This window comes from Ochotona curzoniae, unplaced genomic scaffold (genome assembly GCF_017591425.1).
Source record: "Ochotona curzoniae isolate NIBS_2020 unplaced genomic scaffold, NIBS_Ocur_1.0 contig_520, whole genome shotgun sequence".
Taxonomy (NCBI): Eukaryota; Metazoa; Chordata; class Mammalia; order Lagomorpha; family Ochotonidae; genus Ochotona; species Ochotona curzoniae.
This window is the reverse complement of record NW_024466457.1, coordinates 555,324-616,968: the sequence shown is the minus strand read 5'-3', so window position 1 is coordinate 616,968 and position 61,645 is coordinate 555,324. Positions and strand designations below refer to the sequence as shown.

Below are 61,645 nucleotides of genomic sequence, written 5' to 3'. Positions count from 1 at the left end.
TGGGTGCAGGTGCCCAAGGACTAAGGCCATCCTCCATAAACAGTGAGCTAAATGGGAAGTGGAGCAACCAAGACACTAACCTGCGCCCATATGGGATCCTGGCTCTTACAAAGGCAGGATTAGCCAACTGAGCCATCTCACCACGCCAAGGCTTGAATGGGGTGGGTGTGGGCTCACCGGTGGGTTGTGAGAAGGAGGAAGTAGGGTCGGTGGTTCTGAAGGAGGAGGAGATGCAGCAGGGAGGGGGCACAGGAGCAGGTGGGCGTTGGGGTCAGTTCAGAGGAGCCAAGAAGTCTCTCTATCAGGAGCCCCCTGCAGGACAGGGGATGTTACTACAGCCACAGCAACAGGATCTGGGGGAGGGGCAGAAAGTCCCCCCCAGGTAATGAACTTGGTACCGCGATTGAACATCTGGTGTCTCCTTAAACATTCCACATCGCTGTCTTGTTCACCCAAGTACAGGCTAACACGCAAGAACTCGGCCAGTTAAAAATGACCAAGCGTTTTCAACATAAATCGCCGCTCCTCCGATGAAGACAACCACCTGGGCATACTGTGTCTGCCGGGACTGCCCACGTCCCAGCCTGCAGCTGTGCAGCCTGAGGCTCAGGCTTGGGAGGAATGGAGTCTTGCCTCAGATGGCTTGCCTGGTGGGTGTTGGAGGGAGTTGGGTTCCAAGGCCCTGGAGGCGGCCGCAATTAGACCCTGTAATGAAATTGTGGCGGCACAGCTGGCAACGCACTGGGGGCATTCTGTCGGGAAGCATTATTTCCCGCGATCAGGCAAACGGAGCCCTCCCCTGGGGTAGCTAATTTCCTTTTCAGATTTTGCCTATTTATTTATTTTTTTATTTCAAAGGCAGAGAGAAAGAAAGAGGGAGAGGCAGAGAGAGGAGACACAGAAATCACCCATCCTGATGCCCTGTGCCCTCAATGCCTGCAGCTGGCCAGGCTGGCCCAGGCTCTTTCAACCCTGAGCTCCACATTGGGCAGCAGGGACCCAGAGGCTGAGCCATCACCTCCTGCCTCCCAGGGTATGGTGGGATTGACCCCGGCCCTGTGACAGAGGATGCTCCTGGTCCCTATAGAGCTGTCCGATTTCTGATGACCTCAAGTTTCTTGGGAAACACAGGTCACAGTGGGGACCTAGAAGCCCCCATGGGTGACAGCCATTTTGTCCTAGTCCATTTTTTGTCTTTGTTTCATACTTGGCTGCTGTGCTTGTGTGTGTTTTTTTAAGATTTGTTTTTAAGATTTATTTTATTTTTATCATAAAGGCAGATATACAGAGATGAGGAGAGACAGAGAGGAAGATCTTTTATCCGATGGTTCACTCCCCAAGTGATCGCAACGGCCAGTGCTGTGCTGATCCAAAGCCAGGAGCCAAGAACTTCATCCAGGTCTCCCACGTGGGTGCAGGGTCCCAAGGCTTTGGGCCATCCTTGACTGCTTTTCTAGGTCACAAGCAGGGAACTGGATGGGAAGTGGAGCTGCCAGGATTAGAACCAATGCCCATATGGGATCCTGGTGCATTCAAGGCGAGGACTTTAGCTGCTAGACCCAGATTTATTGATTGATTGATTTTTTTTTAAGATTTATTTATTTATTGGAAAGTCAGATATACAGAGAGGAGGAGAGACAGGGAGGAAGATCTTCCATCCGATGATTCACTGCCCAAGTGACCACAACGGCCGATGCTATGCCAATCTGAAGCCAGGATCCAGGAACTTCTTCCAGGTCTCCCACGTGGGTGCAGGGTCCCAAGGCTTTGGGCCGTCCTTGACTGCTTTCCCAGGCCACAAGCAGGGAGCAGGATGGGAAGTGGAGCTGCTGGGATTAGAACCGGCACCCATATGGGATCCCAGGGCATTCAATGCAAGGACTTTAGCCACTAGGCCACGCCGCCGGGCCCCAGATTTATTTATTTTTAAAAATATTTTAAAGGCAGATTTATGGGGAGGAGAGACAGAAAGATCTTTCATCCACTGGTTCACTCCCCAAGTGGCTGCAACAGCTTCTACTGCCAAAGAGAGAATCCCTGTTCAGCCCTGGTGTTCACTGGGCATAAGGAAAAAGACAGAAGAGAGACAGAGCGAGCTCTTCCACCACTGCTTCACTCCCCAGATGGCCACAAAGGCCAGAGCTGGGCCAGGAGGAAGCCAGGAACCTGAAACTCCATTGGGGTCTCTCACTGAGGGTGGCAGGGACAACAGCACACAGGCCAAACCCCATCATCTTAGAGGGTAGGCTAGAAAGTCCATTTCTCCTGTTTTCAAAAGACAAACTGAAGCACAGACTGGCAACCCCTCCCCCAGACTGACAGCAGCTCCAGTCATTTTTCTTCAAGGCAGGACAGGTTAACGCCACCCCCTCCCAAGGCTCCCAGCTGGCAGCTCTGGGTCCCAAGATAGGGGCCCTGGCTTGTGCAGACACCCCATGGTCCTACTCATTGCACCCCACCCACCCTACCCCACCCAGGCTCCTTCAGCACTGTTGGGTAGGAGCCAGCTGAAATTAACCAGTGCACAGACAGACTGATGCTCTGGGTCCTGATTGGCTGCCCCAAGTTCTGTTTAAAAAGAAACACGAGCTGGCATGAAAAGATGGAGCTGGGGTCTGGTAGGGGTCCTGTCCTCCGCCAGGCTTTTGGAGAGGCCCTGGCTGAGTTTGCTGGGCCACTGTCTCCCAGAAAGAGACCAAGGCCTGCAGGGGACTGAAGTGGTTGTGGCTGCGTAAGGTTCCCAGTCTGCTCAAGTCTGCAAAGGTAGAAAAGCTGGGATCAAGGTTCACTCACCCCCTTCCCATTCTCCTCCACCCCCCAGAGCTGCTTTTTTGTTGCTTTGGAAAAACAGGTTTTTAAAATATTTTATTTTATTTATTTATTTACTTACTTACTTATAGGAAAATCAGATTTACAAATAGGAGGAGAGACAGAGAGGAAGATCTTTTGTCTGTTGGTTCACCCCCAGGTGGTTGCAATGGCTGGAACTGAGCTGATCTGAAGCCAGGAGCCAGGAGCTTCTTCCAGGTCTCCCATGCAGGTGAAGGGTCCCAAGGCTTTGGGCAGTTCTCAACTGCTTTCCCAGGCCAAAAGCAAGAAGTTAAATGGGAAGTGGAGTAGCTGGGATATGAAATGGCACCCATATGAGATCCTGGCACATGCAAGGCAAGGACTTTAGCCACTAGACTACTGCCCCAGATCCAGGAAAGGCAGATTATACAGAGAGAAGGAGAGACAGAGAAAAATTTTCCATCTGCTGGTTCACTCCCCAAAGGGTAACAGCCAGAATCTGAAGCCGGGAGCTTCTTCCAGATCTCCCACATAGGTACAGGAGCTGAAGGCTTTAGGCCATCCTCTACTGCATTCCCAGGCCACAAGCAGAAAGCTGAATGGGAAGTGGAGCAGTCAGGACATTAACCAGTGCCGTTATGGGGATACTGGCACGTGCAGGCAGAAGAATATCATGTTGAGCCACCGTCCCGGCCCCCAGAGCTTTTCTTTCTCAGCCTCCCTTCCTCATGCCCCTCTGCTGAGCTGCGCCTGGCTCACTGTGCTGCCTTGCTCTGCCCAAGCAACCCCTCCTGATGGAGAACTGGATTCTTCGGGGGTCCTCTGGGGACTTCCTCTAGGGTACACAGCTGATGGCAGGCTGAACTTCAGCACCATTAGCTGAGTCCCTGTCCGACCCCCGCGCCCTGTGAACACACACACACACTCACACCCACAGTGGGAACCACACCCACCGGCCTTAGCCCCTGCCATCAGCTGTCAGGCAGAGCTCCAACATCTGGCTCAGCAGATAGGAAGGGCAGCAGGGGTGGTGAGGAGGCAGGGGTGGGGGGAGGTCCCCCCACGGCCCTGGGGAGAGGGACAGGGCAGGTGTGGGCTGCAGGCCCTTCCTGTTGGCCCACGAGGACACACATCCAAGTGGTGCACAAATCTTCACTAGATCATCCCTTCCCCGCCACCATCACCCCCTCCCTGAGCCCTGCAAACAGCCCAGCTCAGGCCTACTCAGGGTGTGAGGGTGGCCTGGCCTCGCACAGTCACAACTACACTGAGCACACTGCTAGTGAAGAGCTCAGCACGGTGGCAGGGCTCTCTTCAATGCCAGGGGTCCCGACACACAGCAGGCGTTGTCCCAGGGACCAGGGTATGCCTATGCCTGTGTAATCCCAGTCCTTCTGGCTCCAGCGCACTGAAGGACGATTCTGCCTAGGGCTCACGCTGCCCCAGCAGAGGAGGGGTCTCCCATTGTTTCAAAGGGGACTGTGAGGAGGAGCCCCAGTCACCCAGCATGAGGCAGCGAGGCCAGCCACCTGGGTAGCCCAGTATCCCCACATATACTAGTTCTGAGCTCCTACCATGTGCACCTCAGGTGGCTGAGTGGCAGGCAAATGGGCCCTCAAGAAGGGAAGAATATGCTTGTGGAACTCCACAGGCTTTAGGGACAGGACGGGGAGCTGGAATCCACTGCATGTCACAGAGGACAGGTGGCTGGGAGGCAGAAGGGACTAGGCTGGAGTTTTGTTTTTTGTTTTTTGTTTTTTTTTTTTTTTTTTTTGAGTGATTTGAAAGACAGGGAGAGCGTTCATCTAACGCTGGGCCAAGCTGAAGCTAGGAGGTTCCCTGGCTCTCCTAGGTGGGTGGCAGGAACCCAAGTCCTTGAGCCATCTCTGTTCTTTCCCAGCAAGCACGTGAGTTGGAAGCTGGAATAGGGATGGGGTTGAGATAGCACTCAAACCCAGGCCCTCCCAAGGGGGATGTGGGCATCCCCAGGGGTATTTTAACTGGTGTGCCAAACACCTGTCCTGAACTCAGTTTTTTGTTTTTTTTTTTTAAAGATTTATTTTTTTATTATTTTTTCATTGGAAAGGCGGATATACAGAGGAGAGACAGAGAGGAAGATCTTCCATCCGATGATTCACTCCCCAAGTGAGCGCAACGGGCCGATACTATGCTGATCCGAAGCCAGGAGCCTCTTCTGGGTCTCCCACGCGGGTGCAGGTTCCCAAAGCTTTGGGCTGTCCTCGACTGCTTTCCCAGGTCACAGGCAGGGAGCTGGAAGGGAAGCAGGGCTGCCGGGATTAGAACCGGCGCCCATATGGGATCCCGGGCGTGCAAGGTGAGGACCTTTAACCACTTGCGCCACCGCGCCGGGCCCCTGAACTCAGTTTTTAAATGAACCAGGTGGGGCCAGTGTTGTGGTATAGCAAGTTATCACCTGAAGCATTGCCATTCCATATGGGCATCAATTCATGTCCCAGCTCCTCCACTTCCCATTTGGCTTCCTGACAATGGACTGGGAAACCAGCAAAGGACAGCACGGCTGCTCGGGCCCCTGTACCTGCATGGGAGATCTGCAAGAATCTTCTGGCTTCCTGCCCAGTCCCGGCCGTCGTGGCCATTGAAGGAGCAAACCAGTGAGTGGACGATTCTTTCTTCTCTCTCTCTCCCAACCCCCTGTGCTGGAGTCCAGCTCCAGCTGAGTTCGGTACTTGAGAAGGGTGCGTGGATGAGGCGTAAAGAGGAAAGAAAGAGACGGACCACTAGGACTTCATGATCATAATGGAGGATGCACAAAAGCTGTCCGCTTTATCTATACAAAATCAGTCAAACTCTGGCTCAGACTTTTTACATCACAGTCAAGTGGGCGTTTCTAAAGATAACTCTGCCATAATCCAATTCTTATCCTACAATTCAATCTTGTATCACAAAGAAAAGGGGAATCTAAAGAATGAGGAAAGAATGAAAGCCTAAATCTAGATCCCTTGATTAGCATAAGCTCAATGGGGACAGTCAAGACAGTAGGAATAATAAAGGGCCCTTTTTGCAAGAAATTGACCTCCAAGCTCAGGCTGAGCAAAAGGTTAACCTCACAGTAGCAAATGCCAGGATGCATTAGAATTCTTCCGCAGGGTGGTCCAGTGTCCATGCAAAAGAAGGTGGAGCTGCATTCAGGTGGTTGTAGAGACATCCGCCGGGCGGGCCTGCCAAACAGCGGGAAATTCCTTGCGGCCCTGCCTGCAATGGAACACTCTTCACCCCCTCCTGTCCCCCACATCTACTGCACGGACCCCAACACCCCTGTGTCTATCAAATATATTTTTAAAAATCATAAAGGACCCAGCACAGTGGCTAAGGTCCTCACCTTGCACGCCCGGGATCCCATATGGCCGCCGGTTCTATCCCGGCTGCCCCACTTCCCATCCAGCTCCCTGCCTGTGGCCCAGGAGAGCAATAGAGGACGACCCGGAAGAGGCTCCTGGCTTCGGATCGGCATAGCACCAGCTGTTGTGCTCACTTGGGGAGTGAATCATCAGACGGAAGATCTTCCTCTCTGTATATCTGCCTTTCCAATAAACAAATAATAAAAATAAATCTTTAAAAAAATCATTAAAAAAATGAACCAGCTGAATGGTGAGCAAAGAGAAGAGGGCTGACAGAGCAGGGACCAAGAGCAAGTTCACCGCCAGGAAGCAGGTACCAACCTGGAATGAGTCTAGCAGCAAGGGACCGCAGGGTGGGTAAGGGACAAGGAAGCTAGCTGTGTGGTACCCCTGTGTGGTCCCCAGGAGCTGCCCTCCCCAAGGTGCCTTCTCCCACACCTGCCTAAGCCCCTAACCCTGGTTCAGGATCCCCTAGTGCCACCTGGCTCCTCAGCCTCTGGGCTTGGCCTCAGCAAATCTGTGCTGGGAGCCAAGAGGCCGTCCCCTTCCTGCCCAGCCAACCTTGTGAGCCAAGGTCAGTGCAGTGGGCTGTGGTTTCCGGGTAGCTGCAGCCCCGCCCGAGCTGGGTGTCTCAGAGTGCCTGACTCCCTTGGATCAGCTTGACCTTGACCTCCGGGGACTGCAGAGAGCAGAGCCATGTCCTGGAGGGTTTGTGCTTGCCGTTCCCACTCCAACTTTGACCTCCTTGCCCCGCCTACGAGTACATCCAGCTTGGCCACCAGTGCTGGAGAGCTGTGTGGCCCCAGGGGAAGTGGCCTTGCCGCTGGTCGTCCACTTTCACATATTGTAAGGATGAATGGAGAACAAGTTTACAAGGGGAGACAAACTATGTTTTTCTTTTTCGATTGATTTACTTATTTGAACGAGTGACAGAGAGATCTTCTATTCTGATTCACTCTCCAGATGATCCCAAGAAGCCAGGAGCCCAAATCGCAGCTGAATCTCCCAGATGGGTGGCCCTGGCCACAGCACTGGCACCATGACCTGCTGCCCCACGGGTGCACATTCACAGGAGTGGAGCCCCAGCCTGGGAGGGGCCAGTTCCCCTCTGTGGGAGCAGGTGGGTATCCCAAACAGTTGGGCTGCCTAAACCAGGACAACTCGTCTTGTGAGATGGGTCTGTTCACCACCCCATGATGAAGCTTTTAGTACAGATGAGGAAACTAAGGCCCCAAGGAGGGCCTTTGGCAAGGAGGGAACTAGGTGTTGGCTCTTGCCCTGGGCAGGGCTGTTTCTAAGAGCTAACTCCCTTCCAACATCCCAGTGTGAGTTCGCAAAGGGAGGGTTATTTCTTTTTTTGTTTTGTTTTTTTGGAAAGTCAGATATACAGAGAGGAGGAGACACAGAAAGATCTTCTGCCCACCGATTCACTCCCTAAGCAGCTGCAATGGCCAGAGCTGAGCCAGGAGCCTCTTTTGGGTCTCATGTGGGTGCAGGATCCCAAGGCTTTGGGCCATCCTTGACTGCTTTCCCAAGCCACAAGCAGGGAGCTGGATGGGAAGCAGGGCTGCCAGGATTAGAACCGGCACCCACATGGGATTCCAGTGTGTGCCAGGCAAGGACTTTAGTCGCTAGGCTACTGCACCAGGCCAAAGGAGGGTTATTTCAATGCACCCTGCACCTAGTGGGGACTGAGCAGCTGAGCACTGGCTAACTGGTCATTTTCTGATCCTTGGGGACTTGGGAGCCATTGTGGACGGGTGCCACTCCCCTGGGTACAGAGATGACCTTGTTGGGTGAGGGGAGGATGAGATGGCACAAAAAGAATGGGGAGAGGAGGCCCAGCTGCAAAGTGGAGGTGTCCTCAGGGCTTGCCACAGGGTTGCCACACAGGTTCTCCACACCACAGTGCCCATCAGCCCTTCCAAGTGCCTCTTCCTAGAGGCCTTCCCTGACCACTTTCCTGGCTTAAATGAGAATTCCTGGGGGAGGAAAAGCTGCCACTCAGCCATGCCTGCTCCTGCAGGAGATGAGGGTGGCCTGTGTGTGCAGCTTTTCAGCATGTTAATCCTCTTGACAGCCCCGGCAGGGCGGCATGCTAGGCTCCCCGCAACTTGGAGGTTGGGGATGTCTGATCATCGACCCTGGCTCAATCCCAGGCACTCTGGTTCCAAATCACACACATTCTCCTGGGTGGCACTGTTTGTAGGTGCTTAATCCAAAGCCAGTGTCCTGGGGCTGGGGCTCTGGGGTAGCCAGGAAGGCTGCTGTGGCCTTACTTCCCCTGCCCCTGAGGAGCTTAAGACTCAGCTTGACATCTTCTCTCATCTCCCAAGTCATTTGTAGCTCAGCATTGCACACGGCCGTGAGGGAGTGCTGCCTGTTCTCTCTGGACATGAACTCTTTGAAGATGGACTCTGTACTGGCCCTAGCCTGAGCTGCCAGGTACGTGGGAGACATCTGTCCCTGCAGCTCCTTCTCACTGTTCACAAGTTGGCCCTATCTACATCCAGGGAAGAGAATGCATCTTGGCTCCTCCTCACTTTGTCTTCTTGTTGGGTCACAACAGCCCAAGGAGGAAAGGGAAGACCGGAGAGAGGATGTGACCAGCTCCAGTTCACACAGCCCCAGCAATCCCACAGGGGCCCAATGTCCCAGCCCTAGGAATGGGCATGACTCCTCCTGGCACTACCCTGACCAGGCCCTACTCTTGTTGATCCTGACTCCACTTTCAATGGGTCCCCCACCCCACTCGTCATAGCTGTCGCTGCAAGCCAGGGCCCGCTGAGCTGGGCTCCCGCCCTCCTGAGGCCATTGCCCTGGCCAGTGAGGCTCCATAAGGGGCCCAAGGATAGCAGCTGAGGACTGCCCAGGGCTGTCCAGGAGCAGGTGTGAGGTCACCAGCTGGATCTGCCCTCAGCAGTCACAGGCCCTTGCGGGCACCTGAGTGTACCAGGCAGCTTGGCTAACCTGCAGTCCATGCCCTCTCCTGCAGAGTCAGCTTCTGACCCACAGGCCATAGTTGCGGGGAACCCTTCCACTACCCGTGCTGAGTTTTGCTCCCACTCCAGGGTTGATGACATTCTGCACACAAGAAGCATGGAAGAATACCATCCCCGTTGCCCTCCTCGCACCTCCCAGGCCACATCATATGGGGGCTCATCCTTGACCTACATCATTGCTACTGACATTATGCCTGGCTCCTGGCCTACTGGATCATAAATGTGGACATGACAGGAGAACCTGGTAGGCTTCACCCCAGTACTATAGGAGGGGTGAGGGGAGGAGGGCAGGAGAGGCACTAAGGGCCAGGTGATGGGTATAGAACAGATGACCCAGAAGGGCCCCCAAATGTTGGGTGTTGGACCTGTCCATCCAGCCTGGGACATGGCTCAAGGGAATCTTAGTGTTGCTTCTCCAGTGCCCAGCCTGTGACAGGCCTGCAGGTGGCCTGAGTCAACTCCAGATGGGAGCAAAATGAGAACCAGGAGCCACCTCTTCCTGTTGGAAAAGCATAAGCCAGATGTGAGTGGGATGGTGGTCAGACAGGGACAGCCATCCCTGATGATATGCAGGGGCACGTGGTGTGAGCACAGAGGACAGCTGCCGAGGACTGCCCACAGCACAGCTAGGCCACTGCCTCACGCTTGGCCAGCTGCCGTGCTTCCTGTCACCCCCCAGCTAGCCCTCAGTGCTTTCTGACTCCCCAACATTGCACTTGACCCCTCTGCCCTGTGGGCTCCTGGGGTAGGCAGAGGGATCTTCCCTTGGCATTCAATGCCTCTGATCACAGGAAGTCACCCAGTGGGTGCCCAGGGCTTGAGACAGGTCCACAGCAGGGAAGATGCACGCCAGTGCAGGAAGAGACATGTCATGGCCTGGTCCCCCTTTGTCCAGGCCTGCCCAACTCCTGGGTGGTGTGAAGGCCTGTGGTGGGAAGCTTCTGGGCACTAGGTTCGCTCACCCACCTCTCTATGTGCAACAGATAGGGGGGCAGTGGTGAACAGGCAGCCTCTGCAGGCTGGGAGAGTGCAGAGGGACCACCTGGGAAGACCAGGGGATGCCATGTGCATAGGTATGGCCCATAGCCCGGGGCCTCAAGGGGAAGCTGCTTCAGCCCTGTCGCTCCCTCCTATAGGCCACACACAGTCAAGGTCTCTGACTTGGGGAACAAGCCACTGCCCTTTCCTCTCTGCCAGGACCCAGCCCAATGCAGGCGGAGAGCAAGCCTTTTGCAGGTGCATGGCCTGGTCAGCCAGACCCACCTTTGTCCTTCCTCAAGTTGCTATTGTTTCAATCAAGGGGATCTTCAGGCTGGTGATCACAAAACCCCACAGTCTCACTTGATAAATGAGCAAATGGAGCCCAGGGAAGAGGAGGGGCAGCTAGTCAGTGCCCCGGCTGGGCTGGGCTGGGCTGGAATCCCTATCCACAGACTCCCACCTCTCTTCAGGGGTTAGTGTTGTGGCATAGCAAGTAAAGCCATACCTGCAACATCAACATTCCATATGAGCACTGGTTCAAATCCCTTCTGCTCCACTTCCCATCCAGCTTCCTGCTAATGTACCTGCAAAAAGCAGTGGTGGACAGATTAAGTGCTTGGGCTCCTGCACTCATATGGGAGCCCCGGAAAAAACTCTTGGCTCCTGGCTTCCTTCTGGCCTAGTCCCTTGGCTGTGGTGGTCATTTGGGGAGTGAACCAGCAGATGGAAGATCTTTCTCTGTCTCTCCTTCTGTCTCTGTAGCCCTGTAAATAAATAAATTAAATAAATGAATAAAATAAATCATTAAGATAAATAAAGTAAATAAAACAAGTCACTAAAATAAGTTAAAAGCAAGCAAGCAGACAAATAAATAAAACTCTTCTTTCTTGCTGAATCGCTTGAACTTGTCTTTCAGCCTTGGTTTCACTAACAGCCCAGGCCCTGGCCACCCCCCAGGAGCAGAGAGATGGGCCATTGGGGGGGCGGGGGGTAAGAGGAGGCTGAGAATGTGGCTGCTCTGGCCCAGGGGCCTGGGGCCAGCTGCCACAGAGGAGCCAGTGTGCCCAGACATTGGGGCTTTGTCAGTTTCCAGCTTGGGCTGTTTTGTTGACCTGACATTGTTTCAAGTTGACTGTCAGCACCTGAGTGCCCAGGGATCCACTCTCAGAGCCAGCCAGGGTCTTGGGGAGAGAGTAGCTAGGGCTCCTTAGCCTGGGCCCTGGGAGCACACTGTGCAGGTTCCAGTGTGAAGGCTGTGGAGGAACAGCAGGTCCTCCAAGCCGCGGGAGCAAAGAAGGCACACCATGGCAGGTGGTAGTCCCACAGAGGATGAATGGAGGCAGGACAGAGTCTGCCCTGGAGAAGCTGGGCAGGAAGATTCGGGAGGTTGTGGGGGCTGGCCAGGCTGGGGTGGGGTGAGTTACAGCTGTCCAGATGTGGGTAAGAGATAGCTCTGTTCATGAGGCACCCAGGCAGGATCGGGGCGGGGGCTTGGAAGGGGCTCCCAGGTCCACGGGGCGGGCAGATTAGGAGGCGGGAGCATGAGTCAGGGGTTTGCAAGTTGCCCCCGGGGCGTGGGAGCCAGGACCTGATGCTGTCAGTGCCCGCGTGAGCTCAGCTGGTCGCAGAGGGCAAGAGCGGCTGCAGGAGCTTGCTGAGAGACCCCAAGGTTGGAAGCAGGTGAGTGGCACAGGGAGGGGCTGGAGGGGTCCTTCAGCACCTGCCCTGAGGGCTTTTGCAGGTGGTCAGACTGAATCTGTGCCAGCATGGGCACAGGCCCCTGAGCTCTCCAGGGATGCAGGTGGGTGGGGTGAGAATGTGACCATGTGAGTGTTGGCTCCAGGCACAGGCCCATGGCATCTACAGCCAGGGGAGTGGGGCAGCAGGTGGCTCAGGTGAGACAGATGTGGGGCTGGCATGTGTGTGTATGGGGGGATACCCCTGAGCCCTTCAGATGTGGGTCTGTATAGGCTCCTACCACCCAGCCCCCTGGCGTACCCAGCTTCAAATCGCTCATCCCCTCCCGCATGGCATTTCTCCCCATGCCATCTCCCACCCAGGAGGCAAAATGGCAGCTGACCCTGCTCCTCATCTGAGACATATCCAGAGGTCTACCTGGGGGGACCTGATGCTGTCCCTGGTCCGGAGGGAAAGGAGGACCCTACCGCCACCACCACCCTAACAAGCTGAAAACACTCAGAGCAGTTACTAAGTACCCTGGGAACTGAAGGCAAATTGGAGGAGGATAGAGATGGAAACGTCTGACCCCAGTGGCGAGGATGAGCAGGGCAAGCATGCACACAGAGCTCTTTTTGTGCCAGGCAGAGTTCTAAGCCTTCCTGTGTCGGCTCTGACTCAGTGCTTACAGCAGGTGCCATGATCCTCAGCCACATCTGACACACGAGAGGTGTGAAGCCTTCATCCTGGGTCACACAGTTAGCAAATGGCAGGGCTGGGATTCCAACCCAGATCATCTAAATGTAGAGTTCATGGTCTATTTTTTTGTCCCCCTAGATCACTCCCCAAATGCCTGCAATGGCTGGGACTGGGCCAGGTTGAATCCAGGAGCCCAGAGCTCCAATTCAAGTCTCCCACGTGGCTGGGAGTCATCCCTTGCCCAAGCCATCACCTGATGTCTCCCAGCATGTGTGTGTGTAGGAAACAGAGTTGGGACTGGAAGGCAGGCACTTGAGCGGGAGACATAAGCCTCCTGCATGGCATTTCTCAGCATCATGGTTGGAGACAGGGCTAGAGGGCGGAGCCTGCCATCCTACCTCTGCCATCTGCCCACAGAACCACACAAGGAGGCTTGCTTCTTCAAACTTCAGTGTTCTTATCCAGGAGACAAGCTGGTGACAGTTCACCTCACCAATGCCCGATGTCATTGGGAGCCTGTCACCCCAGTCCTCTGTCACCCCTGCCTCCTCCCAGCTCTTGTCTGTCTCCTGGGTGCCAGCTGCCCCACCCGCCCTTATCTGGCCTGGCCCTATGCTGGCCGGCCAGCTGTTTGGTGGCTTCTACACGCAGGTGGTGACAGGGGACCTGACTTTATCAGTGCCGTGCAGAGCAAGCTAGGAGCAGCTGGGCCAGGCTGGGCCAGCAATCTGGGTTTGGGCACCCTCTCTGAAGCCTCTCTGCCATCCTCCCCTTTTCTTTCACTGAATTCTCAGTAACCCAGTGTGAAGACTCTCCCCCTGCACAGATGGGGGCACTGAGCCCAGAGGGAGAAGCCTGAGGCCAGACGGAGATGGAGAGGCAGCCTAGAACTCTGGATTCTCTGGCTCTGAGCTTCCCACCCTCTGGATGGGGTACCAAGGTTGCAGCCCTGAGCCCCAGCAAGGTGCACAGGATGGCCCTGAGAAGGAAGAAGGAGAATAAAGATAGCAGAAGCAAGGACAGGTATCTGTCCCATTGGATAAGCCGTGGGTTAGGACGTCCCACTAAGGAGGGCCGGGTCTGAGTCCCGACCCCTGCTCACGAGAGGTGGCAGGTGATGACGCATCAGGCAGTTGGTACTCGGCTTCTGCCCCCTAGTTTCAGCCAAGTTCACTGGGGCTCATTCCTGGCACCTGGGGCATGCAGTGACTAACGTGCACTCTCTGTGTCTTGCTGCCTTTGGAACAAATAAAAAGGAAAAAAAAAAACCTGATGGGAGAAGAGGGAAGGGAGGGAGGGAAGCAGATGTGTGACTGGGGTCCTCGGGGGAGCGGGCTGTGCCATCCTCAGCCTCACCCTTCCCCGGGCTGCCACTGACTCCCTCCACCTCACCAGGCAGGGATCCCTCCTTGTCTAAGTTAGAGGGGAGACTCAAAGTCGGCTCTGTTCCCTCTCTCGAGACATAGGAGCCCCCACTTCTTTTTCTTATCTCTCTCTCTCTTTTTTAAGATTTATTTAGTTTTTATTGGGAAGTCAGGTTTATAGGGAAAAGGAGAGAGAGAGAAAGATCTTCCATTTGCTGGTTCACTCCCTAAGTAACCACTGATCTGATCTGAAGTCAGGAGCCAAAAACTTCTTTCAGGTCTCCCACATGGGTGCAAAGTCCCAAGGCCTTGGGCCTTCCTCAACTGCTTTCCTAGGCCACAAGCAGGGAGCTAGATGGGAAGCGGGGCCGCCAGGATTAGAACAGGTGCCCATATGGGATCCTGGTGCATTCAAGGCAAGGACTTTAGCCGATAGGCTACCATGCTGGGTCCAGGAACTCCCATTTCTTAGAAAGAAAATTCTCATTGCGACTGCTCTGGCTCAGCTTGGCTCTGCCATTCCTACACCTGTGCCCACCGCAACTCTCCCAGTCCCACCTGAGCTGCCAGCCTAGCTTTGGGGGCCCTTGCTCTAGGGTCACCCACCCAGCAGTGCCATCCCCCCCCCCCCATTCTCCAGATTCTGTTCTTCTTCCTCAGAGCCCATTGCTCTGGCCCAGCTCTCTGGGGGGGGATATTGTCTCAGGAACCGCCTAGGCTGCCTGAGTTTCTGTTATCCTGGGCCCTGCAGAGAGAATGGGTGGACTATTGCCTCTCCCAACTCTCAACAGGATGCCAGCACAGCCTCCTATTGCCCCTGTTGGGGAGAAGGGGGAGAGAGTCCCTCCACAAGCACTCTTCCTTGGTCCTGTCCATGTTTTCCCAAGATGGACACACCCTCCTTGCTGTTAGGGATCTGCCCAAGCAAAGGGAGACTCAGGGCTCAGAGGTCTCCAGCCGGGGTCTTGCTCACCTGACACCTCAACTTGCAACAGGGACCCATTGCTACTGTCACTGAAGAAATGCTTGCCCAATACCTACTGCATGGCTGCCACCTTACCAGAGGAGGGTGTTTCCTGGGGATGGAGACACACGGGGTCCTTGTTCCCATGTGGCTTCCCTCCCAGAGGCACTGCCGGACCTTACTCGGATCAATCCAGAAGCTGCAGATGGGGTAACTGTGCATCAGGGCAGTCAGGGAAGGCCTCTGCCCTGAAGGTGTTTGAGCTGACTTGAAACAGGCTGAGGTGCTATGGGCAGGGCTTTGGGGTAGGGACAGCAAGATGTGCAAACGCTCTGGGGCAGGAAAGGGCTTGGTGAGCTCCAGGAACCCCAAGGAGGCTGTAGCTGGGGAGGAGAGAACGAAGGAGGCAAGGTTCAGGATGAGTTGGGGAGAGGAGGGGGTCACATCCTCCTGGGCCTGGGGCCACTCCCGAGGGAGGCCACCATCTCGGAGTGAAGGAGAGTCGTGGGCATCCTTGGGGGAGCTGAAGAGGGGACAGGTCCTGCTCCTGGGATCCCTCCACCAGACACCCTTAAATGGATGCCAGTCAAGCCCCCCCCCTGCACTCCCCTGCACTCCCCTGCACTCCCAGCCCCTGCACCTGAGATTCCCCTGTACCAACTCAACAGCCCCTCTAGGAGAGGCCGGGAGACCCCGGGCTGCCTGCAGCTCCCTCAGTCTTGCTTCTCCTGAGCAGGAGCCCGCGTGGCGGGTAATGCTGGGGGTTCATCCACCGCGGACACCCAGACACTCAGGACAGCGCCATGGGGGACTTGCAGGTGAGTCTCTGCCGGGGTCCCACCTGGGAGCTCCCTAATGAGCTGTATCTAGGCTGCCACCTGCCCTGGGGGCTTTGGGTGCCCCTGGCAGCCCAGCCTGATGGTCCCTTCTTTCAGGAGGACTACGAAGAAGGGCTGGAGGAGATTCTAGAGGAAGGAGAATATGAAGACCCAGGGGTGTCCATGCCCCAGGTGGAGGAGCCGTCCGGTGAGCCCCAATTTCCTCCCCTTCTGCCAGGATGGGCCCTGGAGGGGGCGGGGCTCTGTGGACTTGTCCTGTCCACTGCTCCCCGTCCCACCCCTGCCCTGCCGCCTCCCTCCAGTTGCCCCCTCCCGCTGCCCCCTCTCCCACCCATCCCCCACTGCACACCAGTTCTCTGCACAATCCTTGCTGATTGCAGGGTAAACAGGGTTATGTTTGAAATGACCACAGGAACTAAGTGGGGGCAGAGGGCTGGGGAGCCAGGCCAGTCACCCATCACAGTGCCCGCGCCATGTGTCAGAGGGCAGCAACTCCCTGTCTGGGACAGGGGAGTATGCCCTCAGGCATCCAGGTCCACTCCACACTCCATGCCTGAGCCACTAAGCCAGGCACTGGGCTGGCACTGGGGGGATTCTGTCTTGGGAGCCAAAGTTCCTGAGAAATAGGGGTGGGGGAGTGGACCACAGAGACCCCCTGAGCAGAGAAACTATAGGAGTTCCTTGGTCTGCCAAGGTCTTCCTCGGGCGCCCCGGGTGGGACTTGTCACCTGTTTACTATCAACCAACCTTCAATGCTGGCAACTATTCCTGAGGTTAAGAGGTCCCTGGAGGGCCGGCCTCGGTGGGTGGGTGGGGAGTATAAGAGGCTGGCTGCAGCCTGGTGTGCCACCCAGCGAGCTGCCTGCAGTCGGTGGATCCCACAGGTAGGGCGAAGGCAAGGAGGCTGCGCCCAGAGCGGGCAGGGCAGTGAGGAGGCAGGTGGGGGTGGTGCCCAAACTGGTATTCAGGGTTCACATCTCGCCCTGCGAAGGTCCTTTTCCATTCTCACTGAGAGGGGCCAGGGTCCTCACCAGGCCTGTTTTGAGTGATGACCCATCCAGGCTGGACCCAGAGCAGGCGAGGGGGCAGGAAGGCAGGGGCGGCAGTGCGAGGGGGACTCTGGGTTGGAGGAACCACACTAAAGGGGCCTCTGACCTTTCAGCCTCTCCCTTCGAGCCGGCGCCCACAGACTACCATACCACCACATCGAGCCCGGGCACCCACGAGGTAGGACCAGATGCCCCCAGTTCCTATCTCCCCGGAAGACATTTCCATTGTTCCCGGGGAAGGGCAGCAGAGGATTAGCTGTGGCCTCGGGCTTGGTGGGGACCCCACAAACAGGCAGAGAAGATTGGGGTCCTGAGAACTTACTGGAAGGGAACTGCACCCCTTTGTGGCAGGAGCAGGTGGACTGGAAGGGAGAGTATGGCTGCTGAGGGGCACTGGTAAGAGCTGCCCAGGACACACAGCCTGAGATCCATACCGCCTCTACCCAGCCCCCTGGCCCACTGGGCACCAGACCAATGTGCTGGTTAGGAACTTGCACCTGCCCTTAGTGGACACCCTGAGATGGACTACCTGGCCCCAAAGGCCACATAGACTTAGCCACCGGATGCTGGCCCCTCTCGCCCCCAAGGAGGCCATGCTGCCTGTCCCCCTCTCCTCCGCCCTCACTCAATGGTGGGGACTCATACACCCTGCCCTGCACGCCCCAGCTCTATGTGGAGCTGCAGGAACTGGTGATGGATGAGCGGAACCAGGAGCTGCGATGGATGGAGGCAGCGCACTGGGTGCGCCTGGAGGAGAACCTGGGCCAGGACGGGGCCTGGGGCCGCCCGCACCTGTCCTACCTTGCCTTCTGGAGCCTCCTGGAACTGCAAAAAGTCTTTGTCAAGGGTAAGCTCCCCACTCCCCTCGAGCTCCCTGGTCCTCTGTCACTGCCCCCGCAACCCTTGTGGGGGCCCCGGGGTTGAAGGGTTTACTGCTCTCCTGCCCCCACCCCACCATTGCAGGCAGCTTCCTCTTGGATCTTGCTGAGAGCTCCCTGGCTGGAGTCGCCAACCAGCTTTTGGACAGGTTCATCTATGAGGAGCAGATCCGGCCTCAGGACCGAGACGAGCTGCTCCGGGCACTGCTACTCAAACACAGGTGCTGCTGCCCATCTGCCTGCCAGGGTCCAGGCACCACACCCAGCAGGCCCCCTCCCACTCCCCTGCTCCAGGTCTCCCCACCCCTGATGCCTCCCGAGGGTGCCCACATCTCATGCTCTGAGCTGCGGGCCTAGAGCCCACTGGTCCCATGCCCTTAGGCTCTCACCCAGCCCCTCCATTCACAAGCTGTTCCCTCCCATGCACAGAAGTTCTCTGTGATTCTTCTGCCTTGAGGCCTCTCCCATCTGGCCCTTTGGGAAGTCCTACTTGGTGTCTGCCCTCCACCTCCCCCATTAAGCATCCCCACAGCCTTAACAGTTTGTTCTAAGCTGGTGTCCCCTGTGTGTCTTGCAGCCATGCTGGGGATCTGGAGGCTCTGGGGGGTGTGAAGCCTGTGGTCCTGACCCGTTCTGGGGACCCCTCACAGCCTCTTCTCCCCCAAGAGGCTTCGTTGGAGACACAGCTCTTCTGTGTTCAGGTGAGGCAGTGTGGGGAAGCCCTCCAACCCAAATGTGGCAGGGGTGAGAATGGGGTAGGGACCAGAGAGGCCTGAGTATGTCCCCTGATGGCCTCCTGCCCACAGGGAGAGGGGCACGCACCATCAGGAATCCTAGAAAAGATTCCCCCGGATTCGGAGGCCACTTTGGTGCTAGTAGGTAAGAGCTGACATCATGTGCCTCTCACCCCTTCTACTGGCCCAGCCTGCCCTTCCCCAAGCCTGAGCACCAGTGGCCTCTTCCCAGGCCTGCTCTGCTGGGCCTGAATACCCTTCACTGGTCCCTTGTCCCCAGGTCGTGCCACCTTCCTGGAGCGGCCAGTGCTGGGCTTCGTGCGGCTGCGGGAGGCAGCGCCACTGGAGGCCTTGGAGCTGCCTGTGCCTGTACGCTTCCTGCTCGTGTTGCTGGGGCCCGAGGCCCCCCACACCAACTACACTCAGCTGGGCCGGGCTGCTGCCACCCTCATGTCAGAGAGGGTGAGGAGGGGTCTGTGGGGACTGGGGCAGCCACTGGGGAGTTCCTGGGTTCCTTTCGGTTCACTAGTCCCATTTGGCTGCATCTGTTCATCTGGTCTGGACCTGATGCTCGGACTGTGTGATCTGGCCTTTACCCTGGCTTGGCTGGTCTGGCCTGGTCCTAGCTGGTTGGTTCTGGCCTGGGCTGGCCTGCTCTATCCTGCCTAACCTGCCCAGTGTGCTTCGGCTCCTTCTGCTGTCCCTGCCTGTCCCAATGCCCTTCCTCGGGTGAGGACCAGAGTTGGGTGAGAGGGGCTCAGCAGATGCCAGCAGCTGTGACACTCTCTCCTGCCTACACTAGGTGTTCCGCACCAGAGCCTACCTGGCCCAGAGCCCTGGGGAGCTGGTGCATTGCCTGGAGGGCTTCTTGGACTGCAGCCTGGTGCTGCCTCCTACGGACTTGCCCTCCGAGCAGGCCCTGCTCAGCCTGGTGCCCGTGCAGCGAGAACTGCTCCGAAGACGCTACCTTCCCAGCCCGGCCAAGCCGGACCCCAGCTTCTACAAGGGCCTAGGTAACCAGACTGTCCAAACCCCGAGCTCCCCCCACAACCCTTGAATACCTCAGCACAGTCTCCCCTCACTCTGAGGCCGGGGGTCTCTGGCCTCCCTGGCCACTCCATTGCTCACCTCATCCCTCTGATCATACCTTATCCTCCACCACAGACCTGAATGGGGGCTCCGGGGTGCCTGGCAGCCCAGAGGACCCTCTGCAGCGGACAGGCCGGCTCTTCGGGGGCCTGGTGCGTGACATCCGACGCCGCTACCCCTACTACCTGAGCGACATCACGGACGCACTTAGCCCTCAGGTGTTGGCTGCTGTCATCTTCATCTACTTTGCTGCCCTGTCACCTGCAATCACCTTCGGCGGCCTCCTGGGTCAGTGCCAAAAGCCTGGGTCCCTCTCCCCCTCTTCCCCGCCCCGCACTCGGGCCCTGACTTCTGGCCTTCTGAACCCTGCTTGCCTATGGCTGGCTCTGTGGGCCCCTGGAGGTGATCTCATGACCTTGATCCCTGCTGCGTGTCCTCCACCCACAGGAGAAAAGACCCGGAACCAGATGGGGGTGTCGGAGCTGCTCATCTCCACAGCGATGCAGGGCATCGTTTTCGCCCTCCTGGCAGCTCAGCCCCTGCTGGTGTTGGGCTTCTCAGGACCCCTGCTGGTGTTTGAGGAAGCCTTCTTTATGGTAGCTCTTCCCCCACAACACTGTCACTGTCCCCTGCCCCCACCCCACACCTGCCCCAGAGAACCCAAGCCATTCGAGCCATTCCTTTGACCCACCTTCCTCTGACTGCCCCACAGTTCTGTGAGAACAATGGCCTGGAGTACATCGTGGGCCGGGCGTGGATTGGCTTCTGGCTCATCCTGCTGGTGCTGCTGGTGGTGGCCTTCGAGGGCAGCTTCCTGGTCCGCTTCATCTCACGCTACACCCAGGAGATTTTCTCCTTCCTCATCTCCCTCATCTTCATTTTTGAAACCTTCTCCAAGTTGATCAAGGTGGGCGCCCACAGGAATGTTACTGCACACAGGAGACACCTGACAAGCTCTCTGTGCCAGGGGCACATGTGGCTGTCCAGCACTGGTGTGGTTCAGCCATGCAACTGTACACATCACACATACATACACACACACAGAGAGAGACTCGGGAGCTCATGTGTCAGTGTGTGTTCACATATCTGCACACAGACCTGCACGCTGGGTTGACTGTAACCATGTTCGTGTTGACACCCGCTGCCTGGGACTCAGTGTTCTTGCATGGGAGGGTGACTCCCTATGCATCTGTCCGTTCATGACTATGCATAGTGCAACTCTCAGGCACTTGTGTGTGAGATTGCAAGGGGAAACTGCACTATGACAAGGCAGATGGAGAATGGACAGATGATAAATGAATGGATGGATGGTAGATGATGGATGAATGGATGGACAGAAGATGAGTGAGTGATGAATGATAGATGGAAGAATACTAGTGTTGGGTGAACTTTGCTGCCAAAGCTGAGGCTGGAAGGGACCAGGATGTCTTGGTGTTTCTCCTGCAGATCTTCCAGGACCACCCGCTGCAGGCACAGTACAACTCCAGTGTATCCGCGAAGCCCAAACCACAGGGCCCTCTACCCAACACTGCCCTCCTATCTCTTGTGCTCATGGCTGGCACCTTCTTCTTTGCCATGATGCTGCGCAAGTTCAAGAACAGCTCCTACTTCCCTGGCAAGGTCAGCACACCCTCCTCACCCATCCTGGTCTATACTGTCCCATCTCAATACAAAGTCTACCTTCCCAACTTCCCAGGGTCTTCGAGTTCCCATCCTGTTCCAGGTTCCCAAACCTAATTCCAAGCTTCCCTGGCCTCCTTCTTCTCCCTGTGGGTTAGCTCATCTCAACCCATCCAGGCTGAGATCCCATTAGGGAATGAGACACAATTCTTGGGAAGAGTTGGGGAAGCTGTGGGGTGGCGCTGGGCCATGGGAGAAGAAAGGAGTAGGGATGACTGATGAGCAGGATGGGGCATTGGGTGCTGATGCAGGTGAACATGGGGCAGGAGGCTGGGCAAGTGGAGGTGGGGAGCAACTGAGAACTGACCACTGGTCCCTTCACATGCCCTCAGTTGCGTCGGGTCATTGGTGACTTTGGGGTCCCCATCTCAATCCTCATCATGGTGCTGGTGGACTCCTTCATTCAGGATACCTACACTCAGGTGAGCCCCGCTCCCAGCCCTAAAACCCTACCTCATTCCTATTCCCATTCTCACTTCTCACCCAAGGACTGCTTTGTTCAGTCTTGCCAGCTCCTGGAACTGTCTCCATCCCTCCCCCTCCCCCCATAGGATGGGACACTAGGAACCTGCTGGCCAAAGCAAGGGACTGGGCAGGCCAAGTGGACTGCTTTATAACCTGATACAGAGTGTGGGAAAGAGCCTTTTGGAGAGCCAGGCAGATCTGGACAGGCATCTTAGCTCCTACACTGAACAGCTATGTGGCATGGTGATGTGGGTTCAGCTACCCCCACTCCAATCCTATTTTCCCATCTAAGTTGGAGTGAGAAGCACATGCTTAGTGTCATAACTGGAGGCAGGGTACAGCTCAAGACTAGGAAGTCCCTGAGGGTCCCCACCCGCTTCTCAAGCCTGGCTCCTGAAACCCCCTCCTCTCCCTCTCACCCTGCCTCTGCTGCTCTCACCAAACTATCGCTCCCACAGAAACTCTCGGTGCCCAGTGGCCTCCAGGTGTCCAACTCTTCAGCCCGTGGCTGGGTCATCCATCCGTTGGGACTATTCACCCCCTTCCCACTTTGGATGATGTTTGGGGCAGCCCTGCCAGCCGTGCTTGTCTTCATCCTCATATTCCTGGAGTCTCAGATCACCACGTGAGTGCTAAAGCAGGGGCTGGGCCCGGGAGGACCAGGGCCAGGGGGTGCTTCCAGGGAGTGGCCCTCCTGTTGGAATGGTTAAGGGCAGGCCCAGGTTGGTTCCAAGAGACCTGATGCTGGTGTGTGTGTGTGTGTGTGTGTGTGTGTGAGAGAGAGAGAGAGAGAGAGAGAGAGAGAGAGACTTCATGCTGTATCACCTGGAGGTCACATTTAAAGAAAAGGAGTACCAGGCTGTCAGAGCAGGGGCTGGACCCCAGGCTGTGCTGGCTGCTCACCACCTGCCTGTGGATGCTGGGACTCTTACGACTGTAGTATCCAGGTTCTCAGGGCGAGTGGGAGGAGTAGAACCAGGACCCCAGTGGGAATTGGGCACAGAGGGGCTTGACTGTAGCGCGGGTAGGCAGGAGCTTGGAATGGAAGGGGTGGGAAATCAGCACTGACCCCAAGGCGGCTGGTGCCCCCAGGCTGATCGTCAGCAAACCAGAACGCAAGATGATCAAGGGCTCTGGCTTCCACCTGGACCTGCTGCTGGTGGTGGGCATGGGTGGAGTGGCTGCCATCTTCGGGATGCCCTGGCTCAGTGCGACCACAGTGCGCTCTGTCACCCACGCCAATGCCCTCACTGTCATGGGCAAGGCAAGCAGCCCGGGGGCTGCAGCCCAGATCCAGGAGGTCAAGGAGCAGCGGATCAGTGGGCTCCTTGTGTCCCTGCTTGTGGGTAAGTGAGGGTTAGCCACATCAGGTGCCACCTCCCCACCCTGCCCACTGTGCATGTCCCACCCCCTGTCCCACCCCCACCTCCCACTCAGCAGCAGGGAGTCCTGGAGGAAATGCCCCAAGCACTGGGGTGGGCAGTTGGGCTGGGGGAGGGACCTTCCCTGGACCAGCCCCTACCTTCTGAGCTGACCCAGCAGAGGTCCAAGCCTGCCCTGCTGTGAACTCAAAACCTCTCCTGCTCTCCTGGGCCTCAGTGTCCCTGAGCTGCCCTGGGAGCACTGCAAGGGCATGATCAGGGTGAGAGGAAGGAACAGAAGGGACACAGGGCTCCGTGGGAGCAATGCCACAGTCACAGGTGGGCAATCAGGGAAGCTGATGGCACTGCTGTCCCCAGGCCTGTCCATCCTCATGGAGCCCATCCTGTCCCGCATCCCACTCGCTGTACTCTTTGGAATCTTCCTGTACATGGGGGTCACGTCCCTCAGCGGCATCCAGCTCTTTGATCGCATCTTGCTTCTGCTCAAGCCTGCCAAGTACCACCCGGATGTGCCCTTCGTCAAGCGGGTAACAGGCCCTCCCCGGGCTGCCCAGCTAGGGCAGGAGGGCAGGGATGGGCAGGAGGGAGTGCCAGGGAAGGACCAGTGCTGAGCCCAACCTCAACCCACAGGTGAAGACCTGGCGCATGCATTTGTTCACGGGCATCCAAGTAATCTGCTTGGCTGTGCTGTGGGTTGTGAAGTCCACTCCCGCCTCGCTGGCCCTGCCCTTCGTCCTCATCCTCACTGTGCCCCTGCGCCGCTTTCTGCTGCCCCTCATCTTCAGCAACCTGGAGCTCCAGTGTGTGAGTGGCAGACCTGGGCAGCTCGGGGGTCTGGGAAGGTCAAGGAGGGCGACAGGCAGCAGCTGGGAAGGGCAAGGAGGTCAGAGGAGTTGGGAGAAGGTGACAGCTGCATCTCCAGAGCCTGCAGGCTGAGGGTCCAGCTCCCAGCCGGCAGAGACATGGAGCAGGCAGCTTCTTTTGTACCTCCACTTTGCTCACCTGTAAGGAGGATTCACAGCAGGTTGGGAAACCTTCGGATGTACAGGCATGTGGAGCTGCCTGACCTGCTCCTGACTGCAATGGCCCCTCCAATCACGGGGGCAGGATCTTACCCCTCCTCTTCCTTGCCCCACCCCTGCAGTTGGATGCTGATGACTCCAAGGCCACCTTTGACGAGGAAGAAGGTCGGGATGAGTATGACGAAGTGGCCATGCCTGTGTGAACGGCCACCCTAGACCCCACATGGCTCCCTCCGACCTCAGCAACTTTTATTTGCCCACCTACCAGGAAAGCACAAGTTCATGGGCACCTCATGGACTCCAAGGCTCCTACTGAGCATTGACTGTGGTCCCAGGGGTAAGGGTGGGATGGGAGGAGGGAGACGGGTTTCTAAGAAAGGGCCACAGGAAGTAAGCTGACTGCTGGCTGGACCAAGGAGACCCACAGCAGGGAACTTGGTCCACAGTCCCCCCAATGCCATGCTGCCACATGGGGGTTGCTAGTAGAAGGCTGAGATCTGAGCTGTGTCCCTTCGTGGCACGCAGAGGGGCTCCTCAGGGTGGGGGGAGGGTGGGGCTCCAGCTTGCTATATGACCCTGGGCATGTCTTTGGCACTCCCCCACCCCTACTTCTTCTTCCATAACATGGGTTGTGAATAACAGCATCCATAGGACAGGGTGATCTCCAAGCACAATCAAGTGGCGGGGGTTGGAGAGGAGGCTTTGTTAACTGAAAAGACGGTAGTCACCAAGCCTGCCCAAAGCCACACAGCTCCAGAGCCAGGTCCCTGACAGTCACCTGCCACCCCAGACCCAGGGTGCCTCAATGACCTGTTTCTCCTCTCTTCCCAAGTCCAGCCTCAAGCCCTCTGGGGGCGCAGAGAGCTGTTCCTGGGGAGGGCAGGCTGTGGGTGACAACTGTGGGGCAGGGACTGCAGGACGCTGGCTCCTTTGCCTGAGCACTCTTTCATTCATTCCATAAACATGTCCTGAAGGCCCTGAACCCGGTGGGCTCTGAGCGGACTGAGCTGGACCCCACCTGGGGTGGGCCTAGGGGAGCACTGCATAGGTTGTTCTAGAATAGGGGAGGGGGAGGGATGAACAGGAGGAGGAGAGGGTTGTAATTTATTGTGTATTTTCTAAAGGCTTTCATTATGCTTTAGCTTCACACAGGCTCCCAGACCCTCCCCCCACCATAATAAAAGAGCGACTGTCCCCCAAACCCAGTCCTGGGGAGAACCCAGCTGTGACAACTGCGGAAGGAGACAGCAGGCTCTCTAAAATGTAGAGGGGGGAAAAAATCTATTTTTTTTATAAAACAAAAATATAAAAAGTTGAAAGAACTGGGAGTAGTGAGGGATACAAGGAAGTAAAAATCTAGAGGGACCGCAAAGAAAGGAGGTGGCGACGAGGCTCTTAGGGCAGCCCTGACAGCTGGCATCCACCTGCCAATGCCCCCCCACACACCACATGTCCTGTTCCCCAGTCTCCTCATGTATAAAACGGGCACTCACCTCAGAGGGTTGCTGTAAGGACGAGCTGTAACGCCATGCCCGAGACTCTTGGGGGCTGTGAGGGTAGGAGCTCTGATGGGTACGTCCCTGCCTCCTCTTGCCCTCTGATCCTCAGACGTGGCACAGGCCAGTCGCCTATTCCGCAGGTGCCCGCCCTTGCCCTCAGTGTGTGGGAATGGGTTTGCAAATAAATGTGTCTATATGGGAGGAACTGCCCTGTTGGAATGTTATTTCCTAGGGGAGTGGGGGTGGCAGTGCTGGCAAAGGGCTGCCGGCCAGGTTGGGGTGTCTAGAGGCAAAACAATTAACTGATGAGCCCAGCAGGGTAGGGGAAAGGAAGCAGGGATGAAGTGCCCCCAGCACCCTGTTTCTCCACAAAGTAGGTACCATGAGGACGGGGAGAGGGACTGGAAAGGGCCCTTGCCCTGCGCCTTAGTCCCTGCGGACCCTCACTTTCCTGGAGACCCGCCAGCCCTTTCTGCTGATGCAGCACTTTTGGAGACCTCAGCTTCAGCCCCAGCCACTCCCAGAAGCCACTCCCATGCGTCACCCACCCCAACAATGGAAGGTGCTGGGACGTGTTCCCTCCCTGGCTCCACCCCTGGTCTCCACTGCCTTCCAGCGAGGGGTTAGTGCAGGGCTGGGCCGCCTGGCTTCCTTGCCCACTTCTATATTTACTCCCTGCCTATCCCCAGCTGACCCGTCCCAGGCCAGCTGAGCACAAGGCGGAGGGGATAACTAGGGCCCCAGGGAGTGCTGCCTCAGCATGCACTTCCCACGACAGCAGCCCTGTGTCCTCGTGGCGCGTGGGCCCTGTCCCTCCCCACCCCCCAGGCTTCCCATTTCCATCCTTCTCATCCCAGAAGCAGGGCTGGTCGGGGGTTGGTATGGGTAGTCCCCTCCCACAATCAGTCCCTCTCCTTGAGCTGTTTTCTATAGATCTTGCTTGGCCTAGGGCTCCCCCTCCAAACACTTGTCTCATTTGGGTGACCAGCCCTGGAACTAGGGGAAGTAGAGACCCCAGCCAGTATCACCCTGACAAGGGAGCTTGCTATAAATGTCAAGTCTCAAGCCCCTGGCCAAAAATCGTTTTTTAACCAGAGTCTGGTCATTGGCCTGTGAGGATATGCCTGGAAACTTGGTATTAGAAGACTATGGCTGGACACAGGGAGAGGTGGACTTGAGACTTCTGTTCTGCCCAGCTGCTCAGCCCACCCCTTGGAGAAGGGTCTGCCGGTCTGTGTCCCCTGCTGGGGCGCCGTGGGCAGCTGGGTGAGGAAAAGCTGATACCTACAGCTGCTCCTTGCAGCTTAGACTCCAAATGGAGAGGACAGCAGTGGGGAGGTGTGAAGGCCACAGGTATCTGTAGGTCCCACCTTGGGCCTGGCTCGGGGTCTGGCTGACGGCTTCCTGCCCCTCGGTGGCCCTGACATTGCTCCATGACCAACTCATGCCCTTGCCAGCCATCTCTGATTGAAACCATGCCGAGTAGCTCTGCCTTCTGGGAAAACCACAGCTGCTGGCTGCGTCAGGTCCAGCTGGTGGCTGGACACCCTGGGAAAGGAGTAACACCCGAACACAGGAACCCAAATACCTGGAATGTCGTAGTGGAGTTAACCTGGCAGCAGCGTGAGGGACACTCACATGACTGTGGGGCAGGCGGTGAGAAGCTGCTGACAACTGTCTGGGCACCCAGATCCCTGTCAGAGTGTCTGGTTTGAGTCCAGTCTACCCACACATTCTGATCTAGCTTTCTGCTGTACGCCTCTGCATGGCTGAAATCCTTGGGTCCCTGCCACCCATTTGGGAGTTGCAGATGGAACGCCTGGCTCCTATCCTTGCCCTGGTTCAGCCCTAAGTGTTGTGGCCATTTGGAGAGTGAACCAGTGGCTGGAAGATCTTTTGTTTGCACTGCCTTTCAAATAAAAATCAACAGATAAAACTTTAAGACTTAGCTGTCCTGGGCCTGGCGCGGTGGCCTAGTGGCTAAAGTCCTCGCCTTGAACACGCTGGGATCCCTTATGGGTGCTGGTTCTAATCCCAGTAGCTCCAGTTCCCATCCCATCTGCTGGCATATGCAAGACCCGGGATTGGGAGCGGGCCTGGCAGGACTACTGGTAGGGGAGCTTTAGGGACTCCCTTGCTGGGCTACTGTTTCCGCTGGTGAGAGTGAGAACTAACTGGGGATGGGCCATGCTGGGCTAGGCTGCTATACGCACTGGCACACAGAATAGGTGCAGGCCAGCTGGAGTAGGCCACAGAACCAGCTGTCAGGACTTGTTCATGTCAGGCTGGACCACAGTACTGCCCCGGCAGGTGCAAGATCTAGGGCTGGGAACGTGTTTGCCAAGGAAACTATAGGTGCCCCTCTGCTGTGGGTGGGGCAGGCTAGACAAAGCGGTGGCACACATGAGGGCTGGGCCTATAGTGGGTTGGCTGTGCTGGATAACACTTATCTGTGTGTTCATGTGACATATGGGGCTGGAGCTGAACTGACCAGGTGACCTCATCCACCAATATATATGTTGGCTTGTGCAGATGACAGATTGCACCTGACCCTGCAATGGCATACAAGAGGTCACCTCAGGCAAGTTTTCTTGGGGGGACTCCCTGACTAGACCATTGGATTCAGACCCTGGTCACAGGGAAAATCATAGGATATGTGGTTCAACCTTAGTTATCAGGGCTGTCCTCCTCAGTTGCTGATGCCTTGTGAGGTGGACAGCACGTCCAGATGCACATGAGGACACAATGGCCATCTCTTCTAGGCCAGCAGAGGACATCAACTGCCTTGTCAGAGAAGGAAAAGCAGAATAGGTTGGACAATTCTCCTGGTCAAGCTTCACAGCATTTCCCTGGGTCTGTTGATTCTCAAAGGTGGGCTTTGTTAACCAGTCAATCTTGGAAAGATTTTCTCAACCTTGGAACAACAAAACCATCAACTTTTCGGAACTTTCAAAGCCATTCAAGTAATACCCTGAGAACACTCTTCCCTAACATCAGGGTCTCTAAGGTGTCATCAAATGACTGGCCCCCATCCCCAGATGCTGATGTAGTTTGAGAGCAAGGAGTAACCCTCTCCCCCTCCTCCCTTGAGGACATAGGAGGGAAAAGAAAACCTGAAACATTTGTCCACACATCTTCCTCTGTATCTGACCCTCCCACCAATCAGAGGCCCACAGGGGCATACATCCTCTCAACTATGTAAACAATATTAAAAATAAAATTTTAAAAATGAAAGGAAAATTTCAACAGATGCACAAATAAGGGAAGCGTACACTCATCTCTCCAAAGAAACAATGGCCCAGATTTCCCCCTTGAAATTTGGCTTGCCTAGAGGGGGGTGAGGGCTGGTTGAGCTTTGCTACAGCATCAGTAGGAAAACTCTGCTGAGCTATACTGCAGTACCACCTAGAGAGTGCAAGATCTGGGAGTGGGAATGGGCTCAGAAGGGAGATAGTGGGCACCTCCCTCTTGGGTTGCCACTCCAATTAGTAAGCATGAGGACCAGGACTGGGACAGGCATGGTTAGACAGAGTGGCACCCAGCGACACATGTGTGGGCTGGATAGTGGGGCTGGTTGGATTGAACTAGGTTTCAATGCCTTTTGACATATAGAAGAGCTGAATAGGATGTGGGACAGATAGAACCAGTTTGCTGGACATACTGGCAAGCATAGGAACCAGTGCGCCTAGTGGGGTTATTGTGGGTTGCTCCCGCCTTGGCTTCAGCTCCCACTGGTTTGTGTGGGGGACGAGTGTACAGTGGGCAGGATTGGGTTAGACTGCAACACCCATTAGTTTGTGTAGAAGACAGAGCTGGAGACAACTGACCCAGCAATTGTGACTAACAGTGTATGTATGCATAGGCCGATTTGGGCAATGGATTGTGCTGGACCCTGTATTGGCACACACACACACACACACACACAAGAATCAGGTCTAGGATCACCTCAGATGAAGTTTCTTTGGGAATCAGTCCAACTGAACAGCTGGATTCAGAACTCCAATCACGGAGGAAATTGCAGGGTCCATGGTCTGACCATGGAATGCATGTGTTCAGAGCTGGGTCTCCTCAGTGGCTTAGATGAAGCAGTGGACAGTATATCCAGATGTGCATGGAGGATATGGCAGTACACTGGAGTCTGCAGAAACACCTGGTACCATAATAGAGGATGGAGGACAGAACAAATCGGTCAACTACCCCAGTAAAGAGTTGGCAGTGAGTACCTGGGCAAACGGAGACTCTAAGGTGGACTATGTCCACTGGTGGAACCTGGAGAGATTTCATTGTGATACGAGTGGCAAGTTTGGCATCAATACGGAACTGTTAAACTATCAAAACCACTCAAACAGGACCCTCGGAGCATGCCCCACACTGGGGACCCTGGCATGGTTGGGAGGCTGGGTGGGGCTTCTCCCAGATACAGCAAGGAAAAAAGAGAATGCGGAAAACGATCTCACCCACTTTCCTGTAGCCCTTGAGCCTTTGCACCCTAATCAACTATGTAAAAATTATCAAAACTAAAACTTACACAATTAAAAAAAAAGAAGAAGAAATTTGGCTTGCCTGCCCAAGGTGTGCTTGTTTGATTTTTCCCTTTTTTTCCCTCTGCTGAACAAAGGCAGTCTCAGACTTCCTGCTGTCTCACCGTGTGCCCCTGAGCGCAGCCTGTCTGCCGCCTTGACCATTTGTAACCTCCTACAACACTGTCAACACATCCGACACAACTGACAGGATTACCTCGGTAGCATTTGCTATCCAAGGGGTCTCCGATATCTATTTTGTTAAAAAAAAAAAAAGTATTTATTTGAAAGAGTGATATGGAAAGGGACAGACATAGAAATTTTCTGTCCACTGGTTCACTCCCCAAAATGGCCTCAATGGCCAGCACTTGGCCAGGCTGAAGTCAGGAGTTTGGAACTACATCAGTGTCTCCTACACGCATGGTCAGAGCCCAAGCACTTGAACCATCCTCTGCATTAGCAGGGAGCTGGACTGAAAGCAGAGTGGCCAGGACTTGAACTAGCTAGGTGGCGCTCCAATGGGGCATCGCCCATCTTTTGTCTCTCCACTCTCCCAGAGAGGGACACTCAGTTGCATTCAACTCCCTTCCCACAGCCACAGCCATAGCACACATTCCCCAGCACGTCTCTTATGAAACTATATGAGAATCTGGGCCCGGTGGCGTGGCCTAGCAGTAAAGTCCTTGCCTTGAACGCGCCGGGATCCCATATGGGCACCGGTTCTAATCCCAGCAGTCTCACACGTGTGTCCCAGATGGACAAAGGATCATCTATTTTCCTTTTTGTTGTCAACACCAGCCCCTCCGGAAGTGCCCAAGTTTCAAATATCTTTTTATTTTATTTATTCTCATTTTATTTGAGAAAGAGAAATGTCCACCTGTTGGTTCAGTCCACCTACAACAAACGGCTTGGACAAGCTGGTTCCAGTTGTCAGGGACGCAAGCACTTGAGCCATCACTCACTGCTGCCTCCTAAAAGTGCCCAAATGGGAAGCAGGACTCAAACCAGGCACTCTGAAATGAAACACGAGCGCGTCGAGCCGTGTTTTAGCCACCACCACCACCACTGCACACATGAATTGTCACAGTTTTGTGGAACCCAGAGCTCTAGGAAAAAGGGTTTGCACTTAATGTAGAAGTCAGAGTCATTGCAGAGTCATTACATGTTCTTGAGCTGGGGAGGGTTAAAGAGGGATGAAAGCAGTTCCCCTGGGAGCTACATAAGGTGGAATTGTCCATTGGGAAGGAAATTGGGACTTCCTGCCTGTCAGTGAGTTCAGAGCAGAGGCAGCCGGACGCAGCCCAGTCTCCTGCAGTGGTCATGGAGGTCAGGCCCTGAGTGGGGTGGGAGGTGGGGACGAGTCTCACGGGGAGTGGTGAGGCAGACAGGGCTGGGTTGGGCGAAGCTTGTGGGGTTCATGGATACACACTGTTGTGCCTCAGGGACACATGTGAGCTGGCCCATCCAGGAGAGAGAGGCATCCCAGGGGCGGCGTCCAAGCTGGGCTGAAGCTGCTTGGCTGAGCCAGGAGACATCATGGACGGACACCCACTGAGCTGGCAGGCCACACGGTGAAACTCAGAAACTTGGGTTTTTTCTCCCAGGTACTTGGGCCCAAAGTCAGAAGATAGGTGAGACAGCAGCAGGAGGAGCTGTGGCCACCCACACCTAGGAGGATAGCAGGAGACGGACAAGGAGGGCAGGGCTCAGCTGGCTTTTTCCCAGCATGCTTGACCGACCTGGGCAGGGGGAGGGAGGCTGTGGTCATGGTCCCACAGGCCTCTTTTTTTTTTTTTTTTTGGCAAAGTCAGATATACAGAGAGGAGTAAAGACAGAGAAGAAGATCTTCTGTCTGCTGATTTAATCCCCAAGCAGCCACAACAGCTAAAGCTGAACCAATCTGAAGCCAGGAGCCCAGAGCTTCTTCTGGGTATGCAACATGGGTGCAGAGTCGCAAGGCTTTGGGCTGTCCTCAACTGCTTTCCCAGGCCACAAGCAGGGAGCTGGATGGAAAGCAGTGCTACTAGGATTAGAACTGGCTCTCGTATAGGGATCCCCACACGTGCAAGGTGAGGACTTTAGTCATTAGGCTACCATGCTGGGCCCCCACAGGCATCTTCTGTTGTCCTTCCAAATTTCCAGATGATGCAAGAACAGTATAAAAGATGCAAATTGTTGGACTGTTTAACATGGATATCAGGAGCCTCCGGTAACCACAACTAATCATTTAGAGTGTGTTCCTCCAGACTTTGCATATGCAGGTGCTCATTTGCATATTTGGAATAGTAATTTTTAATCTAGGGAGCAAAAATTGATGAAACTGAAATGAGTAGAGAAATCCACAATTGCAGTAGGAAAATACAGGAACTTTAAGACAAGGAGAAAGCCCTGAACAGCACCAGGGGGCCCTCCTCCTGGTGGGACAGAGCACATGTTCCTTCCTGGACCACAAAATGGCCACAAAATGACCCTTCATACATTTGAAAGAACCAAAATCATAGAAAATGTCATCTATGCCCCAAAGATGGAAAGACACCTTGGAAGCTGAGCAATGTACCTCAAAATAAGCCATAAGCCAGAATGCCAGAGTCCAGCCCCAGCCAAGTTTGGAGCACAAGAAGGGTATGTAGAGTAGGCATGGAGAGAGAAGAAAAGCACTACGGCCATTTCCTGAGTATAATGGACAATGCAAGAAAGCTGTCCCCTTTACCTATACAGAAACAGTCACAAGCTCTAGCACAGACTTTTTGGCTTTGATTGTGGTTTTCTTCTTAAAGATTTTTTTTTTTTTAATTGGAAAGATGGATATACAGAGAGGAGAGACAGAGAGGAAGATCTTCCGTCTGATGTTTCACTCCCCAAGTGGCCGCAATGGCCAGAGCTGAGCCGATCCGAAGCCAGGAGCCAGGAACCTCCTCCAGGTCTCCCACACAGGTGCAGGGTCCCAAAGCCTTGGGCCGTCCTCGACTGCTTTCCCGGGCCACAAGCAGGGAGCTGGATGGGAAGTGGGGCCACTGGGATTAGAACCGGCGCCCATATGGGATTCCGGCGCCTTCAAAGCAAGGACTTTAGCCGCTAGGCCATGCCACCGGGCCCAAAATCTGTCTTTTCAATAAAAATAAATAAATCTTTAAAAAAAAGAAAGAAACTAAGAGAAAAGCAAACAAAGTCCCAAACACGCAGAAGGAACAAAATAATAAATATATATTAGAAATCAGTGAAACTGATGACAAAAAGAAATATCAATTAAATCAAATGCTAGTAAAAGACCTGGAGAAAGCTCCTGGCTCCTGGCTTGGCCTGGCCCAGTCCTGGCTACTCGGGCCCTCTAGGGAGTAAACCAGCACATTGCAGAGCTCTCCGTACTTCCCTTTCTTTCTGTGTCTCTAGCTTCGGACACAAATTCTTTTTTTTTTTTTTAAAGCGTTATTTTTATTGGAAAGGCAGATTTACAGAGAGATTGAGAGAGAAAGATTTTCCACCCACTGGTTTACTCCCCAAATCACTGTAATGACCAGCATAAATAAATCTTAATAAATAAATTAAAAAAATAGGGGCCAGTACCAAGGCATAGTAGGTTAGGTCTCCGCCTGCACAGCCAGCATCCCAAATGGGGGCCAGTTCTAATTCCGAATGTCCTGCTTCTAATCCAGCTCCTTGCTTATGTGCCTGGGAAAGCAAAGGAAAATGGCCCAAGTCCTTGGGCCCCTGACTTACATGGGAGACCCAGAGGAGGTTCCTGGCTCCTGGCTTCATGGCCTCAGACTAGTCTAGCTACAGCCATTGCAGCCATTTGAAAAGGAATGAACCAATGGATGGAAGATTCTCTCTCTCTCTGTAAATCTACTTTTCAAATAAAGACAAATCTTTGTAAAAATAAATAAAACTTTAAAATGATATTTCATTGCTTTTTAAAATTTATTTATTTGAAACAGAGTTACAGAGAAGGAGAGACAGAGAGAGATCTCCTATCCCCAGATAACCAAAATGTCCAGAGCTGGTTCAGGCCAGCCAGGAATCAGGAAATTTATTGGGTCTGTCACAGGTATATAGGAGCGCAAGCACTTGGACCATCTCCTGCTGCTTTCCCAAGCCATTAAAGGAAGCTGGACCGGAAGTGGAGCAGCTAGGACTCGAACCAGCATCTACATGGTATGCACCTCAGCTGGAGGCTTTACCCACAATGCCACAGACTTACCCCTTATCTGAAACCCAAACATGTGGCAGGCAGTGTTGAGCTGGGCCACAGCATCTATTGGTTTGTGTAAGAGGTGGGGCTGGAGACAGAACTGACCCAGCACCTGCAACCACCAGTGTGTGTGCAGGCTGATGTGGGTGATGTACAGGTGTGGACCCCCACACTAACTAGCACACACAGGAGTCAAGTCTGGGGTCACCTCAGATGAAGTTTCTTTGGGAATCCCCATCCCAACTGAACCACTGGACTCAGAACTCCAACCACTGGGAGACTCGTAGGATCTGTGGTCTACCGTGGAGTGCGAGGACCAGAACTGGGCTTCCTCAGTTGCTAAGAAGGAGCAGTAGACACCATGCACAGATGTACATGAAGGCTATGATAGTTCATTGGGACCTGCAGAGGACATCTAGGACCACAGCAGAGCATGGATTGCAGAACAAATTTGACAACTCTCTCAGCCAAGCATTGACAGCAAGTATTCAGGCGAATGGAAACTCTAAGATGGACTATGTCAGCCAATGGACCTTGAAAAGATTTCCTCATCCTTAGAGCAATAAAATCAATAACATTTCAGAACTATCAACACGACCCAAACAGAGCCCTCAGAACGTGCTCCATGCCAGGGATGCAGTGGGTGGCTGTTGCCCATCCGTGGGTACTGATGCAGTTAGGATGCTAGGTGTGGCTTCTCCCTTCATCTCCCCACTCCCCCTGGGATACAGGAAGAAGAAGAAAGTTAGAAACATGTGTCTCATCCACATTCCTTGACCCTTCCCAGCCTAATCAGAGGTCCTCATGGGCATTCATTCCTCTCAACTACATAAGCATCATCAAAAATAAATACATTTTTTTAAAAGTTCAATCAAATGTATGCCATCTCGACAATCAAGTTGATTTATAAATCTGAAGCTATGAGGAAAAAAATCCAGTTAGGGAGACATTAATAGGGAACTGCTAGGGTTATAGTTGTCAGGTGAAGTGAGCTCAAGACCTGTGGAGCAAGAATGGCCCTTCCCTGGCATTACCACAGTAACCAAAGGAAACCAGTCAGGGAGGTGGGACTGTGATGGCATCCTTTTCCCTTGCCTGCCAAGGAGAGAAAACTTGTTTTCTGATGATATGATCCTCAGAAATTCAAAAAATCTCAGAATTTAAAAAGAAATAAATAGGGCCCGGCGGCGTGGCCTAGCGGCTAGAGTCCTCACCTTGAATGCGCCAGGATCTCATATGGGCGCCAGTTCTAATCCTGGCAGCTCCACTTCCCATCCAGCTCCCTGCCTGTGGCCCGGGAAAGCAGTCGAGGACGGCCCAAAGCCTTGGGACCCTGCACCTGTGTGGGAGACCTGGAAGAGGTTCCTGGATCCTGGCTTCGGATTGGCATAGCATTGGCCATTGTGGTCACTTGGGGAGTGAATCATCACATGGAAGATCTTCTTCTCTGTCTTTCCTCCTCTCTGTATATCTGACTTTCCAATAAATAAATAAATCTTAAAAAAAGAAAGAAAGAAAAAACATTTTAAAAAATCCTATAGGACCAGCACTGTAGCATAGCAAATTAAGCCACTGCCTGCTATTTCAGCAACCCAAATACCGGTGCCAGTTTGAGTCCTGGCTGTTCCACTTTCAATTGTTAATGCACTTGGGAAAGCAGCAGAAGATAGTTCAAATGTTTGGGCCCCTGCACATGGAAAACCCAGAAGGAGCACCTGTCTCCTGGTTTGGGACCAGCCCAGCTCTGGCTATTTAGTCATTTGGGGAGTGAACCAGTGAATAGAATCAATCTCTCTCTCTCTCTCTCTCTCTCCCTCTCTCTCTCTCTCTCACTCAGACTCCCATCCCAAATCTGCACTTCTACCTTTCAAATAAATAAATATTTAAAAAATAATACTATAAACAGGGCCTGGAAAAGTAGCCTAGTGACTAAAATCCTTGCCTAGCATTCACCAGGATCCCATACGGGCGCAAGTTCTAATCCCGACAGCCCTGCTTCCCTTCCAGTTCCCTGCCTGTAGCCTGGGAAAACAGTGGAGGACAGTCCAAGGCCATGGGACCCTGCACCCACTTGGGAGACCCAAAAGAGGCTCCTAGTTCCTGACTTCAGATCAGCTCAGATTGCAGACACTTGGGGACTGAATTATTGGACAGAGATCTTTCCTCTGTCTCTCCTCTTCTCCTTGTATCTGACTTTCCAATTAAAAAAATAACAAATACAATTTTAAAAAATTTAAAAAGAGTGTAAACATAAGTACCCAAGAATTTAAAAACTTAGCTAAGGGCCCGGCACGAAAGCATAGTAGATAGTCCTGCCTTGAACACACCAGGATCTCCTATGGGCACCGGTTCGTGTCTCGAATGCCCCACTTCACATCCAGCTCCCTGCCTGTGGCCTGGAAAAGCAGTCGAGGACAGCCCAAAGCCTTGAGACCCTGCACCCATGTGGGCGACCCGAAAGAGGCTCCTGGCTTTGGATCAGCTCAGCTCAGCTCTAGCCATTGTGGCTGCTTGGGGATTAAATCAGCAGATGGAAGATCTTTCTCTCTGTCTCTCCTCCTCTCTGTATATCTGACTTTGCAATAAAAATAAATAAATCTTATTAAAAAAAAAAAAAGAAAAAGAAATGAAGACTTCCAATTTCCAATCCAGCAAGTAAGGGTTCTGGAAGGTGGCACTCCATCCCAAAAGAAAAGCTAAACACACACACACAATCAGAATGGAGCTGTCATGGAAGCAAGATCTCTGGGCACACTGTTGCCCCCAAACTGGAGACAGACAACACAGTGAGTTACATACAACCTGTGTTTGCCACCCACAAATGGCAACCCCTGACCTCCACAGGGACCAGGATGCAAATCCTGGCCTGTAATTGGCAAATGGCTACAAGTTAAGTGTGGAAAATTCTAACAGTTAAAAACTGCAGGGAAACCAAGTCATGGGATCCCGTGCTTTTGTTATTTTTATCTCCTGGATCGTCACCTTAGCTATCACAGAAAAATCCTCTCCTGGTTCTGCAGGGGGAGAGGGAAACATTATGAAATTTACCAGGGCCTCAATACTAGAAACTGAAATTTACCAGACATCAACACTGAGAAACTGTTTTATCAGAGCCCAACCAGTTGGGATTTTGGTACCTTCGCTAATTAGAATAAGGGAAATGCCCAGCACTAGTCAGCTCTAGTCATGGTGGCTACCTGGCAGGGCAGGAGAGAAATCTCACCACCACTACCAGTAAAGTTCTTAGTCCTAGGGTACAAGCTTGTCAGAGCCCCAGATCCAATCTTCGAACTATAATGTGGTTGCTCTCCCCTATGCCTCACCACTAAATGACTTAAAACCTAATTATTGCAGTTCCTCTTACCCAGTCCATCACATCATCCAAAAACTGCCAGGTGTACTAAAGGCAAAACACAGCTTAAAGAGACAGTATAAGGATCCAGCACAGTAGCCTAGCAGCTAAAGGCCTTTCCTTGCATGCACTGGGATCCCATATGGGCACCAGTTCTAGTCCTGGCAGCCCTGCTTCCCATCCAGCTCCCCTGCTTGTGGCCTGGGAAAGCAGTCGAGGGTCACCCAGAGCCTTAAACTCTGCACTCGCATGGGAGACCCAGATGAGGCTCCTGGCTCTTGGCTTAAGCTCAGTTCCGGTGTTGCAGCCACTTTGGGAGTGAATCAATGGACAGAAGAGCTTCCTTCTGCCTCTCTCTGCCTCTCTCTGTATATCTGACTTTCCAATTAAAAAAAAAACTTAAAAAGAAGAAGAAGTTAGTAGAGGAAAGCCAGAAAATGTCAGAACTCTTGGAAATAAAATAGTACACTTCTAAAGCCGCACAGGTCAAAGGGGGCCCTGTGACATCGGCATCCTGTATCAGCATCAGTCACATTCTGGCTGCTCCACTGCTAATCTGGGTCCATGCTGGTGCACCCCTGAGAAAGCAACAGAAGATGGCCCAAGTGCATAGGACCCTGCCTCCACGTGGGAGACCCAGATGAAACAACTTACTACAAAAATCCTGTAATCCAGGACAGTGGAGTACTAGTGAAAGAACCAATGAAAGGTTCCATGGAACAGAAGAGAGAGCTCAGAAACAAAATACTCACATTGTATCAAGGGATCTTTGACACTTGAAGGAAGGGCAGCATAGTGGGGCAAAGCCATGTTTCCAGAATGACTGAATATCACATGCAAAAAAAAAAAATTTAATCTAGACACAGACCTACGCCTTCCACATAAATTAACTCAAAATGCATCACATAAATAAACATAAAATTTAAAACTATGAAACCATTATATCATGGGAGAACATCTAATAACCTTAAATATGGAGATGACCTCATATTCATTTATTTTTCAACATTTTCACAGGCCAGAGGTCCTTTATAACTATTACTGTTATTATTATTTTACACTTACTGTGTCATCAATTTCTAAGAAATGGGTTCCAGCGGTTCAGGTTCAGGCTCTTTTCTGTGAGTTCAGACAAGACGGGCGGGAGCAAGCTAACACTTCCAGTGCACCCAGGTATCTTTCCCTCTGGTCTCCTGCTTTTCTCACCCTTTTTCTTCCCACAATTCAGGAAGCGATCAGGGCTCCTAGAGTGTGCTAAATACATACTTATTCTCTTGGCAAGAATCTGTCCCTTGACTTTTTCCAACGAGCCAACAGAGTACTGGGTAACATTGTAGACTTTCACTTTGGCTGTGGTAACATTTCCATGTTTCCTTTAGCAACACTTCCACTCTCTTGGTGCCTATGTCACTTTTCTTGAAAATACGCAATACACAAGGGATGAGGCCAAGGAATGACTCCCTGTTTTCTGAAGCATCTTGACAACACACAGATAGGCTGCTTCTACTTGCTTCCCTTTGAGTCTCTCATTTTGACAAATGACTGCAAGGCAGTGATTCCCACCAAAAGGTGGTGATAAAGTTTTTGTTTTTATAGATTTATTTATTTATTGGAAAGTCAGATACACGGAGAGGAGGAGAGACAGAGAGGAAGATCTTCCGTCCAATGATTCACTCCCCAAGTGAGCGCAACGGCCAATGCTATGCCGATCTGAAGCCAGGAGCCAGGAACTTCCTCCGGGTCTCCCACGCGGGTGCAGGGTCCCAAAGCCTTAGGCCGTCCTTGACTGCTTTCCCAGGCCACAAGCAGAGAGCTGGATGGGAAGTGGAGCTGCCTGGATTAGAACTGGCGCCCATATGGGATCCCAGGATATTCAAGGTGAGGACTTTAGCCGCTAGGCCACGCCGCCGGGCCCCGGTGATAACTTTTTAAAAAAAGATTTATTTATTTTTATTGGAAAGTCAGATATACAGAGAGGAGAGACAAAGAGGTAGATCTTCCATCTGTTGATTCACTCCCAAAGTGGCTCCAATGGCTGGAGCTATGCTAAAAATAAGCCAGGAGCCAGGAACCTCTCCTGGGTCTCCCATGTGGGTGCAGGGTTCCAAGGCTTTGGGCTGTGTTACCACACTGGGCCTGTGCCTTTTTTTTTTTTTTAACATTTAAACTTGTCACCGGGGCCTGGCATGGTAGCCTAGCAACTAAAGTTCTTTACTTGAACTTGCCGGGATCCCATACGTGCATCAGTTCTAATCCTGGCAGCCCTGCTTCCTATCCAGCTCCCTGCTTGTGGACTGGGAAAGCAGTCGAGGATGGTCCAAAACCTTGCAACCCTGTACCCACATGGGAGACCCGGAAGAGGTTCCTGGTTCCCGGCTTTGAATCGGTGCAGCACTGGCTCTGTCTCTCCTCCTCTAAGTATATATCTAACTTTGCAATAAAAATAAATCTTCCATTCAGAGATTCACTCCCCAAGTGACCACAGGAGCTTGGAGCTCTTCCAGGTCTTCCACATGGGTACAGGATCCTAAGGCTTTGGACCATCCTCGACTGCTTTCCCAGACTACAAGCAGGGAGCTGGATGGGAAGCAGAGCTGCCAGGATTAGAACTGGTGCCCATATGGGATCCCGGTGCATTCAAGGAGAGAACTTTAGCTGCTAGGCCACCACGCCGGGCTCTACTTATTTATTTTTATTTGAAAGACAGAGTTACAGACAAGGAGAGACAGAGATTTTCCACCTACTGGTTCACTCCCCAAATGGCTGTAACAGCCAAGACTGGGCTGGTCAGAAGCCATGAGTCCAGAGCTTCTTCCAGTACTCCCATGTGAGTCCCAGGGGCCCAAGCACTTGAACCTCCTCTACTGCTTTCCCACAGCATAAGCAGGGAGCTGGTTTGCAAGTGCAGCAGCCAGGACTCAAACCAGTGCTCATATGGGATACTGGTACTGCAGGCAGAGACTTGGCCTCACTGGGCCGGCCCCAGGTAATTTCTTTTAAAGTTAAACATATGCATAATTATGTGATGCTTGACTTAATGTTCTAACCTAATTGGGCGTCCAGGCACTTGGCCAAATAATATTCTTGTTGTACAATAAGGTTGCTTCTAAATGAATTATGATATTATGACTGAGTCAGGCGTACTACCCTCCCTAATATGATGGAACCTCATCCAATCTTTTGAACACCTACATAGAACAAAAATGCTAAGTAAGGCTAGAGCCTGTCAGATTTTGAACTTGACCTTCTACTGGTGACTCTTGAATTGGTCCTGGACCCAGTCCATTGGACTCGTGTGTTTTAACTTGCTAGATCATAGAGTGACACAATCTGCTGCCCAAGCACATGAGCAGGAGGATGAATCGCAAGAAGCAGGACTAGATCCCACATGCTCTGATAAGGGATCCAGGCATCGCAAGTGGTGGTTTAACCCATTGAGCCACAATACCCACCTTGTTTCATATCTTTACTATCCAGTAAAGGACCCATCAGACAGGTAGCTGTGGAGCACTTGAAATGTAGCTAGTGTGACAAAGGAGCTGGATTGTAAATCTTAATTAAACTTCAACAGCCACGTATCTGGTGGCTACTATATTGAACAGTGCAGCAATATCCTACTACAATGATCTTTGCAAGCTCTGAATTCCACCAATACTCCTATACGTAATGTTGCTTTTTGCTGATTCATGTTTAAAACACAACACTTAGCATATTAAATATGCATGAAAAGGTGCCTTGATTAATTATCAGGGGAATGCCACCACGTAAGAGACCCAGATGGAGTTCCTGGTTTTGTCCTAGACCAGCCATTGCAGCATACCAAAGCCAGGAGACAGGAGTTTCATCTGTTCCCCTAGGTGAGTGCAGGAATCCAAGAACTTGAGTCATCTTCTGGCAATTCATCTGGCACATCAGCAGGCAGCTGTATCTGAAATGGAATGGCCAGGACTTGAACTAGTGCCCATAATGGATGCTGGCACTGCAAGTGGCTGTGCCCCCTATACCTCAACAATGGCCCCAATAAGTAGCTCCAATCAATTTTTAAAATTCGTCTCTGAAAATATTCTTGGGGCTGACATAATGGCTCAATTAGCTCATCTTCTGCCTGAAAGCCAGAGTTTCCTAGCTGCTCTACTTCCCATCCAGCTGCTTGTTTGTGGCTTGGAAAAGCAGTATAGAATGGCCCAACTTGGGACCCTCATTTCATGTGAGAAACACAGAAGATCCTGTTCCCTGGCTTTGGATTTTAGCTCAGGTCTGGCTTTGCAGGCACTTGGGGATTGAACCAGAGATTAGACCTTTCTTTCTGTAAATCTGCCTTTCCAATTAAAAAAAAAAAAAAAAAAACTAAAAAGAATCTATATCTCTGCAAAAACATACATATAAGAGCACTCAAAAGTATTGTTATTCACAGTAGTTAAAAACAATCGAAATATTCATCAGTAGAATGGATAAATTGTAGTGTGTTTATACAGTGAGATGCTACTGCAACAAGCAGCACTTACAGAGAGGGAATTCAGAATAACAATGATGAAGGGAAACACTGACTTTGAATGAACTTGCTAGATTCAGAAAATGATATTCTGACCCAGTTGGCAGGTTACAGAATAGATACATTTTAAAAAGTAGATACATTAAGTCACAAGTATACTATGTATTCTCCTGTAGATATTCATGGAGTTCTACCACTTAGACTACATCCTGTCTGTAAACCATGTCACAACAAAAAGAGGAAAAAAAAAAAATAGAGGGCAACAGACCCCCCAAGGAATATTTATATCATTATCTTTAAACAGAAAAAAGTTTGAAAACAAACCATTTCCAATAGCTGACTCTGAAAAATAATACCTGTATTGCCGTACCAAAATCACATCCTTGGACACCAGGACACTACAAAATCACATTTTGCTAATGCATTCCAGGCCCCGAGAGCTTCCCAGGAGCCGGTGTGTGGCTGCTGGCAGCTGTGGGAGGGTCAGAGGCCAAGCAGAGAGGATCCAGTAGCTGGGATTCTGCTTTGTCGCCAGCTCGGGCTGGCTTCGTGGAATGCCAAGGCCCTGTTCGCAGGCACGTGCCAGAAGACGGAGAGGAGAACTGGGAAAGGGAACACAGAGAAAAGGCTAAGAGCAAAGTCCCTCACGACTGGCCCAAAGCCCAAGTCTTGGACTGCTGACCTCAGGAGTGCCGCAAAGGATGTAACCCCAGCCAATGGCTCTCCAAGCGGGAAGGGCGCCAGCTGTGATTTTTGCTGCCCAAGGAATCGATAATAACCATTCGTGTGATTCACGCTCACCCTGTTGTATTCCAAAGCACTTAACCCAAAAGTCCCTGGGCCCAGCCAAAAAGCTGAGGGCCAGGAGTCAAAATCTTTGGAGTCCAGGTCTGGAAAGGAAGAGTGGGAGCCTTCTGAGGGTCCGAGTTCCTCCCGCAGACCCTCCGGTGTCTGATCGGGAAGGAAAAGCAGGCCGGGGTTGCTGCTGTCCTGTTAGACACTGTGATAAGGTGAAGTCAGAACTTGTCCAAAGGCACACACTATCCACAGAGGGGGGACTTCAGATTCCAAACCCTTCGCTCCGGAACAAGCTTCGTGCCGGGTTTGCAGTGCATCGTGAAATGGCTTGAAGCCCCAGTGTGGACCGCGGCAACACTCAGAAGTGTTGGTCTTGGGAAAGGAATGGAAGGAATCTTCTTTCTCCCAGCAGACAAGAGGAGCTAAGTGCCAGAAAGCCCGTGCGAGAACCAAGGCTGTTTGGCTAGGGAGAACCCACGGGGGCTTGGGCAACCAGCCTATCAAGCCTGAGTGAGGTTCTCAGCGGTCTCACGATGGCGCTGCCGGGAACGATGGCTCAAACCCAGGGCTGGCCTGCAGCAAGCCGGAGCTCTTAACCGCGCCCGCGGGCGCCTGCGTCCGGATAACCCTTCTTCCTAGCAGGGAAGGCCAAGCAAGACAAGCCCCGCCGCCGACGGCGCAGGCAGGGACCCGACTGTGGACCGCGGCGCGCGAGAGGCCAGCCCCGAGGAAGCCGCGCTTCAGCTGCACGCACGCTGGGCAGCGGTGCTGTGCGCCCCTCGCGGCTCCCAGCCGCCGCCGGGGAGCAGAGCCCGCAGCCTGCTTTCCTGGGGCTGGCCGAGCCTTTTTGACAAGCTGATTGCGTGGCGGGGATTGGCTAGTCCGGGCGTGACGCCGGTAACAACAAAGGTGGAGTTGAAAGAAATTAGATTAAAGGAGGGGGGGAAATTAAAGGGGGAGCTGGAAGGGGACTGGAGACAGCGAGCGAATGAGGAGATGCGCGCGTCGCCGTCTCCGGTACCGACTTGGCCCCCCCGGAAGCCCCTTCGCGTGAACCTGCCGGGATCTGGCTCTTCTTTCCCTCCCCGGCCCAGTTCCCGGAGCCGGGTAGGAGAGATGGCTGCTGCTTGGAAAAACCTCCCCACCTCCCACCCCACCCCTTCCGACGACCCACGGGGAGAACTTTTTTTGCTCGGACTACTCGTATCCTCAGCCCGGCGAAGGTGGGAAGGCGCTGGGAAGCAGGCACGTTCCAAACCCCGGAAGGCCCGGGCTGAGCTTTGACGAGGCGGGCTGCCGCCCGGTTTTTCGATGTATTTCACATCTAACAGCTTCCTCCTGCCTCTGCTTTTTTTTTTTTTTTTTTTAACACTCCCCCCACACACACACTCTCTTTTTTAGCCCCCCTCCCCCGCTTTGGCTTCAGGGTTGCAAAAGCAAAGAGCAAAAAAAAAAAAAAAAAAAAGCGCACACACTCAGACACACGCCAGTGGCGACAGGGGAAGAGTTGGAAAGCCGCAGGAGGAGCAGGAGGCAGGCGGCGGCGAGGCCGGAGCTCTGGGAGCCGGCAGGTTCCCTCGCAAATCCCCCTCCGCCCCAAGGCGCCTCACCGGCCCCGGCAGGGGAGCGAGGAGCCGGGCGAGCAGATGGAGGAGTGGAGCTCGCTCTAGGCAGCGGGCTTGGCCGGAGAATGGAGGAGCCGCCTCGCGACCGGCTGATTGGAAGAGAAACGCAGAGCGATGGAGGCGGGGGTAGGAGGACGATTTCTCTGCGGGGACTGGCGGCGGCGTACACGCCCGGGTCGGGCGCTGCAGAGCTTGGCTGGCTTTCAACCCGCGCTCGCCGGCTCCAACCCCGCGCGCCCCCACCCCAAGCCCTCCCGGCGGCTCCGCAGGTGAGTGCGAGCTGGGGGCCAAAAAGACCCAAAAGTCTCCACACTCCCGCCCTTCAAAGATTAAAAAAAAAAAAAGAAAAAAGAATTTTTAAAATATATATTTTCGCATATTCCGGAGAGCGGCGGGAGGGAAGGGGTGAGGCTGAGCCACCCCGGAGGAGGCGGAGGGGCCAGGCGAGGCCGGAGTGGCCCGGGAGGCGGCGGTGCCGAGGCGGCTCTGACGGGCGAGCGCTCGGAGCGGCGCTGCGCTGCGCCGAGGCGGGCGGGCGGAGCGGGGCGGGCGGAGCGCGGCGCGTGGGGCTCGCCATTAGCCGTCGCTCCGCTTCGCCATCTCGGGCTTTGTCTGGCGACTCGCTTCCCCGGCGTCGGCTGCGGCGGAGCTGCAGCTCAGCTCTCCGGCCCGCCGCGCCCCTTGGTGTCCCAGGCCCGCGCCACCAACCCTACGTTCGGTAAGTGAGCCTCGGCGCCACGGATTTCGGGGGAGAGGGGTAGTACGAGAGCCGTGGTGGCGCCGATCTCCATGCGCCCGGGCAGGCCTGGGGAGCCATGCCGGGCTGGATTAAACCGGCTCCCACTGTGGTTCCTCGTCGGGAGCCCATCGGCTCCTCGCCGTTTCTAAGGTGTAAGGAGCAAAGGGAATTCCTTTTCCCTCTCTGGCAAGAATAATTTCCATCCCCACCCCCCCCCCCCCAAGTTTCGTGTATGCCGTTTGGCGGCGAGGTAGGCGCCGGAGCTTGGCACGGCGATCGGCAAGCGTGCACCCCGAGCTAGTGGCTACGCTCCGGGGAAGGTGGGCGCGAACCGGCCCCTCTGGAAGGCGGGAGTCAGCTGGGTTAGAGGGCCGAATCTGGGCCGGGAGAACTTGGAAAAGAGCTCCCGAGCCGGACTGCGGGCACCCCCGAGCCTTCTCTGCCGCCGGGGGGCCCTCCGGGCACCCTCTCAGCGGCCGCGCCTCGGCCCTGCCTCCCGCGCCGGCCCAGCCTGCTAGTTCCCCCGCGGGTCTGGCGAGGTCGCTCTCGGCGCCTGCCCGCCCGCCTCGGCTCCGAGCCCCGCCGCCATCCGGGCGGCTGCGTGTCTCCCTGCCCCGGCCCCCCCCTTTCCCGGCGGCGGCAGCAGCAGCTACAGCCGCCGCCACCACCACCACCAGCAGCAGCAGCAGCACCAGCACCCCCCTCCCCTCCTTCCGTCCCTCCGCCTCGGCCGCCCGGGTCCCCCCAGCTCCCGCCCCTCCTCCCAGCTGCCCCCCGCGGAGCCCGCCCGGGCAGGCTGTGGGAGGGAGCGGAGCCGGCGAGGCGGGCGGGCTGGCGCTCGCTCCCCGGGGGTCGGTGTGCGCTCTACGGGGAAGGACGCGCTCGCTGCCCCGCTTCTCCCGCCCCCCCTTCCCGCTCCTCCTCCTCCCTTCTCCCTCCTCCTCCTCCCCGCTCCGGCGGCGGAGGCTGCTGCGGCGGCGGGGGGTGTGCGAGCTGAGGCCGGGGCCGGCGGGCGGGCGGCGGGCGGGCTGCCTGCAGGCGGAGGGAGCTGTGCTTTGTGCTTTTCGCCGCGAGGAGCAGCAGGCAGCAGCTACAGCCGCCGCCGCCGCCGCCACAGCAGCAGCAGCAGCAGCAGCCGCCGCCCCAGAGCCGCCGCCGCCGCGCCCGGAGGAGGAGCCGCTGCCGCCGCGGGAGGGAGCTGCGGCTGTGCCCGGCCGAGCGGGGGAGGGCGCCGCCGCTCAGAGCCGGGGAGGGAGCCGCCGGAGCGGGAAGCCCGGAGGTCGCGCTGCGCCGGGTAACCGAGGCCGCTGAGGACGCGCGCTGGGGTCGGGGCCGGGCGGCAGGGAGAGGACCGCGGGGTGCGGTGGACGCCCGGCGCCAGAGCCACGGCGACCTCCGAGCAGGGTCTGGACGCGAAGCCGGCCAGGGCACTGGGGAGGACGCCGGGGGAGGGGAGGGCAGGAAGCGAGGCCCGAGTCGGGCCCGGGCCTCGGAGCCCGCGCTTCTCCCGGCCGGCAGGCGCAGTTCTCCTCGGCCGCCGGAGGGGGCGGCGGGGCCGGTGAGCGCTGCGCCCCCGCCTCCCGGCCGCCGTCCTCCCGCCCTCTCCTTGGCTCGGCTCCCCGGAGGCCGGGGCGGGGGCGCCGGCGGGGCTGGGCCGCAGGCTCGGGGGAGGAGGCGGCGGTTCCCGCCGCGGTCGCGCCTCTGCGCCGGGCTCCTCCGTGCGCGTCGGGGTGGCTAGGCGGTGGCGGCGCGTCTGGCCTGGGTGGGTGGCTCGGGGGCCTGGGGGGCAGGCTAGGCCGCTTCTCTCCGGTTGCTCGCCCGCCCAGGCGGGCGGAGACGGCGTCGGGACCTCGGGAAGGGGGAGCGGCGGGAATCCGGATCCGGTCCCCGGGGGCGGTGCGGCCGCTGCGCTCCGGGGCTGGCGGCGGCTGCGCTGCGTCCGGGTCCCCGCCGGGTTGCGGAGGCGGGGGGAACCGGCGGGGGGGGGGAGGAGGAAGGAGGAGACTGGGGCGCGTGCCCGCTGCCGTGGCCGCGCGCGCCCTTTACCCGCCCTTCCTCCTCCCCCGCCCTCCAGCCTGGGGCCTCCCCGGGGCGGGCGCACCGAGGAGGAGGAGGAGGAGATTTTTTTTTTTTTGGCCCGGGTGAGGGTGGGGGGAAGGAGAGCGGAGGGCGGGCGCTCGCTGCACGCGGGAGCTGGGAGCAGTCTCTCGCGTGGGCAGCGGAGGGCGCGCGCCGTGGAGCCGGGCTGCAGGGACTGGGGGAGAGAGGTTGGCAGAGAAGCAGCGCACTCCCAAACCCGCGGACCCAGAAGTCTCTTGGGGTCTCTCTGAGAGTGGGACTTGCGCCCCTCCCTCCCTTTCTGGGAGGGGATGGCAAAGAAAGGAAGTCCCACGCCTTCCTCTGTGTGTCTGAGTTGGGGACTGGTGTCTCTTCTAAAGGGTGAGGTGGCTTTGACCCCGGGTGGCCCGGCCAGCGCGATCAAGGAGGTGGTTGGACAGCTGGAGGATGAACGGAGAAGCCGACTGCCCCACAGACCTGGAAATGGCCGCCCCCAAAGGCCAAGGTAATCCACCCCATTTCCCACAGGGCTCCCGGCCCATCGCAGAGGCTCCAGGGTGCTGTTTTCCGCCTTGGGGGGTGGGAGCCTGAATGTTATCAGGTGAAGCCTCCCTCCCTCCTGGGATCTGGGTAGTGCTGCCTGTCACCTGTAGATTGTACTTATAAGGCTCCCCTCTTGCTTGTGGGGTCCTCAGTAGCTTGATACAGTCTCCTTCCTGTGGCCATGCTGTGGGGCAGGCACTAAGGGGGGGACAATTAGGGTCCATGTGATGGGCTCTGCTGAAAGCCCAGCCCAGGTTACCAGGTGCAGGTGAAAATGAAGAGTCAGTCTGACTCCTGGCTGTGGATGGCTGTGGTCCCAGCTCACCTTCCAGGGCAGCTGAGGTGTGGAGCTTGCTGCAGCTGCATTTCAATTGTTGAAAATTACTGGTCTGGAGCTCCCCCAGCCTTGTGTGTGTGTGGCCTCCTGGAGAGGCTGTGTGTGGAATTGCACACTCTGCCCCAGAGCTGCCCTGTAAGTACTCTTCCATGTCAGTCCCTTGTTGCTCACCTGCCAGAGCTCTCTTCTGTCAGCCTTGAGTGGCAGGTGCAGTCTCCTTGCCTCAAGGACCACATTCCTGCCATGCTACCTCGGTTACCCTTGGTGCCCATGCCGCACTTCAGTCCTTGCACATTTAGGGTCTCCACCCGGAATGTTAACTTGGCAGCACTTGTTTTTAAGATGTGTTGATTCATTTGAAAGAGACTGAAAGTGTCCATCCACTGATTCAGTCCCCAGATGGTGGCAGAAGCCAGGATCTTCTTCCAGGTCTGCCACTGTAGGTGCAGGGAGCCAAACCCTTGGAATATTCTCTGCTACTTTCCCAGGCCATTGGCAGGGAGCCAGACCGGCACCCATAAGGGATACAAGCCTTTTGGCAACATATTGAGAGAGAAGTTGCTTTCTTGCAGGACCCCAAACTACAGCTGCTTTGGGTACCCACTCCTTCCCCACAGTATAGAGTGGCTGTTGGAATGATAGTAGCTTAGTAGTCAGCCAGACTCAGGTTCCAGCCTGGCTTGCTGGATGTGATGCCGTCCAGTCTGGAGTCACTGCCCTCATCCAACATGGCTACAGCTTTGCAGTCATGAGCTTTGCCCAGACTTTGCCTTCACCTAGGGAGAAACCAGGGGCTGGGGTGCTCTGGGGAGGAGGGGTTGCCCACTCAAGGCCCAGGGAGCAAGTTCAGAGGACGACGTGATGTGAGCCAGGAGTGATGGCTTCTCTCCCACTCCTCACCAGACCGCTGGTCCCAAGAAGACATGTTGACTTTGCTGGAATGCATGAAGAACAACCTTCCATCCAATGACAGCTCCAAGTTCAAAACCACCGAATCACATATGGACTGGGAAAAAGTAGCATTCAAAGACTTTTCGGGAGACATGTGCAAGCTCAAATGGGTGGAGATTTCTAATGAGGTACCTGACACCCGACCCGCATCCTTCCCTCCTCCCAGCATACATGGCCTCCCTTGACAATCCTGCTGGGAGAACTGAGGGAGAGAAATCTGTCAGAAAGGAACGAGGCCGGGGTTGGCGATCCTGTGTTTACCTGTTAGCCTCCTGCCCGTCCTTGACACCACTGGCCTGGAGTTCTCAGTCTGCCACCTTCAAATGCTGTCCGTTCCAGGGTTCTCGTTGCCTTGGATGGAATGAGGCGCTGGCATGGGCAGTTCCACTGAGATCCATCAGCACCCCACTGCTCTCAGTGGGTGGCCAGACTGCCCAGGCCTCCATTCAGGGGCTGAGGGCCATAGCCTGGGGTCTCACTATCCTTGAATCATTCAGTCCTGAGGAGGTGGAGGGGCATACTCCTGGGTGGCCTTATTGTCTTCCCAGCTTTTCCATCCACTCATCTTCCGCCTTGCAGGTAAGGAAGTTCCGTACGTTGACAGAATTGATCCTTGATGCTCAGGAACATGTGAAAAACCCTTACAAAGGCAAAAAACTCAAGGTGCGTTACTGGAAGGGGGTATAGAGAGCAACAAAGGGCAGGGGAGGACAGTGAGCTCGCGGCATCTAACCTCCAGCGTGCCCATGTCTGTCCCTCTTCCAGAAACACCCAGACTTCCCAAAGAAGCCCCTGACCCCTTACTTCCGCTTTTTCATGGAAAAACGAGCCAAGTATGCGAAGCTCCATCCTGAGATGAGCAACCTGGACCTAACCAAGATTCTGTCCAAGAAATATAAGGAGCTTCCTGAGAAGAAGAAGGTGGGGGGGAGGGAAAAGGCCGGGGGTCACCAGTGTGATGTGGGTCACTGGGGGGAGTGAGTTGGGACAACAGAAGAGGTACGGGCACAGCCGGTCACTGTCTTGGATGGAATCCAGGTCAAGGCAGGGCCTCGTTAGTCCATGGCCTCAGGGTCTCCCACCCTGCTCCTGGACCTGTGTCCTCCCTGTTAGGCCTGTGCAGCGGTTTCTCACCCTCCTGGCCTTGCACCCCCTGGGCTCATGAGATGATTGCAATGTCCTCCTAAAGGTGGGTCTGGGCAGAGCAGTTATTGCTTGGAGCAGCCACGTGCCAGGTGAGAGGTCTCAGTTCACAGACCGGGCACCCCAGACTCCAGGTGTGCTCTGGGTTTCCTTCCTCCTGCGTCTGCGTTCACCCAAAGACACTATACCCTGCGCCCTGCTTGGGTGAGGTGCTGTCTCAGGTCCCCAAAGTGTGTGAACATTGGACGGAGTTTGCTGGACACAGAGAAGAGCAGACCTGTGGGGGGGGGGGGCAGCACACTGCCGTTTGGACCTTAGTAAGTTGGGGTCAGGCAAGAGGCATTGCTAGGCGGCAAGATGGTGCTGTGCAGGGCAGTGGGAAGGCAGGCGCATCTGGCAGGTGGCAGGCAGACTCACATGCCCTTGGTGTTGGGCCCTAGAGAGGAGCCATCCTGGCTGGGCAGAGCCGGATCTGGCTGGCCAAGCAGAAGTACTGTTCGCTGGAGCCAGTATTTACTTGGCTGGTGGAGGTGTTGACTGCACAGCCCCTAGACACTCGGGGCAGGAGAGGGACAGGCCACCAGACAATTGGGCCGAGGACCAGGGGAGGGAGAACAGAGGAAACTTGGCTGGCCTGGGATGCGGTCTGGAGCCTGCTCTCCTGCTTCTACCACTCGGGTTTGGGCGTGGGGCCTCAGCTCAGCCCTCTCCCTTCCCTGGTGTGAATCCTTCCTACTCCAGACAGGGCTGTTTGAGCAGAGGGCTAAATCAAAGAGGGGTACTGCTGGTGATATTTTGTGCAAACTCCAGGAACAGGGAGCCACCTCGGCTCCTGGGGCCTCTTCCGTTAGAGGCGGGGCTTAGACCCCATCAGCAGGAGCCTCTTGGTGCTGCTCTTGGATGCTGGGACAAAGAGATGATGCATAGAAGGCAAAACTTAGTAAAGGTAGAGGAGGAATGGAGAGTCCTGTGAGAAGGAAGGTACAGGGGAAGGGAGGCTGAGCTGATAGGGGAAGGGAAGGGAAAGCTGGGGTGGGGGGCCCAAGGAACCAGCCAGCAGCTAGCCAGGAGAGCATGAGATCAGATGGGACGCGGAAGCAGCTGGAGACGCAGAGGGAGTGGGCTGGGGCAAATGCCGAATGCAAAGATGGAGATGGAGTTAGCAGTGCAGGAAGCCACTCTTGATGGTGGTATGGGGTGGTCTCCAACATGGTCGTCCTCAGGCTTTGCAAACAGGACTCTGCTGCCACATAGACATGAGCCAGCTGCAGGTGCCGTGGTGTCTGTCCACCATGGGGCTGGGTGGCACCAGGTCCCAGCTCTGAGACTTGCCTCAAGAGGAGGGACCAGGTTGCTAATGTGGGAGAGCCTTGTGGGCCTGGCAGGAGGTGTTGGCACCTGACTGGAAGGCATAGGCTGGGAGGTGGAGGAGGGTAGGCCCTGGGCAGCTTCTGTAGCTCAGGGTGAGCTAGGCCCTTGGGTCCTTGGGTGACCCCTCCCCTCCTCCCCCAGATGAAATATATTCAGGACTTCCAGAGGGAGAAGCAGGAATTTGAGCGGAACCTGGCCCGATTCAGGTAAGGCAGTGGAGCCCAGAGGAGGCCCACGGGATGTCCCGGATGTGGCAGGGAAAGACTCGTGTCAGCCAGAGCCTAAAGCTGGCCATCCTGATGGCCTGAAGGGTCCCTGATAGACCCTGCTGTTATGCTCAGGGCAGGGACAGGCAGGTGGCTACTGTCCTGCTTGCTGCAGCTGGGAGGCCTGGTGGGTAATGAGGCAGCTAGCTTGTGTCTGCCCTGGCAACATCCCCTTGTTGACCCTTGCCCCCCTGCTCTGGCCAGGGAGGATCACCCTGATCTAATCCAGAGTGCCAAGAAGTCGGACATCCCCGAGAAGCCCAAAACCCCCCAGCAGCTGTGGTATACACATGAGAAGAAAGTGTATCTCAAAGTGCGGCCAGATGTGAGTGTCCGGCCTGAGGAGCAGGGGCGGAGGGCACACGTGGCAAGGAGGGGGGGGAGCCGCGCCGGGTCGGCTGGGCACGGTGCAGGGGAGCAGGAGAGGAGGCCCCTCCCCAGGGGTGGGCTGCATGGACAGGGCCTGGGCCAGCTGGCGTGCGAGCGTGTGCGTGCGTGTGTGTGAGCCTGCCCCCCTTGCACCCAGGCGGGACGCTCCCGCCTGTCCGCCTTCCCCTCCCGGCCTGTGGGGGACACTGGTGTGACCTCCTGTGGCCCGAGGGGGCGGGGGCCTCTGTGCCCCCACCCCACCATGCCCCCACCCTGGCTGCCTGCGTGTGTCTGACGGCTTTTGGTTTGCAGGCCACTACGAAGGAGGTGAAGGACTCCCTGGGGAAGCAGTGGTCTCAGCTCTCGGACAAAAAGAGGCTGAAATGGATTCATAAGGCCCTGGAGCAGCGGAAGGAGTACGAGGTTAGGCTTCCGCTGCACTCCTCCCCGTCCGGCTCTTCACGAGCCCCCCACTCACTCGGCGGCCACCGTACCCCTCTTGGGGGGCAGTCGCTCCCCATCATTCCCATTGAGGGAGGGGCCTTCTCGGCCCCTTGCCTCTGTCCCTACCTTTCCCCTTTCCACCCCCATGAGATCTCAGGCTAGGGCAGGGCAGGGCACCAGGCCTCACGACGCGGCAAGACACTACGGCCACCCCAGCTTTGCTCCCTGCCTGCCCTTCCCAGCGGCTCTCCCCCCACCCCACCCCACCCCGGCTAACCCCACGCCCTCCGTTGCCCTCCGTCCTCCCCACCTCGCTCTGCAGGAGATCATGAGAGACTACATCCAGAAGCACCCCGAGCTGAACATCAGCGAGGAGGGCATCACCAAGTCCACCCTCACCAAGGCCGAACGCCAGCTCAAGGACAAGTTTGACGGCCGACCCACCAAGCCACCTCCGTGAGCACTGTCCCCTCCCCCCCATGGGTGGGCAGGGGTCAGGCTGTGCCAGGGCCAGGAAGGGAAGGAGGTCACTCACGGGGTACCTCTGCCCACCCATCGTCACAGGAACAGCTATTCGCTGTACTGCGCAGAGCTCATGGCCAGCATGAAGGATGTGCCCAGCACGGAGCGCATGGTGCTGTGCAGCCAGCAGTGGAAGCTGCTGTCGCAGAAGGAAAAGGACGCTTATCACAAGAAATGCGACCAGGTGAGCTGGGGACCCGGCCAGCTTCCAGGCTGTGCAGGGCTCTGCCATGCACACTGGCGCTACCAGGCTACAGAGGGAACCCTGGCCATGCCATGAGGACTGGAGGGTCCCTGGTGTGGCTGCCCAGAACTGATCTCCAACTCTCCTCACCTTCCTAGAAAAAGAAAGACTACGAGGTAGAACTGCTCCGTTTTCTGGAGGTGAGTGCTGCCCCCGGTGGAGGGCGGGGGGTGGGCAGAGAACTGGGGCCTGGCTGACCCCCTCACCATGGGCCTGTTCCCACCCCACCCCCGCTGGCCAGAGCCTGCCTGAGGAGGAGCAGCAGCGGGTCTTGGGGGAGGAGAAAATGTTAAACATCAACAAGAAGCCAGCCACCAGTCCTGCCTCCAAGAAGCCCTCCCAGGAAGCGGGCAAGGTGGGCAGAGGGCCCCCAGCGGGGCTGGGTGGGCAAGCACAGGACTTCCCCCACTTCACCGGGCACCCCGTGGACCCCCGACCCTCTCTGCACTTGGCACAGGGTGGCTCGGAGAAACCCAAACGGCCCGTGTCAGCCATGTTCATCTTCTCGGAGGAGAAGCGGCGGCAGCTGCAGGAGGAGCGGCCCGAGCTCTCGGAGAGCGAGTTGACCCGCCTGCTGGCCCGCATGTGGAACGACCTGTCCGAGAAGAAGAAGGTCAGGCTGGTCACCCGTGGCCCTGGAGGGGCTGCGCACAGCACCGCCGCTGCCTTGCCCCGTGCGGCCCACACGTGCGCCCAGGCTCAGATGGCGCGGGGCTGGCAGGGGCTGGCAGCCGAGAGCGGCGCGCGGCCGCGCCGGAAGGCGGGAAGCTGTCAGCTGAGGGCTGTGACTCCCCGGGGAGCGGGCCCGTGGGCGGGGGCTGCGCCCCGGGCGGGAGACAGCTGCTCCCGCCCACGCGGCCCCTGGCCCCACCCTCCCCGCGGGAGGAGCCGCCTGCCGCCGCTGGGCGGGGAGCGCGCGCCCTCTGCCGGGGGCTGGCTGCCTGACGCCGCTGTGCCGCGCCCCACAGGCCAAGTACAAGGCCCGGGAGGCCGCGCTGAAGGCGCAGTCGGAGCGGAAGCCAGGCGCTGACCGCGAGGAGCGGGGCAAGCTGCCCGAGTCGCCCAAGAGGGCCGAGGAGATCTGGCAACAGAGCGTCATCGGCGACTACCTGGCGCGCTTCAAGGTGGCAAGGCCGAGTGAGGACAGGGAGGGGGTGGTCGCGCAGCCTCTGGTGCCCCCCGTGGCGACCCCTCTCACAGCCTCTCACCCTCACTGTCCACAGAATGACCGGGTGAAGGCCTTGAAAGCCATGGAGATGACCTGGAACAACATGGAGAAGAAAGAGAAACTTATGTGGATCAAGAAGGCTGCCGAAGACCAAAAGCGCTATGAGGTGAGAAGCTGGGACCACCTCCTTCCCCACACAAACACTGCCTTTTCTTTCCTTTCCTTCCCCTCCGCAAGCCAGGGCACCTCCCCAGCCCCAACACCCTAGCCTGGCTGATGCCAGCCTTAACTTCCTTCTCAGTTAATCGGGACAGGACCCTGCCCCCCGGGGTGACTGATGGGGGCACCTGACGCAGCTGTGAGTTGCTGGGAGGTTTCCTCTCCGCCCAATTCTGCCTCCGCCTGGCATGGGGTGGGGGGTGAGCGGGACCCTCCTGGTTGTCCTCACAGCGGGAGCTGAGCGAGATGAGGGCGCCTCCAGCCACTGCCAATTCTTCCAAGAAGATGAAGTTTCAGGGGGAACCCAAGAAGCCACCCATGTGAGAGCCTGGGTTTGCATCTGGCTGCAAGGGAGCGGGGAGGGGCACCTGGCAGGGGAGAGGCAGGTCCTGACGCTCCCTGCACCTGCTTTGCCCCCCAGGAATGGCTATCAGAAATTCTCCCAGGAGCTGCTCTCCAATGGGGAGCTGAACCACCTGCCGCTGAAGGAGCGCATGGTAGAGATCGGCAGCCGCTGGCAGCGCATCTCACAGAGCCAGAAGGAGCACTACAAGAAGCTGGCTGAGGAGCAGCAGAAACAATACAAGGTGCACCTGGACCTCTGGGTCAAGGTGAGAGGGAAGGAGTGGCAGGTGCCTTTGGCTGGCACCCCTGCAGTCCTGTGGGGTAGCACTTCTCTCACCGGTTTAAAGCTAGAGAAGCAAGTCCCAAGAAGGGAGCTGGTTTGCCCGGCCTGCTTCTGTCCTGCAGTGGGGCCCAGTGAACCACTCCTTGCCTGTACTCGGCTCCCAGCCTCTGAGCTTCCTCCGCGTGCTCTGGTTGAACAGTCACATGCATAACATGGGGAGCAGCACCTGTGTCCTCAGCCATGTCTGCTGTTTGGCCAAGCATCCCGGGAGATTGTGGGGACTGGGCATTCCAAAAAGTTGCCGGCCCCATTGTCTCATGAGGGGCCCCAGGCTCAAGGTGGGATGGATGACATCAGGTACAGAAGGTCTCGCCTGTGACAGAAGGACACAGCAGCCACCACCACTCTCAACACAGTGTGGCTTCAAGGGGAGCCAGAGGAATCACCATGAGCAGGAATGCTGGCTTTCTGCCAAGACCCAGAGTAGGGGGCGGCTGCCAGGGGACTGAGACAAGGTGGGATCTGCAAACACCCAACCGATCCCCAGCTCTGTCTGGGCCCTGCTCCAATCCTCCCTTCTCGCTCTGTCCCCACAGAGCCTGTCTCCACAGGACCGTGCAGCCTATAAAGAGTACATCTCCAATGTGAGTGTGGGCAGGATGGAGTTGGGGGGCACCGGCTTGGGTAAGGGGGAACTCATGGCTGCTCCCTTGGTACCCCTCCCATGCCCCACAGAAACGGAAGAGCATGACCAAGCTGCGTGGCCCGAACCCCAAGTCCAGCCGGACCACATTGCAGTCCAAGTCGGTAAGGCCCCTATCCCTCAGAAGGAAAAGGGCTGTGGGTTGGCCAGGCGGGGCGGGGCTGAGGCTACTGCCTCACTGCCCTGCCCAGGAGTCCGAGGAAGATGATGAAGACGATGAGGATGATGAGGACGAGGACGAAGAAGAAGAAGATGATGATAACGGGGACTCCTCCGAAGATGGCGGGGACTCCTCCGAGTCCAGCAGTGAGGACGAGAGCGAGGATGGGGACGAGGTGGGGCCGGCAGGGCATGGGGGGTGGGAAGCAGGGAGGAGGCCAGATCAGGGACTCCAGTGACCACAGGACCTTGGTCCCCACAGAATGAGGAGGAAGATGAGGACGAGGACGACGAGGAAGATGATGAAGAGGACGAAGACAACGAGTCGGAGGGCAGTAGCTCGAGCTCCTCATCATCAGGGGACTCCTCAGACTCAGACTCCAACTGAGACCCGCCCCACTGGAGCGTGCCCTAGAGCCCCTCCCCAACTGATCGCCTTTGTTTGCCCCCCATGTCCTGTTCCCACCCGGCCTCCCCCACTTTCTTTCTTTCTTTTTTTTTTTTTTTTTTTTTTAAACAGTATACAGTGGGGGTAGGGGGCCACAGGGGCCCAGGCCAGGACTCTGCAGCCTCAGAGCCATCAGCCCTGGGACACAGTCCCGCAGGGAGCAACCATCAGACTGAGCCAGCACTGGACCGGCCCGGCCCACCCCTTCTGCACTTGCGGTTCCGGCATGGACAATGGACAGGGGAGGAGAGGGTGGGAGGGTCCCAGGAGTTCAGTGAGGCCCTCTACACCTGCATCCCAACCCAAGGTGGGGTGGAAGCTTGGGGAGGACCCCTTCCTCCCCAGAGGACTTAACGCCTATACCCCTGCATTGGAACTGGAGGCAGGGCACAGGTTGGGAGAGGTGGGCAGGTGCCTGTGGGGAAACTGGCACCGCCCTGATGGCCCCCTCCCCTGCCCCGCTGCGGGAAGGAGCAGCCAGGACCCACTCACAGGGGAGGGGCGGAAGTGTTTTTTATATATGTGTATATATTTTTTTTTTTAAGCTCTGAGCTGTCAATGAGACGTTTCCTACCGATTCTGGCTGCCGCCTCTGTTGTCATTTCTGGGAGAGGGAAGGTTCGGGGAGGGGTTGGGGAACTTAAAAGGGTCATGATGTGTAGAAGAGTGTGGGGATATGTGTGCTGTCAGAGCCTGGGTGCACTGGGGAGGTATGTGCATGCACATGGATGTGTGTATGAAGGGATTTGTCCTGCATTCCACCTTGGCCTTTGTGAGTCTAGAAACAACAGGCAGGTAAGGGCCAGGGGGTGCTAACCTTGGTGGCCACAGCCCCACATCCTCCCTCTGGTCATCAAGGCTGTGTGGGAGGGACCTGTGTCACTCAGTGATGCAGCCGGTCTGTATGGTCCAGCAGGAAGATAGGAAGGGAAAGCTCATCTAGCCACCCCTGGGAGGTGGGGAGGACTGGGTTTGAAGAAATGTGTTGGGAGCACTCCTGGTTTCCTCTGCTGTCTCAGGACTATTTCTCCCCCACCCTGTAGCTGGGGCAGGCAGCCCACAAGCTCTTCCCTGCAGCTGTCCCTCAGCCTTCCCAAGCCTTTTGGTATCCCTTGATTTTTTTTTAATTGGAAAGTTAAATATACGGTGAGGAGGAGAAAGAGAGGAAGATCTTCCATCTATTCCCCAAGTGACCGCCACCACCAGTGCTGTGCCGATCTAAAGCCAGGAGCACAGAGCCTCCTCCGGATCTCCCATGCGGGTATAGGGCTCCAGGGCTTTGGGCTGTCCTCAACTGCTTTCCCAGGCCACAAGCAGGGAGCTGGATGGGGGGAGCGGGGCAGCCAGGACACGAACCAGCACCCACATGGGATCCTGGTGTGCATTCAGGGCGAAAACTTCAGCTGCTAGGCTACTGTGCCAGGCCCTGGTCCCTTGATTCTTAAGCCATGCCACATATTGCTTTAATTTAATGTTGACCATATTTGGGGTTTGGTGTATTTTTTTTTTAACAGCCATGTTAATGACTCATTAGCTGGGACCTTGGGCCAGTCCACCTAATGGCTCCAAGTAAAAACCAAGATAGGGCAGGAGTGGTAACTCTGCTGATAGCGGTGGGCAGGAAAGGTGAAGGGCTGTCACTCAGACAGGATGTGAGTCCCCCCAAAGGTGCTTGGGGCCTGGGGACCCAAGGAGGAGCACTCCCCACTCCTACTCCCCTCTCTGTCCCACCCCCCAAAAAAATTAAGTCCAAAGCTTTGTAAGTTCTGTTTCTTTCCTGGGAGACTTCCTCTCATGAACCCCATTTTTTGATTCAAATGCCCCTGCACTATTGTGTTGCAGTGGAATGTGTTTAGAAGCAACATTGGGGTGTTTTTCCTTTCTACTTTGGATGTTGGAGGTGGGGGTGTTAGCACTTTAAGAGGTATCTCCAGCACATCCTGGCGCTGAGATGGTATGGCTGGGGTAGAAACATTTGTCCCTGGCTTATTTTTTTCCTAATATTTAAGGAATTTTGTAGGTTTCCTCAACAATCACAACCTTTTGTATCATGGGAGGTAGGTGGGAATATAGAGGCATCTGCCTATGCTTAAGGCCAATTGCAGAAGTTTGTACAATAAAAACAGATTTTTGATTGTTGTCTGGTCACTGGTTGGGGAACAGGGGAAGAGGTGACCTAACAGGTTTGAGATAGAAAGCCCTTGGAGGCAGCTCTAAATGACCTGGGTCCTAACTGTTCCATGCTACTGTTGCACTTTGTCAATTCAGCTTGTTCCTGTTGGGTTGTGAGACCATCCAGGACTGAGCACAAATGCGTTGCCTTGGGACATTGGAGGTTAACTAAGGATTAAAGGTCAAGGTTGACCTGGTCACACAGACCTTCCTGGGAGCAATGTGGGAACCCCTGCCTAAGCCCTCAGCTTCACCCCAAGGTCACAGATGACATTCCTAACTCCACCCAGACCTCTGCTTGGGACCAGATGACAGATACAATGACTCCAGACTACTGCCTTTTTCACAAGGGCCTTGGCTGGTTCCTGGGCCAGGGAAGAAGGGCTGGAGGCCAGGGGCTCTGTCCTAGAGTTCTCAACTCTAGACCTTCCCCTGTGCCTTGTCCACCCAAAGACGGCCCCTCTGGGCTCTCCTACCGCCTCACCAGCCACTTGCCATTCCACCAAGGCTCACCACCACACTCCCCCTGAACCCTGTGAAGACTTACCAGGTGTTAGGGCATGTCACCTCTCTCTGCTCGTTCCTTCCTGGGTGTTCCTGTCTTCCCCCAGACCTTCTGTTTTTCACCCATATACAGCCATGGCCCCAAAGATGGAGATCAACAGAGACCACAGCCTGTGGCTGGCATATCCTCTCCAAAACACATGCTGAAATAGAACTGCCATCATGATGGGACTTTGAAGTAGCACTTTTTTTTTTTTTTTTCATTTTATTTGAAAGGCAGAGAGAGATCTTCCATCCACTGTTTCACTTACCCAGATGCCCTTAACACTGAAACCAGGAGCCTGGAATTCAGTCTGAGTCTCCCTCATGACTATCAGGAATCCAAGAACTCGGCCATCGCTTGCTGCCTCCCAGGGTGCACATACACAGGAGGCTGAGATCAGAAACAGCTGGAAGGGGATGTAGTCTCCCCAAGCTGAGGGGGTGGTTTAAGTGCTCCACAAGACAGCTGCCCCAAGGGGTGGGTCATGAGAGGTCTCCTTTCCTGAATGAGTTAATTTTGTCATTCTGAGAGTGGCTGTTATCCCAAAGTAGATTTCTGATTGATTAAAAAGAAAAAAAAGGATGTTTGCTTGGCTTTCTTGCGCTTGCTCTTGGCTATCTAGGCACTAGGTTTTCCTATAGCACAGACGCTTGCCAGAAGCTGGTAGCTGCCTTGCCTGTGGACTTGCCAAAGAAACTTTTGCGGCTTATCATGCACTTTTGTTAGAACAGTAGAAAGCAGACTAGCACCCCCGCTGTTCATGGCACAGGCGTGCCTGGGTATCGGTGTGTCCTCTAGGCTGCTTTGCAAACAACTTGCCTCCAGCTCAAAAGGACCACTCACCACTCGGTCATTCAACCTAGAAACCCAGGTGTTAGCCTTCACTCCCCACCTTTTCACTTCCACGGTAAATCCATTAGCTTGACCTTCTACTTGCTAAATTTCAACTTGGTCTACATACTTCCATGGCCATGACCTGCTGCCACTACTGCTCAACTTCAGTAGTCTTCCTAAGCCTGGTTTCCTGCACCTGCTGCCTTACCACACCTGTTTCCATGCTTAAGACACAATGGGGTGGGGTTTGGCCTAGGCCTAGGTGCAAACGCTGACTAGGAGGCCCACATCCCCTGCCTGGGTTCATTCCTGGCTCTACTGATTCCAAATTCCTGCTAATTCAGATCCTGGGAGGCAGCAGTGACGGCCCTGAACCTAAACTGAATGTCCAGCTCTTGTCTCTGGCCCTGGCCTGGTGTCAGCCATTGTGCATATTTGGGGAGTGAACCAGCAGATGGCAGCTGTGTCCGTCTACCCATCTATCAAGTACATACATCCCCGTATTGTGTCTAACCTTGGCCCAATAAGACCTGCATCCTTCTTTTACCCTCCTCTAACCACAATGATCCAATTCACCTGCTCCACAAGACCTGCCACAGGAACTCTGCATGTGCTGGCTGCTCCCCTAACTACACAGAGCAGGGTGGCTCATGCTCCAGGCCTTGGCTCAAATCTCACCTCCTAGGCTTTTTTCGACAACCTTCTCTTCACTCATGGATTTAATTACTTGTGTTTTGTCTATATCCCCAAGTAGAAGACACTACTCGCTTGGTCTTCCTGTCACGGGCACCCAAACCTGTCCTGCGTATATTTGACACCCAAGAAACATTTATTGAATGAGTGGTCACATTTGGCCCAGGGCTGCCACATCAGCCCTCTGAGTGTCAAACACAGCTGAGTCTCCTGGGTCTGCCCATAGGCTGCTCTCTCTCCCCAGCATGTTCTTTAATTCAGGGCTCCACTTCCTCTGGCGGGCCCTCCCTCTGCCGAATGTCACTACAGAGGTCTGCATGGCTTCACACTCCCACTCGTGTCTTTGCATGGCAAGCTTTGCTATACTGAAGGCTCCACCAGGACAACACCTGTGTGTCTCTTTGCCTTATCCAGAGCCAGGCCCAGCTCAGGCATTAGTGTTTATTAACTGGTGCTCACTGTAAACCCTGAGCATACACCCCCAAGAGCTCACTGCCACCGGGCAGCCCAGGCCAGACACAGAACGGACAGTACAGTGTATAACTGTGCAGAAGTCTGGTATGAAGATTCACAGAGCGGGGGGAGAGGGCAGGGCAGGAGAAAGGATGCAGGTGAAC

The 61,645-nt window shown here is 55.4% G+C and overlaps 2 protein-coding genes across 6 annotated transcripts; both read left to right on the top strand.

Annotated features, from left to right (window-relative positions):
• The first annotated feature begins 11,719 nt into the window (after window positions 1-11,719).
• On the top strand, window positions 11,720-25,695 carry SLC4A1 (solute carrier family 4 member 1 (Diego blood group)). The gene is made up of 20 exons (XM_040989231.1): window positions 11,720-11,833; window positions 15,594-15,675; window positions 15,793-15,883; window positions 16,859-16,923; window positions 17,412-17,592; window positions 17,709-17,844; window positions 18,201-18,324; window positions 18,430-18,502; window positions 18,638-18,819; window positions 19,160-19,370; window positions 19,522-19,734; window positions 19,894-20,042; window positions 20,159-20,353; window positions 20,893-21,066; window positions 21,459-21,548; window positions 22,050-22,216; window positions 22,684-22,937; window positions 23,331-23,500; window positions 23,604-23,777; window positions 24,118-25,695. Exons 2-20 carry the CDS (start codon window positions 15,661-15,663, stop codon window positions 24,196-24,198), a joined length of 2,745 nt encoding a protein of 914 aa, XP_040845165.1. The 5' UTR covers window positions 11,720-11,833; window positions 15,594-15,660; the 3' UTR covers window positions 24,199-25,695.
• An 18,632-nt stretch (window positions 25,696-44,327) lies between these two features.
• On the top strand, window positions 44,328-57,359 carry UBTF (upstream binding transcription factor). Of its 5 annotated transcripts, none has more exons than XM_040989235.1 (21): window positions 44,328-44,739; window positions 47,648-47,772; window positions 49,051-49,226; window positions 49,678-49,761; window positions 49,864-50,019; window positions 51,754-51,818; window positions 52,083-52,203; window positions 52,560-52,670; window positions 53,014-53,147; window positions 53,256-53,397; window positions 53,556-53,597; window positions 53,699-53,812; window positions 53,915-54,070; window positions 54,426-54,581; window positions 54,681-54,791; window positions 55,076-55,164; window positions 55,266-55,455; window positions 56,069-56,116; window positions 56,208-56,279; window positions 56,367-56,510; window positions 56,597-57,359. In XM_040989235.1, the coding sequence occupies exons 2-21, from the start codon at window positions 47,715-47,717 to the stop codon at window positions 56,720-56,722; spliced, it is 2,295 nt and encodes a 764-aa protein (XP_040845169.1). In that variant the 5' UTR covers window positions 44,328-44,739; window positions 47,648-47,714; the 3' UTR covers window positions 56,723-57,359. The 5 variants fall into 5 exon arrangements, with proteins under 5 accessions (XP_040845169.1, XP_040845167.1, XP_040845171.1 ...); XM_040989234.1 differs by lacking the exon at window positions 44,328-44,739 and adding an exon at window positions 46,266-46,503; XM_040989233.1 differs by lacking the exons at window positions 44,328-44,739; window positions 52,560-52,670 and adding an exon at window positions 44,953-45,188 and having other exon boundaries at window positions 56,208-56,275.
• Window positions 57,360-61,645: the final 4,286 nt, after the last annotated feature.

Excerpts from the sequence above, each read along its gene's own strand:
- SLC4A1 (XM_040989231.1), top strand. Across the intron at positions 20,354-20,892 it reads CCTTCTCCAAGTTGATCAAG|ATCTTCCAGGACCACCCGCT; the intron begins GTGGGCGCCCAC and ends TTTCTCCTGCAG. Across the intron at positions 23,501-23,603 it reads ATGTGCCCTTCGTCAAGCGG|GTGAAGACCTGGCGCATGCA; the intron begins GTAACAGGCCCT and ends CTCAACCCACAG.
- UBTF (XM_040989233.1), top strand. The coding sequence starts at position 47,715 with ATGAACGGAGAAGCCGACTGCCCCACAGACCTGGAAATGGCCGCCCCC. Across the intron at positions 55,456-56,068 it reads ACCTGGACCTCTGGGTCAAG|AGCCTGTCTCCACAGGACCG; the intron begins GTGAGAGGGAAG and ends CTGTCCCCACAG. Across the intron at positions 56,511-56,596 it reads AGAGCGAGGATGGGGACGAG|AATGAGGAGGAAGATGAGGA; the intron begins GTGGGGCCGGCA and ends TGGTCCCCACAG.